The sequence below is a fragment of the Bos mutus genome, chromosome 6 (assembly GCF_027580195.1).
Source record: "Bos mutus isolate GX-2022 chromosome 6, NWIPB_WYAK_1.1, whole genome shotgun sequence".
In the NCBI taxonomy this organism is placed as follows: Eukaryota; Metazoa; Chordata; class Mammalia; order Artiodactyla; family Bovidae; genus Bos; species Bos mutus.
In genome coordinates, this window is record NC_091622.1 from 114481774 (window position 1) to 114551630 (window position 69857).

The 69857-nt window shown below is 58.4% G+C and overlaps 1 protein-coding gene across 1 annotated transcript; it reads right to left on the reverse strand.

Annotated features, from left to right (window-relative positions):
• Positions 1 to 46160: 46160 nt before the first annotated feature.
• Positions 46161 to 50888, reverse strand: HMX1 (H6 family homeobox 1). The gene is made up of 2 exons (XM_070371883.1): positions 50274 to 50888; positions 46161 to 47418 (listed from the first exon to the last, which is right to left on the reverse strand). Exons 1-2 carry the CDS (start codon positions 50665 to 50667, stop codon positions 46769 to 46771), a joined length of 1044 nt encoding a protein of 347 aa, XP_070227984.1. The 5' UTR covers positions 50668 to 50888; the 3' UTR covers positions 46161 to 46768.
• Between the last annotated feature and the right edge of the window lie 18969 nt (positions 50889 to 69857).

Here is a 69857-nt window from a genome sequence, read left to right on the forward strand (position 1 = left end):
CTGAGGCCGTGAGAGTGAGCCTTTCTGGGGGCGTGAAGGGAGGTGGGTGTGTTGTACATGAGAGAGGAACATAAATAATCTGTGGTCAGAAGGCAGACACTGTGGTCTTTCTGAAACGTCCACTACTTCCTTGGGGCTCCTCCCACGGAGAGGTGGAGGTCCGTGTCCCTTCTTGTATCTGAGCAGGCTTGAGACCTGCTTGGAAGCAGCAGCAGGTGGTAGAAGTGAGATTGCCCCGAGGTGGCTTTGCCTCCACCACAGAGGCCCCGGGTGCTTGGAGTCTGAGTTGCTCTAAGAGCTCCAGCCTCCCAGATGGCCGTGCTGTCGGGCAGCCGTGTGCCGCAGCCCGCAGGCCTCCTCTCACGTGAACCACGCATGTCACTGGCACTTCCAGCCTTCACCCTGGTCCTCAATGGAGCATCGTGACCTTCCTCATCACCATCCCTACTCCGACCCAACTCTCCATCTAGTTCAGAGACCCGGGTGTCTGGGCTGAGGACACCCATGGCTGTGCACAAGTTCTCCGCAGCCTTCCCTCCCCGAGGCCCCCCTGCTGCCCAAGCACACCCTTCGTTTGGCCCAGCAGCAGCCCCTGCCGCCCGCCTGCTGGCCCAAGCTGTGGTCCCCTGGACCTCCCACGAGTCCTCGCCCCGGGGCCTGCCTAACTGGCCTGCCAGCCTCTCTGGCCACACAGGCTTCCAGGAGGGCCGGCCGTGCCCTGCTCTGGTGCTGTCAACACTGCCAGCCTCACAGCCCATTTTGGCCTGTGGTTCTGTGGTGCCCTCTCCCAGCTCGCCCGCCCTAGTTAGAATATCAGCCCCAAGCGGGTGCAGGCCGGTGTTTGGGCCTTGGCTTTAACCCCCAGCCCACCCAGTGTCTAGCACGGGACAGGCGCTCTAGGAATTTGTGTTGAATGAGTGAATGACCTCTGAGGTCAGCCAGGCCCCTCTCCCATGCCAGCCCTGTCTCGCATGGTCCATGAACCCAGCAGAGGCGCCCTGCCCCCATCCCACCCAACTCTTGCAGGATTGGAACGGGGAGACGAGGCCTGCTTTTCTGGGGTCCAGCTGGGGCTTGCAAAGCACGCAGACCCCAGATGCTCCCGAAGGCCCTGCCTCTGTCTTCGTCCTGCCCATCCAGCAGCTCTGACCTTGGCCCGCTGACTCAGCATCTCTGGGGTTCTGGGGCCACTTCCTGCCCAGCGGCGGTAGTTAGAGCTCCCGGGAGTGAGCTGCGCTGTCCACCCACCCGCTGCCTCCGTCTCCAGCACTGAGTCAGACACACGGCCTGACCGAGCTCTCCCCACCTCCTCCCCACATCAGTCCTCCACCTCATCACCCCGACTCGTAAAGGAGGGACTGGAGCTCTGAGGGGAGCCGCAGCCGTCCACACAGCAGGGAGGAGAGTCTGGATTTGAACCCAGGTCCGTGTGGCTGTGTCGCTCAGCCTGGACAGGGTTGGGGGGGTTTCCCTCCTGGGGATCTGACCTTGCCCCACGGGTCACATTACCATCTGTGGTGCTGGGGTCAGGGGAAGGTGTCAGCTCCCCACACCAGGGAGCAGTGAAGGCAAGGGGACCACGCTGCCTGCCAGGCGCACAGTAGGTGCACAGATGGCTGATGGGGGCAGTCACGGCCCTACGTATGGTGTAGGTCCCCTGCCTTGTTACATGAGCAGAGTATGCTGACCTCCAGGGGTGTCCACCCAGGGTCACTGGGTGATGACCCCTCAGTGGGCAAACAAGAACGGACCTACTGTGTGCGCCACACTGCACAGGGAGGGGCCGGGTCGGCCCTGGCTGCGGGGTCCCCTGCCTGCCTCAGACCTGCCCCCGGAAGTGCAGAGAGGCAGCCCCAGTCCACACAGCTATCTGTCCCCTCTCCCCACGCAAGCGCCCAGAGGCAGCACCTTTGAGCTGTCACTCACTGTAACCCGATCAGCCACAGGACAAGGATCTGAAGCCCCAGGACAGCAGACATCTTAATTAGCGGCTTTTCCGGAGCAGCCCGAGCCCCAGACATCTCCTAACTTGTCTGGGCTTCCCGGCTGCATTACCGGAGGCTGCTTCGTCACCGAGCGGCTCACCATGCATGTGCTCCCCACGCGTGTGCTCCCCACGCGTGTGCAGGCCTGGACTGTGGCCTGTGAGGCTGAGAGATGCTGACGCTTACACCTGGGACCTGCCTGGCCCAGGACACACCGTCGTCTCCCTTCCGTGTGTGCAGACTTGAGCTACCGTCCACAGAGGCAGTCCCACAGGGAGCACGGTCCTGGGCAGGGAGGTTTGGGAAGCTGGCGCTGTCAATGGACAGTCCAGCAGAGAGTGGTTCCCAAACCTGGGCAGTCGGAACCTGCCAGAACCTGATGCGAGCTAGGGCAGGGACTGTTTCCTGGGCCAAGCCCTGGACCTCTGGGTAGGGGTGGGGGGTACAGCTAGTTCTCAGCTAGTGACCGACCGGGAGAAGCCACCCCCAGAATCCCCTGTGACCCAGAGCTGATGTACCTGGCGGGGATGCTTCAGGTGGGCCTTCGAGACCAAGGGGGTCCGAGGCAGGTGAGCAGGAGAAGGGGAGGACGACTTGAGCGGGAACGAAACAGCCTGGATGAGGCCTGGCCACATGAACACAGAGCCTCGCTCAGACGTACTGAGTCCAGTGAGGCAGAGCATGGCGGCGGGCGACTGAAGAAGGGAGCACGCAGGAGGGGGCCAGGCTAGGGGCACCCAGCCGAGCTCAGCTCAGCTCAGGGGGGCAGTGGGGACAGGCGCTGGGAGAACAAGAAATCACCTCCCTTCCAGGAGACGCAGCGGCCGCCTGGGGGACACAGGGCAGCCTCTGCAGCCAGGCCAGCTTCGAGGCCCCTCTCGAGGGGGTACAAGCCCATGCGTGCGGGCCCCTTGCCTCTCCGAGCCTCAGTTCCCTCACTGGCAAAGTAGAGAAGCCCCTATACCTTCCTTCCTGCCACAGACACTCAGCGGGGCACTTTCCCATCTTCACAGCCACCCAGGGTTGGGTGGAAAGAGCTCTGGAAAAGGGCTGGACGTGGTTCAGGTTTTGCTCATGTCATAACACCCAAGTCAATGACAACCCCCGCCATCCGTACCACATCCACGCGCAGCTGAGGCATCTGAGTCTGCAGGCCTGGGATGGGGAGACCTCGAGGGACAGGGAAGGAAGACGCCAGCTGAGCCTGTAAAATTCAACTGCCAGAAAGACCGAGAGTGAATGAAGTTAAGACAGCATCGTCAGCGACCACGAGAGCACAACCAGCCTCAGGGAAGACTCAGAAGAACGTCAATTCAGGAGCGTCTCCAGACAGGAAGCCCTGGAAGGTGGCCCTCTCACCGGGCTCCTCCTCCAGCCACCGCCTCCACACGCACCTCCAGGGGATCCCGGCACGTTGCTTCTGCTCTGGGGTCCCAGGGGTCCAGCTCCCACGGGGCCCGAGGACACGTCCAGAGGTGGAGCATCCACGTGACGGAATTACCTGGTGACCACCTAGCTGGTGCTGGGATTCTTACTGGCCACGTCCGTGCCCAGCGGAGGGATCAGGTAAGGACAGGAAGGGGGTGGGGGGAGTGGGGTGGGTGGGGGGTGCGGTCACCTGGCTCAGGAGAGCATCATGTCTGAAGATGGGGGGAGTTTGGGAGGGGATGAGCCCCCCATTGGGAGGTGTCGATCTCGCCTGAGGGCTGCAATGAAAGAGGCCCTCCTGGGGGTGAGCGGGGGACAAAGGGCTTGGTGATGAAGCGGCTCCCTCGGACCCTAAGTCAGGTCCCCAGAGGCCCCGCCTGGCCCCTGAGGACGCCATCTGCACTCCCCGCGCACCAAGCTGGCTGCGCCCAGTGTCTTGGCAGGACCTCTCAAGAGCGGCTGAGGTCGTGACCCCTGCCCTGTCCAGATGGGCCTGGGCTGACCCCGTCCGCGACGAGCGAGGACAATGGCCCCTGTTGTTGGCCGGTCGCCCTCGGCCACATTCTCCAGGGACCTAGTGACCCTGAACAGGGGCCGTGAAGAGGTCCCCGCTGACTCAGCGAGATGTCCACTCACTAATGAAGGGCCGTTGGAAAGGGCATTGACCTTGGTCAGCAGGCAGGAGCCCTCCATCCGGGGGGCCACCACAAGGAGAGAGAGAGAGGGGTGACGATGTCTTACCTGCCCCCCCGGCCAAAGGGCTCGCCCAGCAACTCTGGAGACCACTGCCTGGGGCCGCCAATGTGAACATCAGCCCCAGAGACAAAGCCGGGACAGGGACGCAGCTCAGGGTCAAGGCACTGTCCCCAGTGATGAGGAAAGTGGCAAATGACCACACAACCACAGTGATCACAGCCAGGACCAAGAGCAGCCCTAGTGCGCTGGGAGGGCAGAGTGGCCTTAACCTAACCTGGAAGTCAAGGAAGGCTGCCTGGAGGAGGTGACTTAGAGCCAGGTCTCCAAGGATGGATGGCGTTGGACAGACATCACAGAAGGAGAAGGGGTTTGCAGATAGGAAGCTGTGTGGACAGTGATCTGGAGGCAGAGAAAGAGTCAACTGATAGTCTGTCGTGACGGCAGCACCAGCTGCTGAGGGGTTAAGGGGACAGTGGGAGGCCCCGAGGGCCAGAGAGAGACGGTCAGATGAGTTAGAAACACCCGCTCTGCGTTGGAGCGGGGGACAGCGAGGCCAGGAAGCCAGTGAGGCGTGGCGGAGGGTTCTGGAGAGGGACGATGTGGGGTGACACAGGAGGCAGGAAAGAGGCAAAGGTGTGGGCCTGGTGATGGTCCAGGTAGAGGCGGGTCTGGAGGACTTGGACTCCCGCGGGCAGTACAGCAAAACCAGACTGGCCTTGCAGAACTGTGGGCGAGGCCGCCGCAGCCTGAGCCAGAACGCGCGGCGGGGAGGGCGAGGCCGCCGCAGCCTGAGCCAGAACGCGCGGCAGGGCGAGGCCGCCGCCGCAGCCTGAGCCAGAACGCGCAGCGGGGAGGGCACACGGCACAGGGACGTGAGAACAGCTGGCATTTCCGGGGTGTGGAACCCGTGCAGGGGAGGAGCATGACGGGGGTCAGGGGCCCGCTGGGGACACGTGGACCCCAGCAGGCGCTCCAAGTAGGGCTGGAGGGGCCCCTCGGCAGGACAGAGGGTCTGGGGTTTACAAACGAGAATAAGCCATAGGTAAAAAAACCTCTGCGACCTCTGCCCACATCAGGCCGGGACCTGGTGCTCAAGCTTGGGCGAAGGCCAAATGCCATCCCATGCTGTTCCATGCAGTTGCACACTGTTCCTTCAACTGCTATCAAGGCGGGCCCACAGACACAGGCAGAAGGAGGTACACTCCTCCTCAGTCACCTGGAACGCAGGAGCTGTGTCACTTTAGACACATTGCTGTCCCTCTCTGAGCTCCAGTTGTCTCCTATAAAACGTGTTTTCTGACCTCTGTGCTGCTTGTCCCCCGCAGCCATTTGTAACCACACGTAAAGATACAAAAGTGCCTTGCCTTCCCAGGGATGGTCTCTGTGAAAACACATCCTCCTGCGGGGAGTTTAAATGCTCTTTCCAAGCACAGGTAAGACATCTACACAACTCGACAACCAGGTCGAAAGACGAACCTCAACAAAGTTCAAAGGGTAAGTGTTATCTAGACTACGTTCTCCAGAGTGAACAGTGAAAGTGAAGTCAGTCAGTCATGTCCGACTCTCTGCGACCCCACGGACTCCTCTGTCCATGGGATTTTCCAGGCAAGAGTACTGGAGTGGGTTGCCATTTCCTTCTCAATGCATGAAAGTGAAAAGTGAAAGTGAAGTCGCTCAGTCGTGTCCGACTCTTAGCGACCCCATGGACTGCAGCCTACGAGGCTCCCCCGTCCCTGGGATTCTCCAGACAAGAACACTGGAGTGGGGTGCCATTGCCTTCTCCAGAAGGGAGGGCGGATGTAAAATAAAAAATCAATTTGGTCATTTTAAGAGATGCCAAGCAAGCATTCAATAGAATTCATTCACCGATGTTTCATTTTCAAAATAATTAACTATGAATAGAATGAAAATTCCTTATTTGGGTAAGTTTAAACAAAGTACAAGCTGCACTGCCAAACCAAGGGACCCAAAAGGCATCAGGACAAGATCACTTTTCCTGCGACGTGTGACAACGCAGAGAAAGCAGGGAGACCATCAGACAGGCGGCTCTGCTGCCCTAGTTCACCAGGGATGCAGGCTCCTCCAACCTCCTGTGTGATTTTCACACATCCCAGGGTGTAGTCTTTGCCCACCTGGTCAACGTGGGCTCACCAGCACCACTCCCGCAGAGAGGGAAAGTAACAGAATTTGCACACATCACTTCTTGGGCATATGACCAAATCAAGACCGAAAAGTACACTTTCCATCTGGTATCCTTGTGCCCTCTGAAACCCGGAGTGGTTCTACTACCAGAAAAAAAAGTGAAGGGAGAAGGGGTAGCCGGGGCGATTCCCAGGCTCTACCACAGCCAACAGAAATAATCTATCAGAAACATAGATTATTTCCACGTATTCCCATTAAAGTCACGAACAAGGCAAGGATGTCCTCGTCATTTATGTTCAACATTGTACTGATGGATGTAGATAATGCAATAGGACAAGAAAAAATCAAAGAAGCAAGTGTTGGAAAATACTATGATTGGTCACATAGAAAGCCCGAGATAATCTATGAGCAAACTGGTACAAGGAGCACAAATAACTCCACAGGAATAACTAAGAGCAGCAAATTTGCTGGATACAAACACTGCAGATTTTCCAGATGCCACCAATGATCAATAACAAAATCGTTAGAGAAAAGATCCCAATCTTAAGCAAGTCAAGCTATAACCTTTAGAACTATGCACACTGTCTACTGGGGAAAGTTATGAAATATAATATATTCATGGATATAAAGACTCAGGTCATAATGATGTCAGTACTCCCTAACTTAGCCTATTCAATAAACTTTGAATAAAAAATTCTAACAGAGCTTTTTCCCCATGAGATTTGGAAAGCCCGTACATAAAGGTAATAGAAGGAAAAGGATCAAAAACTTTAAAATGTTTAGGAAATGAAAACGTATAAAATCATTACTTTAAAATTGTTACAATTAACAAAGAGTGTGAATGGGTCAAGACAGAACAAACTGGAAATCTCAGAAATACAAAGAGATGGTTGGATGGCATCCTTGACTCAATGAACATGAGTTTGAGCAAACTCAGGGAGAGAATGAAGGCCAAGGAAGCCCGGTGTCTCGCAGTCCTTGGTGTAGCAGACATGTCTTCATGACTGAACAACAGCAACAATGGAAACGAGACTTTTGACAAAGGAAGGAACACAGATCATCAAGAGAAGGGCAGAGCCCACTCCAGTGTTCTTGCCTGGAGAATCCCAGGGACGGGGGAGCCGGTGGGCTGCCATCTATGGGGCTGCACAGAGTCGGACACGACTGAAGTGACTTAGCAGCAGCAGCAGAGCATCCAGCGCAGGTGCTGACTGGGACCATGTGGGGGCTTTCCCCGTGAAAAACGGAATTCCTACCTCACACCAGACACAAAAACCAGTTTCCAGGGCGTTAGAAACAAAGATGAAAGACCTACACAACTTCCGGGGGAAGAAAAGCAGAAGGCAACATCTTTATGACCCGTGTGAGGTGAAAGTTGCTCGGTCGTGTCTGACTCTTTGCGACCCCATGGACTATTCAGTCCACGGAATTCTCCAGGCCAGGATACTGGAGTGGGTCGCCACGCCCTCCTCCAGGGGATCTTCCCAACCCAGGGATTGAACCCAGGTCTCCCGCCTTGCAGGTGGATTCTTCAGCGGCTGAGCCACAAGGAAACTTTTCAATAACAGGGAGGAATTTTTCAATCTAGTACAAAAAATACAAACCATGAAAGGAAATATCAACAACTTGGACTCAAGTCCACACTGTCTTTTGAGTCCTCTCTGGAACCGGGCAAGCCATCACTTCCGACGTCCTATTGGCCCAAGCGGACTCCACCTGCAGAGGGAGGAGCTACAAGGTCACGGGCAAAGCTGCAGAGAGACGCAAGGAGGGCAGAGAGCTTGGGCCAGTTTTGCCACTGTTCCCTCAAGGAAGGCGACTGAGCAAGGTGGTGGAGAGCAGTGGCTCAGAGGGTAAAGCGTCTGCTTGCATGCAGGAGACCTGGGTTCAATCCCTGGGTCAGGAAGATCCCCTGGAGAAGGAAATGGCAACCCACTCTGGTATTCTTGCCTGGAGAATCCCATGGACGGAGGAGCCTGGTGGGTTATGCTCCATGTGGTCTCAGAGTCAGACACGACTGAGCAACTTCACTTCACTTCTGGGAAAGAAGGAGCCAGGGTGGCTCAGGTTCAGCTCCTCGGTCCCGCTGTGACCCACCTGCCCTACAGCTCACTGAGCCAGAACCGGGAGGGGGCAGAGTGCAGCAACCCCCAACTTAAGTACAAAGAGCTTCAGCAGAAAAACACTGAGCTTTTGATGCAATTATTTCAGATTAATTCCCCAATTCATTCCACAGGGAGTGAATACCAAACAAGACGACAGCAAGCTCAGTGGAACAGGGCGATTAAGGCAAAACCAGAAGCATTTAAAGGGGCTTCCCTGGAGGCTTAGGGCATCCCAGGCGCTGCAGTGGGAGAATCCACCTGCCAGCGTAGGAGACACAGGAGATGCGGGTTCGATCCCTGGGTCAGGAATATCCCCTGGAGAAAGAAACGGCTGCTCACTCCAGCATTCTTGCCTGGAAAATTCCATGGACAGAGGAGACTGGCAGGCTACAGTCCACATGGCCACGAGCAAGACACGACTGAGTCAGAACAACCCATCCATCCCTGATGGCCCAGTGGTAAAGAACCCGCCTGCCAATGCAGGCAGCGTGGGCTCAGTCCCTGGGTGGGGAAGATCCCTGGGGAGGAAATGGCAACCTGCTCCAGTATTCTTGCCTGGGAAATCCCATGGACAGAGGCGCCTGGTGGGTTACAGTCCATGGGGTCACAAAGAGTTGGAGATGACTTACCGACTGAACAAGAAGAAGCCTTTAAAAGTGTGCGTAGGCTCCAGGAGGGCAGGTGTGGCACCCACCCAGCCCCCAGCCCCGGCACCTGACACCAGAGAAGAGATCAGAGCGGATACCCAGGCTGGACACAGACCACCGAGGGCCCCAGTTTGGAAACCCGAGCTTGGAAGCCAAGGTCAAAAGGAGATTTCAAGGAGCCCCTTTCACGCCGGCCTGCAGAGCCGACTCACCCCAGAGCTTTGAGGACGGAGGTGCTCATTAATCACTCCCTTCAGCAGCACAGCCGGGCATGGGGCACAGCTGGTCCAGGTGAGGGGCCGGCCCTCCCTCACCAGAGCCCTTGCTATGCTGATGAGAGAGCCTGGAGGGGAGCAGGGGGCACCGGGGACCCTGTGATACAGGGTCTGTGGCTGCAAACGTCTGAAGGGATTTCCTTCCAGAAGCAGCCGCGGGGTGATGCCCCAGGGTGGGGATGGGCGCGAGCAGTGTGCATTCGAAGCCCTGTAAGACTCTGCGAGGGGCTCGGCGGTCACTCGGGGACTCTGGAGAGAAACTGGTGGTCCCTGTGACCCGTTCCTGCAACTTCCACGTTGGGTCTGTCTGTTCACCCAGACCAGGAAACACGGGAGGTGCCCTGGCTACCCACCCCCCTACCAGGCATCGAGTCCTCCAAAACCTTGCCCGCCCACTCCCCCAGGCCCATGTGGCTGCCTGCAGTGACCCCCGCAGGCTCCTGGCATCCAGAGGATGTCCTCACTGCTCGCCTGTGGCTCGTGCCTCCCCCGACCAGGATCGACTCACCTCCCTGTACCGCCCAAACCCCTGCGTGGTTCCCCTTTGTCTGCAACACAAGTGGTCTTCCCAAACCAGGGACTCAAGGCCCAGGGAGACCCCCAGACTCAGCCCTGACCGTGTCCCCTGTCCCAGGGGCCAAAAAGGACCACACCAGCTTGGTATTCCTGTTCCTGTGTTCCCACTGCTCCCAGAACCTCATCCAACTGGCGAGTTCCAGTGGATCTTTTAAGACTCTCCAAAGTGACAACACCTCCAGGAGGAAGGCTTCCTGGAGGTCCCAAGAGGAGTTGATCTCCCACCTTTGTGCGGCAGCCGGCAGCAAGGGATTCCCCTCTGGCTGAGAGGGGACGACTTCCCCCGTGGCCTTGTGCTGACGCCCTTTTCATTTCCACGACCACAGTGCCCAGAACATGGGGATAGGTGAGACGTCTCCCCCAAGGGGGACTCGCTGAGAGCTGCTGAGATGAGATACGGCCCCCAGCCTGGCTCGATTCTGGCCTGGCGACCTGCGAGAGGCCAGGCCTGGCAGGGCCGTCAGCCAGGAAAGGGCTCCCTTTCTGAACAGAGGATGCCAAGGATGCCAGCTGCTCTCCCCGGGGCCCCTGTGGCCTCCCCGAGCTGCTCCGAGCCCCGCCGGAGGGGGCAGCTCTGCCAGAGGTCACTGAGGCCTGGACACACGGCTCCCAGGTTCTGGAGAAGGCAGGTAAGCTGGCGGGGAGTAGGGGTGCCCTCTGTCAAAGCCCCCCATCGGAGGTAAGGCCCTGAGCCACACACGACGGCTCACGTTTCGTGGCCTGGGCTGGTCCCGTGACCCCCGGCCAGCGCACTTTCCCTGCCTATAGGGGCCGCCTCCCTGTGCCTCGCCACCTTCAACGACTCCTCACCCCGCTTGTTTCTGTCTCCTCTGCAGGCAGAGCCCGGGAGAGCTGATGCCCAGGGTTCTGACACTTCCAGCCCCTGGAGGACACCATGGCCTGACAGGATGCTGGGGGATGAGAGTCTGAAAGTAGAGAAAGGGCCCAGTGAGTGAAAACTGGGCAAAGACACACTGGCCTGGATGCCGCTGTCAAGGAGAAAGACGGCCCTCCTCCAGCTCAGTGCAGACCTCCGCCCTTCCCTGGACAGCACGAGGGTGGCCTTTTTTCTCCTCCCATCACCTGACTCCAGAAGGGCATCATCCGTCCTACAGGTGCGTTCCTGCCCGGGGCTGGGACAGAACTGCTTGTTCCCAAAGACTCAGGTCCATCCTGTCTGCTCTTCAGCTTCAGGGTCTGTGAAATGGGGTTTCTAAGCCAGCACCGCCCTTATCACGAGCCTGCCACCCACAGCCCTGCCTGCCCGCCCTGACTTAACTCCTCCAGGGCCACTGGGTGTGTCCAGACCTTTCCTCCGCTAAGCCACGGGCGACGAGCTTGGCACAGTCTGCCCGGGCACCCCCGTTTCCCTTATGCGTCAGTCTCCTCGGGGGCTCCATTAAACCCAGCTTACAATGAAAGAAATGTGATCAGAAAATTAGCTGGCGTGTGAGACCTGGGTCTTGGGACAGTGACAAGAGACAGTGTCTTCTGCAGGCTGATTAGCCCCCTCAGCCCGCCGCGAGGTTAAGCGGAAGAACGCCCGGATTAATCCAGATTGACAATTATGACCATTTTTTTCTCCACCATCAAGCTTTCTCTTGTGGCTCCCTGCCAGGAAGGTATTGTGTTCCGAGACGAAAATACTTTTCATTTTTTCTACAATTTCCGTTTAAAAAGTTCCAAATGTTCAGCCATATGATGTGAAAACTGAACTTCAAGAAAATCCTACGGGGGTTTTGACGGTGGAGAAAGCGTGGGGGTCTGCTCCCCTGACCCAGGCCGACAGAGGATACAGTTTCAGCCTTTCTTCTCTGCCCACCCCTGCCGCCCTAAGGAGACAGGCAAGCCGGATCCTCCTCGCCAAAGATGGGAGCCTTGGGGGGAGGGGGGCTAGGGGGTGGAATCCGCCAAGACGCTCAGGCTTGGGAAACTGGCCCCCAGCGTGTGGGTTTCCAGGGCAGAGCCCTTGAGTCTGGGAGCAGGGAGACCTGGGTTCCGAGCTCTTGCCTCTGCTCACCTCGATTTCCTTGGCCCAGTTCAGCTTAGTACATCACTGTGTTGGGCAGTCTTCCAGAAGCACAATTAACTTGCTTAATCCTCTCAAAATCCCATAACGCAGAGTTCTTATTTCCACTTTACGGATGGGTAAACTGAGGCCCAGAGGGCTTAACAACTTGTTCAGGGCCCACAGCAAGCAAGAGAAGTCTGAATTCAACTCTGTGGTGTGGCTCTGGTGCATTGACTGGCCGGGGGCTTGCAGGTGTGGGGCTCAGGGGTCGCCCCAGACGGCTCTGCGGCCCCAGCGGGGACCTGCTGCCTGTCTCTCGCTCAGTGTGCCAGCCCCCTTCATCTAACTCCATAAAGAGGAGGAGAAGATGGGCAGTCACATCCAGCTCTTTGCAACCCCATGGACTGCAGCGTGCCAGGCTTCCCCGTCCTTCGCTATCACCTGGACTTTGCTCAAACGCTTGTCTATTGAGTTGGTGTCAACCAACCATCTCATCCTCTGTCGCCCTCTTCTCCCCCTGCCCTCAATCTCTCCCAGCATCAGGGTCTTTTCCAATGAGTCAGTTCTTCACATCAGGTGGCCCAAGTATTGGAGCTTCAGCTTCAGCATCAGTCCTTCCAGTGAATATTTGGGACTGATTTCCTTTAGGATGGACTGGTTGGACCTCCTTGCAGCCCAAGGGACTCTCAAGGGTCTTCTCCAACACCACAGTTCAAAAGCATCAACCCTTCAGCGCTCAGCCTTCTTTATATGGGTGGCAAAGAACTGGACACGACTCAGGGACTGAAAAACAGCAGCACCAACAAAGGTGTGCATCGCATACTCTTAGCTTCTCCAAAGCGAGTTAGAAAAACAACACGTGTCGTTTGCACCTGCTGCTTAGTCGGCAGGGACTAGAGCTTGTAGGTGCGCAGGAGCCAGGGAAAGAGCCAGGAACCCCACCGGTTGTGAAGCCTCATGACTATTTTACGCTTAACCACGATCAGTTGTGTCCATTACTGTCTGTCAGGCACCGTGTCGGACTCAGAGGAGCGCTCAGCGTCTGCTGAGTGAACAAGTGAGTGAAGGGCCCATCATTTCTTCACCCCCAGCAACCTCCGGGGTCCACAGGGGGCCACCGGGCCACCCCGGCCGTGCTCCCCTCGACGTCCCCAGGGCCTGGCACCTCCGCGCTTCACCTGGGTCTCCTGTACTTGCGTTTGTGTGCAGCGCACGTGACGGTGTCCGAGTGACACCGCACAGCAGCAGGAGGACAGGGAGCGGCCGGAGCACAGGGCCCCCGCCGCGCGCCCTGAAGATGCCCGGCTGAGCCCGCGGGGCAGAAGCAAGCCCCCGAGCCTGGGCAGGCATGGCCCGGCTGCAGCGCCTCGCCCCCAGATTCTTCCTCCTGGAGGGGGGCCCTGGGGGCCTCACCACTGCACAGGGAAGGCAGGGGGGCTCAGGGAAGTTCGAGAACGGGCCCCAGGGATGGAAGGAGCACCTGCACTCCCAGCCCTGGAGTTCAGACAGGCCGAAGTCCGGCACGGGCGCTCAGACGGCTTGTGGCTGGGTTTTCTCGTGGCGTCTCCTCCCCCGGGCTCACCCTGTGGGATCTGTGCCCATGGTGCCCCCAGAGCCGTGAGCTGCCGCTTGGTTAGACTCTCGCAGGACATTCCCCCCCTACACCCGGACTCCCCACCCCAGTCCCAGCAGGATCCCCTCTGCCTTCATACCAGCCTGAGCCCTGGGGAGTCCACTGGCGAGAGGCTCCTCTGCTCCCATCAAGGCTCAGGTCACCATTCAGCGGATCATTCAGGCTGAAGCCAGAATCTCCCCCTAAATGTCCCACTAATTCAGACCAGGCCTGAGCTGCTGAACTCTATCTGGGGAGCCTCAAGGAGTCACGGATGCAATGCATCAAATGAGGAGCACGTTTGCACTGCTTGGCCCCGAACAGACAAATGGAATTCTAGACTCTCTGGGGTGGAAAAGATCTTAAAAGGCATGCTATCCAGCCAGCCCCATCTACACCACCACCATCCAGGACTTGGAGTGCCCCACACGACCGAGAAAATTTAACACTGATGCCAGCCTCTTACACACCTCCAGGGATGGGGAGCTCACTACGCCACAGAGCACCCTGCTTCCACTGTCAGCGCCTGAGGCCTGTATCTCCCCTTGCAGTCCTCAGCACGGCCCTCAGGGAGTGCATATCCCCTCTTCCCAGCCACAGTGCTCCCAGGCCCTGAAGTCCCCGAGGTGGCGAGGCCCAGTTGCTAATGTGGCCTCGCTCCGCACCCTGGGAGCAGGGTGAGGACTGAGCACAACCTAATCACCCTCAACCTCTGAGCAACTCAGCTACCAAGAAGAGCCTGCAAGCGGCCTTTCTGTGGGGCCGCGTGCCTGACCCAACCCTGACTCTGACCCAGCTACAGAGCATGCACGCTGCAGGCACTCTTGGGAATGCCCCTTCCGGGAGCTGGTGCTTTATCCACAGGGGCTGGATTTAGCCCTACAGACAGACCTAAGAGTGAGTACCATCCTTCCCACTACACAGGAGAGGAAACTGAGGCTCAGAGAGGGACAGCAATTTGCCCGAGGCCACCCAGCCGGGGGTGACAGACCCCCCTCTGCCAACTCTTAACCAGAAGGTGGACTGAGTCTGCGTCGCCCGCTCAGCAGACCCCGAGTCCCCACCGTCGCAGCTGCCTCAGTGCCCTGGCCGCCAACTGCCAGCAGCTAGGTCCCTTTGCCTGGGGCTCTCTCTTGCTGCCCGAGTTTCTCTGCCTCTGTGCGGCCAGAAGCGCCAGGGAATCCATCACGTCCCCCACCGCCCTGCCTCCTCCTGGGAGCAGCCCTGCCAGACTGGCAGGAGTTGGCGGGTCCGAGGGGACTCGCCCCGCTTGACCGCTTGGAGGCCTGACAGCACAGCAGTTGCGGTGTCCTCCCCACCCCAACGCCCCACGCTTCCCGGGACCCCATTCCAGCAGGCACTTGTCCATCGGTCTCTGACCCAGTGTCCGCCTCTGAGAACCCAAACCAAGACACCAAAGGTCTGAGACTGAAGACTCTGGGACACCCCAAACTCCACATTAATTGGGTGAACCCTGTGGGCTGCTTTGCTTGCTTTTTGTGTGTTTATATTCTTGGAACTTCACATCGAAGCTTTGGGGTCTCACTTGACTTCTGGAAATGAACAGAAATATATCGAAAGGGAGTTTGGGGTGGAAGTGACCTGAAGGTGGTGGGTTGTCCCCAGTTCTAGGAGAGTTCCTCAAATTCACCTTAAAAGTCATAACGGGGCTTCCCTGGGGGCCCAGTGTTAAGAACCTACCTGCCAATGCAGAGGACACCAGTTCGGGCCCTGTTCCTGGAAGATCCCACGAGCCCCAGAGCAACTCAGCCTGGGAGCCACAGCTGCTGAGCCCGAGCTTTGGAGCCCGGGAGACACGACTACTGAGCCCATGCTCGGGAGCCCAGGAGCCTCAGCTGCCGAGCCTGAGCTCTGGAGCCCAGGAGCCACAGCTGCTGAGCCCGAGCTCTGGAGCCCAGGAGCCACAGCTGCTGAGCCCGAGCTCTGGAGCCCGGGAGCCACAGCTACTGAGGCCACGCTCAGGAGCCCGGGAGCCACGACTAGAGAGTGGCCCCGGCTCACTCCAACCCGAGAAAGCCTGAGCAGCAACAAAGACTCAGGACGGCCGACAATTAATTAATAAATTCAATTTTCCAAAAAGTAATAATGGAAAGAAACCCTTGATGTCAGCGTCAATGGCTTATCACCCAAATGTCAGAAGATATGGAATGTGCCCTGATTCTGGACCCTTCCAACAGGGATGAGACAGACAAGGGCCAGGGGGGGAAGGGCCCTGCTTCTAGAAGCTCCAGGACCCAGCCTTGGAGAATGAACGGAGGCCCTGGTGGCACCAAGTGGAGCCCACGTGCCACAGACGTGCTCACGGGGTCACACAGATCCCCAGGGCCCAGCGGAGAACCTCAGCGGGCCACCACCTGACCTTGCCAAGTTGCAATTTCCTTGTAGGTTTGCCTACAAGGATGAGGCAAACCTTGCAGCATCCGGCATCCAGATGGGAAGAAAGAAAGAAAGGAAAGAAAGAAAGTGAAGTTGCTCAGTCGTGTCTGACTCTTTGCGACCCCATGGACTGCAGCCTGCCAGGCTCCTCTGTCCATGGGATTTCCCAGGCAGAATACTGGAGTGGGTTGCCATTTCCTTCTCCAGGGGATCTTCCCAACCCAGGGATTGAACCTGGGTCTCCCGCTTTGTGGGCAGATTCTTTACTGTCTGAGCCACTAGGGAAGCAAGCCCCAAAGGAGCGCAAGAGGGAGTGGGGTAGATGACGGTGGACTGGAAGCTTCTGGGGTCCCACGGAGCTCCCTGTCTGCAGAGAAGGGCTGGAACGGATCAGACCAGCCCTCACGAACCTAATGCAGGGGATGGAGTTGATGACTTGGTTGGGACCTCCCGGTCCCCGAGGTCATTCGTTGGTTTCCCTGGCTGGCTGCCCTCCCCGGCTCCCCTCCTAAGCACCTACTACGCGCCAGGCATGGTGCCCGCCGCGCACAGCCACGTACCCTCAGCTGACACTTCCCTGAGAGCATCTGCCAGAAAGGATTAAGAAGTTGCCGGAGGAAGCCCTGGCTTTGTTTGGGAACTTTCCCCCAGCTGAGAGGGAGAGGCAGGGGGAGGAAAGAATGACCAATTATGCGCTGTGTTGTCTTCAGATGAAAGGCCCTTTCTGTGGCCTCCCCGTCTCCTGTTTGGGCTGTCAGCAGCGATTTGACGAGGAATGTTACTCGGCCTGACCTGTTTTTTCAAGACGTAACCTATGTTGTGCATCATCTCAGCCCGGGAGAAGACCAGCCAGCGCCCGCCCTCACACAGCCCCCGCCGGCTGAACTTCAACTTCTAAAACCAGGAAAACTGATTGGAAAAAAATTGCCGGGAAATCTCCCACTAATGATATTTTGAGTTCAGAAGGAGGGGGGTGCCGGCGGGGGAATTAAAGTGGCTTTAATCTGATGCTCCCAACATGGATTTCAGTGCTGAATGGTCAATTGTTACTAAATTCTAATTGGTTCTGGGTCACTCCCTTTGAAATACTGGCTGCGTTCTGTTCATTTTTTCAATTAAATCTTAACAATTCACATCTGACAAAACTCAAAAATCTTGTCAAAAATTGTTCGGATTTGTGTAGCGAGAATGTGCAAGAAGCAAGATGGAGCTGGGAGCAGGGAAACTTTTATACCAAGGAACAATTTAAGGGCTAATTATGAGAATGCTGATTTTATTGTTTCCAGACTCCCATCCTTCTAGACATAAAATGAGTCTTTCTCATCAGCTTACCAAAAAAAACACTTCGGAGGAAACCATAAAGGCTGCAAATACCATTGCCCAAGTGATGATTGTTCCCTGGATTTAGAAATTCGAGCCCTTTTCACATTTCATCTCTCCTTGCGATGTTTTATTTGATTACCTGAGGTAACACAGAAGTCGGTATGATGCAGGAAAAAACAAGGGCTTTGCAGCAGGCAGACTCGGGTTCAAAGCTGGCTCGGCCCTGCTGAAAAGCGGGTGAAAGTTTCCCGCCGAAGACCTTGCCTCTCTGGGCCTGAGTTTTCTTGTGCTTCCCAGGTGGCGCGGTGGTAAAGAATCCGCCTGCCCCAGGCAGGAGCTGCAGGAGCTGCAAGTTCAATCCCTGGGTTGGGAAGATCCCCTGGAGGAGGAAATGGCAACCTGCTCCAGTAATCTTGCCTGGAAAGCCCCATGGACAAAGGAGCCTGGTCAGCTACAGTCCAAGGGGATTGCAAAGAGTTGGACATGACTGAGTACACACGTGTAGCTGAATCACTTTGCTGTATGCCTGAAACTAACGCAACGCTGTAAATCATCTATACTCCAATAAAAATTTAAAAATAGCCCAGCCGGCTCTGAGAAGGCCTGGGCCCCCTCTGACCCCCTAGGGTTGGGGGAGGCTTGAGCCCTCTGCAGAAGGACAGGGCAGCCCCAGAGAGGATGGCAACTCTTTGCCTGGGGTATGGGAGTTGGTGCAGGAATCAACCCCCACTCCAGCAGCTCTTAGCCAAGGGCTGGAAGGCTGGGGTCAGACCCGGGCTCCCTGGACCCTTGGAGTGGCAGCTCCAAGATGGCAGGAGGGCTCCTTGCCCTATGGGTAACTGGCTTGCCACCCCTTCTGCCTCACCTCCCCACTCCCGATGCTGGTGTGTCCTGCACCCCTAAATCAACCCTTTACATTCAGCTCGTTCTGGGGAACCTAGCTTTTGGCTGCCCTTGCCCTCCCAACTGGAGAGGGAGGTGAGGCAGTCAGGTAGGTGCAGGGGGCTTTCCGCGATGTAACAACAGAGGGTGGCGGGAGGCTGTGGAGCGTGTCTGCCCAGAGGGTTTCGGTTTGCAGGTCTCTCTGGGTGCCACATGGAGGACTGAGGACAGGTGGGGGTCAGGGTGGAGAGAAGAAGGGGCAGGCAGGGAGATGACAGTGTGGCTGGGAAGAGGGAGAAGGCTGGAACTGGCAGGACCTGGGGACGGGGCAGCGGAGGAGGAGGGCAGGAGGGTGCCAGGGTTGACTCCGCACGACTTATCCGGCTCTCGTCATCTGGGCCAGTTTCAAATTCAAACATCATCAGGGTCCGGTAAGTTAAACCAGCGATGAAACACGAGCTACACACCCACCAGAATGGCTAAGATTCCAAACACTGACAGCACCAAATGCTGGCAAAGACAGGGAGCAAGAGGAACTCTCACTGCTGTGAGAATGCAGCGTGGCGCCTCCCCCCGGGAAGAACAGTGGGGGGTTTCTTAGCAACCAAGCGTCCTCTCACCAGATGGCCCAGCAGCGGCACGCCTGGGTACTTACCCACATGAACTGAAATATTATATGCACATAAAACCTGCTCACAGGTGTTCATTGCAGCTTTATTCATAGTCACCACAAATTGGAAGCAACCAAGATGCTCTTTAGGAGGTGAATGGATAAATAAACTGAGGTACCTCCAGACAATGTAATATGTTTCAGGACTGAAAAGAAATGAGCTATGGGGCCAAGAAAAGACAAAAGGGAACCTTAAAGGCATGTCACTAAATGGAAGAAGCCCATCTCAAATGGCTACAGAGTGTACGATTCCAACTGTGTGACATTCTGGAAAAGGGAAAAATTGTAGCGACCGTACAGAGATGGGCGGCTGCCCTGTGGCTGGGAGCAGGGGTGAACAGACGGGGTGCAGAGGCGTATTAGGGAAGTGAACCAGCCCCGTGTGACACTGTGATGGTGGATGCACGTCAGCGGTACACTGTCCAAACCCATAGTGGGCACAGCACGCTCAGCCCTCGTGGCCTCAGTATTGGCTCATCGGTGGTAACAGTGTATCCCACCAGCGTTAGGGTGGGATAGGCAGAGGTTAGGCAGAGGAGAGGAGCAGAGGTTATCAACAGAGGAATCTGTGGGAAGCAGGAGGGAGCTCCCGACTTCCTGTTCAATTGTTCTGTAGACCTAGCGGCAGTGTGGTGTTAGCGGCTCTGTCGCGTCTGACTCTTGACGATCCCAAGGACTGTAGCCCGCCAGGCTCCTCCGTCCATGGGATTCTCTAGGCAGGAATACTGGAGTGCACTGTCATTCCCTTCTCCAGGAGATCTTTCCAGCCCAGGGGTTGCACCTGGGTCTTCTGCATAGCAGGCGGATGTTTTACCATCCAAGCCACCAGGAAGCCCCTGTCCACTTAAACATCGCTCTGAAAGTAAAGTCTTCATTATTATTATTTTTTTAATTCCTCAGTTGGTTGCCCCAGAGCTGCTGCATGAGGAAGCCAGAGCCGGATGGAGCTCAGCTCACAGCCCAGGGCCCAGGAGCCCACACTGTTCAGGGAGCCTGGAGGAGTCCCACCCAGCTGGGGGTGGGGGTGGAGGGCTGGGAAGGGAAGGGGAGCTGATGCCTGGAGCCCTAGAAAGAGGGAGAGGTCAGCGATACAGGCCACTGGGAAAACTGGGCTGGGGACAGGGCAGGGGAGTTGATGAGGCCCCAGAGACAAGCAGTAGCAGACCTGGAAGGCTTCCATGGAGTTAGAGGGGTGCTCTGGTTGAAACTCGAGGGTCAGTGAGGAGGCTCCCTTCCCTCAGGCCAGTCCCAAGCGCTGGCCGCAGTCCCAGCCAAGGTCTAGCACACCTGTGCCTCCTCCCCACCCCCCATCCCACCGCAGGCCAGGCTTAGGACCCCCCACCCCCTACTGAGGCTTCGCCTGGCTCCCTCCAACCCCTGAAGCATCCTCTTTCTGGGCTGCTGTCGTGCAGCACAGACCTTTCTGGGGCTTCCCATAGCCCTCAGGGGAAAGCCCTGCGCCCACCACACACATCTTCCCCCGGGACACAGCCAGGTACGTGCCAGCTGGGGAAGACACAGGAACCTCTCCAGGCAGCTGGGAGCTGCCAGGTAGGTCCCACTGACCACGGGCTTGAGCTGCCCCAGGCGGCATGTCCTGCTCTGGGACCCTAGGGACAAGAACCCCTCTCATCCTGGCAGAGAGGCAAGGTGGGCAGGTGAGCTCCCCTCCTCCCCATCCTATCGAAGAAGAGACTGAGGTCTTCACAGAGGTCCCTCCTGACCGAGTGCTTCCTGGGGAGGGGGTCTTTAGCCCCCAGAGCTCAGCCCACTTGCGCGAAGAGGGCTTTTGTCCCAGGGGAATGGATTCCCAGGGCCTGACTCAGGGACCTAGGCCTCTGGTCTGGCGATCCGCTTCCCTCCCCCGACAGGTTGCAGCCAGGTAGGCCCTCAGCCATGTGTTCTCAGTCCTGGGAAGTGGCTGGAGGCACGGGGGGGGAGGGGCAGTGCACAGCCTGGCAGGGCTGGGCTGCCCTGGGAGTAGAGGCCACCTCTGCAGTGGCTGCGACGCTCCGCTAATCCATTACTGAGCACCTCAGCTGCCACTGGGCAATTAGCGCGGGGCCTCCATCCTGATGGCTAATTGCACTAACTGATGGGGTCGGCACGGTTCCCCCCACCCTCCCCCTCGTCCAGGATGGCTTCGTGCCTGGGAGCCAGGCCTCCAGCCTCCCTGTCTCAGGGTTCTCTGGAGCGTCTCCTCCTGGAAGCCGCAGTCTTCAGACCACTCGGCCAGCCCTCTGTTCTGGCCAGGACTCGACCCCAGTGGCCCCTCCCCTCCCTTCAACTCTGACACCTGTCCTCCGTCTCATCTCTGGGAAATGAGTAAGGGAACTTGACCAAGACTAAACGCAGAGACCAGAAGGCCTGAGTCAAGGCTCCATGAGGCGCTGGGAAACGTAGGTGCCCATGACTCTCCCAGCCTCGGTGTCCTTGCAGGGCAGGTGGGGTGATGCAGTAGCTGGGAGATGTGAAGCGTGGCGCTCCAGGCCTGGTCCCAGGTGGGGAGCTCGGCAGACTATCTGGGGCCTTGACAGTGATGGCGGTGGTGATGGCGGTGATTACGGAGGTGGCAGTGGTGACGGTGGAGCGCCGAAGAACTGATGCTTCTGAACTGTGGTGCTGGAGAAGACTCTCGAGAGTCCCTTGGACTGCAAGGAGATCCAACCAGTCCAGCCTAAAGGAGATCAGTCCTGAATAGTCATTGGAAGGACTGATGTTGAAGCTGAAACTCCAATACTTTGGCCACCTGATGTGAAGAACTGACTTATTTGAAAAGACCCTGATGCTGGGGAAGATAGAAGGCAGGAGGAGAAGGGGATGACAGAAGATGAGATGGTTGGATGGCATCTCTGACTCAATGGACATGAGTTTGAGTAAACTCCAGGAGTTGGTGATGGACAAGGAGGCCTGGCATGCTGCAGTCCCTGGGGTCACAAAGAGTCGGACATGACTGAGTGACTGAACTGAGACTGAACTGATGGTGGTGATGGTGGTGGTGAGGGTGAGGTCATCATGGTAAGATGGTGGTGAGGGTGAGAACATCAGGGTAAGATGATGCTGGGCATGGGGATGGGGTGATGAGGATGGAGTTGATAATGGTGAGAACGATAAAAATAGTGAGGGTGATGATGATGTCTCCCTGTTCATGGTCCAGGTTACAGAGCAGAGCCTCTCTACTAAGCAGCGTTTAAAAACCTGGGCTCTGGAAACAGCTGGCTTATTAAAGTTCTGCCTCTGTCATGTGGCAGCCTCATGACTGTGAACCTCTTTCTTGATCTGTCTGTGCCACTGTTTCCCCAACTATACCCGGAGGACAACAGCAGTCCCAGCCTCACTGGTTGGCGTGAGGTTTAAGTGAGTCAATAAATACCCTACTATGGCACATGGCGGGCTTCCCCTGTGGCACAGCTGGTAAAGAATCCACCTGCAATGCAGGAGACCCCAGTTCGATCCCTGTGTTGGGAAGATCCCCTGGAGAAGAGAAAGGCTACCCACTCCAGTATTCTGGCCTAAAGAATCCCATGGACTGTATAGTCCATGGGGTCGCAAAGAGTCAGACACAACTGAACGACTTTCACTTTCATGACACATGGCAGCTGCCAGTTTTTAATTATCTTAGAGTTAAGAATCTCCTCAATAGCTGCATCAGAGTTTAAAGATTTTTGCTACAAAGGACTCTACCAAGAAAGTAAAAAGATAATGCAAAGAACGGCAGAAAATATTTACAGAACATTTATATGCCAAGAGACATGTATCCAGAATTCATAAACATCTCTTGCAACTCAAGAATAAAAAAGACAGGTAATCCAAACTAAAAATGGCCAAACGGTGGAAACAGACCTTTCTCCAAAGAAGACACGCACAACCAACAGATGCATGCGAAGAGGTTCCACGTCATTAGTCGTCAGGAAAATGCCAGTCAGAACCGCAATGAGGCATCACTCCCCACCCACTAGGGCGACTGTTAATAGAATCAAAAAGACAAAATGTTAAGTGTTGGTGAAGCTGTAGAGAAATTGGAACCCTCGTGCGCTGCTGAAAGTAAGATGGCACAGTCATTCTGGAAGAGTCTAGCCGTTCCTCAAACACGTTAGCCTTGCCATTGGAGCAGCCTTCCACCTCTTAGGCGTGTGCCCAGGAGAGCTGAAAGCATACACCCACACAAAAGCTTTGTACAAATGTTCACAGCAGCAGTGTTCCTAATAGCTAAAAAGTAGAGAGCACCCAAATGTGCATACATTGATTGCTGAACAAACAAAATGGTATATCCAGGCAACAGAATGTTATTTGGTCATAAAAAAGGAATGAAGTTCTGATTCCTGTTCTGATTCTGATTCCAATACGAATGAATTTTGAAAACATTATGCTAAGTTACAGCAACCAGATAGAAACGGCTGCACGTTGTATGATTCATGTCTACGAAATGTGCAGGATCAGCAAGGATGTAGAGACAGAAAAAATTCGTGGCTTTGGGGACTGGGGCAAGGGGAACGGAGGGCTGGGTTTCTTTTGTTGTTCAGTCACTAAGTCGTGTCGACCTTCTTTGCGATTCCATGGACGCAGCACTCCAGGCTTCCCTGTCCTTCACTATCACTCAGATTTTGCTCAAATGCATGTCTATGGAGCCAGTGATGCCATCCAACCATCTCATCCTCTGTCGCCCCCTTCTCCTCCTGCCCTCAGTCTTTCCCAGCATCAGAGTCTTCTCCAATGAGTCAACTCTTCCCATCAGGAGGCCAAACTTTGGAGCTTCAGCATCAGTCCTTCCAGTGAATATTCAAGGTTGATTTCCTTTAGGATGGACTGGCTGGATCTTCTGGGTGTCCAAGGGACTCTCGAGAGTCTTCCCCAGAACCACAGTTCACATGCATAAATTCTTCAGCACTCAGCCTTTTTAACCTGGGTCTCTTTTAGGGGGAATAGAAGTGTTCTGAAATTAGAGATGAAAGAAAGTGAAAGTCACTCAGTTGTGTCCAACTCTTTGTGACCCCGTGGACTATACAGTCCATGGAATTCTCCAGGCCAGAATACTGGAGTGGGTAGCCTTTCCCTTCTCCGGGGGATCTTGCCAACCAGGATCAAACCCAGGTCTCCCACGTTGCAGGCCAATTCTTTACCAGCTGACCCACAAGGGAAGCCCAAGAATACTGGAGTGGGTAGCCTATCTCTTCTCCAGCAGATCTTCCCGACCCAGGAATCAAACTGGGGTCTCCTGCATTACAGAGGATTCTTCACCAACTGAGCTACCTAAATCTAAATACATTAGCAATCACTGAATTGTACACTTTAAAATGGGGTGATTTTATGATATGTGAGTTATACCTCAATAAAGCTGTTATTTTAAAAGAGTTCCCCAATAAATCTTGACAGATCAAGAAGAAGGAATTTTTTCCAAGTGGGGAATGAGGGGTCAGTGTGATTCTGTGCTGCGAAAGGGCTTCCTCGGCCTTGACCCCTTCGGCTGGCTGGCTCTGTAGCACTGTCTGCATTGCCTGGTGGTCCAGGAGGGACCCTGACTTCAGTGTCTCCTTTCAGGGTTCTGATACCAGGGACAGATGAGCACAGCAGGTGGGAAGGGATATTGGTGAGGAACGTCCTTCTGTGGTGGAGACCCCAATCCCACAGAACCCCGCCCTCCTTTGGGAATCTTAAGGAACATACCCCTCACCAACAGCGAAATCCTGTTCAGCAGGAGAAAAGCATTCGGAAAGTTTTATCAGGTTTTTCTTCTCCCCAGCCCCCACCTCACCTTTTCTATCTACCTGCTGGAGATTTCCCAGGTCCAGAACTGGACAGTCTCTCCCCCTCCCCTCCTGAAAGTCTCGTCTCTCCCGGTGTCCTCTGCTCCCCACAGGTGAAGGTCGAGCCGCCCTGTACGATTGCGCGGGTTGCCCACTGCTCAAGTGCTTGGCCAAGGGGGAGGGTCAAGGCTGAAATCCAGCTTGCTCTCTGTTCACTCTCACCAAGCCGAGCAGCCCGGACGGCAAGCCTTCTTGTAATTCTCATGAGGGTGCCGCAACAGGCCAGCTGCCACTCTGTAGGGAGGGACGAGAAAGGAGGGAGGGGGTGTGAACCGTCTCAACTGCTCCGAATCAGTGCCCACAGACATTCTGAAATGTTCCCCCTGGAGCGACTGGAAACGGATGGATGTGCATTCATCATAACAGGCTAAGTTACACAGCGATAACGAGCAGAACCTCAGGCAGGTTAGCACAACTAGGGAATATGCATTGCTCACGCTGCACGGCCCGTGTGGGGACGCTGCTGCGTGTGGTCGCCCAGGGACGCAGGCTGACGGAGGCCCCACCCTGTGACCCGGGCTGATGGAGGCTCTGCCTTACTGTAACTGTTCATCCAGTACATGCAGTCTCCTCAGCCTCCAGAGCCAGGGGAGAGAGGATGGAGCATCATCCAGAATTTTCCACCACTCCTTTCTTCCCACTTCGTGCTCGTCAGGACCAGTCACCTGCTGCCCCCGCTGCAAGGCTGAGAGATGCAATCGTCTCTGTGCCTGTGGGGGAGAAAAACAGACACGGGGCCCCAGAGTCCCCTGGGAACTTGTCAGCTGCAGGTTCTCAGGCTGGGAGTCCGGGTTTAGCAGACTCCCAGGGATTCCAGTGCAGGACCACTCCCCACTCGCCCTGCCAAGGGAGCACTGACCCACACAGAGTGAGGGGGCACTGCAGCACCCCGCACCCCAGGCAGCCTCTCACACTCCTGCACCGACACCCCCATCCACCGTTCTGAGCACCAGACAATGCACAGAGCTCCTCTGGGTCTTCATGTGTCAGAAATATCTTCCCCACCCCTTACCCTATTCTTCGTAGGTTTACCCTTTAGGCTCAGTTCCGATGTCACCTCCTCCAGGCAGTCTTCCCTGATCCTCTAAGCGGAGGATCTGACCCTTCCTATGAGCTTTAACATATCTTTGTTTCAGCTCTTCTCTTTAGCCCGTTTGTTTTTGGCTGTGCTGGGTCTTCGCTGCTGTGGGGGCTACTCTCCATTTGTGGTGTGTGGGCTTGTCTTGCTGCAGAGCACGGGCTGTGGAGCACAGGCTCAGTAGCTGTGGCACGCGGGCTTAGTAACCCGGCGGCATGTGGGATCTCGCCGGGCCAGGGATCCAGCTGGTGTCCTCCTGAGTTGGCAAGTGAATTCTTCACCACTGGACCATCGGGGAACTCCTTTAGCCAAGTTTTGTTTATAATGACTGGTCTCTGCCAGGTGCCTGCTGTGGGCAGGACACACCTAGGGGCCACTCTGTGCCAAAGCGGCCTGGAGACACGGGGAGAAATAGACTCAGTTCTTGCCTCGGAGTATCAGGCCCAGGGTTCTCAGTGTGCTGGCCCAACAGGGACTCCCTACCTCACCTACTTTTAATTCTCATGGCCACATCAAAGGCTCTGAGAAGTCCTGCAATCAAAGCAAAAGCTGAAGTCTCATCTGACCAGATGTCTCCCAAGAAAGAGGCTTCCAGGTGGAGCTAGTGGTAAAGAACCCACCTGCCAATGCCAGAGATGATGTAAGAGATGAGGGTTCAGACCCTGGGTGGGGAAGGTACCCTAGAGGAGGGCATGGCAACCCACTCCAGTATTCTCACCTGGAGAATCCTGTGGACAGAGGAGCCTGGCGGGCTACAGCCCATAGGGTCTCAAAGACTCGGACGTGACTGAATCGACTTAGCACACATGCTCCCAGGAAAATCTGATTCCAGCAGTGACTTGAGAATCACCCGTTCACACAACCAGGAACAAGATGCCCCAGGAATGCGGTTTGGACGATGCTGTCCCAGGTGAGGGCACAGGTAGCCAGCTGCTTCCGCAGGGAGCGTCACCACTGGACTGGAAGCACCAAGCCACGCTTCCGGGAGGTGCTGTTCTGAAAGCCAGGGAGGGGCTGCTGGCCAAGGATTTCCAGTGAAATTTCAGCCTCTAAACTGAGACGTGCACAAGTGTAAAATGTGTGTCAGATTCAAAGATGGCACCAAGAACATAAACTGTCCCCAGTCTTGATGTTGATTACACGTTGAAATGATAATGATCTTGAACACAGTAGAGGAAATGATTGTTTAATTATCTGCACCTGTTTCTTTTTATGTTCATTTACTTCTTTAATGCCGCTACCAGAAACTTTAACTTGCGTGTGTGGCCTCTTATATTTTCTGCTGGGCAGTGTTGCCTGTGATATTTTAATAAAATGGAAGTGAAGAGTTTGTAGGAAGCTTCTACAATTCTTTTTGGCATATCTGGAGAGAGACCTTGGAATGCCCTTGTTTAACAAAGGAGAAAACGCAGGCCCAAAGAGGGCGAGCGGGTATCCTGGGACCACACAGCATGTTGTGGGTGGAGCCAGGCCCAGAACTTAGCACTTGCTCCAGACTGGTGTGGACGAGTCAACCACACTCTGGCAAACCTAGACTGGGCTCCCCAGACACCCCAGGGCTACTCAGGCCTGCAGCCTGCCAGAAACAAGGCAAGGGTGACATCTGACCCTGGGCTAAAGACTACCCCAGGGCCGTTAACAAGGCAGCCAGGAGACATCACTGGGCTTCCCTGGTGGCTCAGATGGTAAAGAATCTGCCTGCAATGCAGGAGACCCAGGTTCGATCCCTGAGTCAGGAAGACCCCCTGGAGGAGGGCATGGCAACCCACTCCAGTATTCTTGCCTGGAGAATCCCATGGACAGGGAAGCCTAGTGGGCTACAGTCTAGGGGGTCGCAGAGACTCAGGCATGACTGAGCGACTAACACACTGGCAGGAGACACCGTTAGGGCTTTTGCTAGCTCTGCAGACCAAAGCCTGCTGCCCAGAGAGGGGCCCAGGGTCCTCACCACTTGGCCATCTGGCACACGGCCCCACCTTCCTGGTGAGCAGCAGGGGGCCTCTCACTACAAAGAGAAAACTGTTCCCCTCTGTTACAGAGAGGCTCTTCCAAACCTGGGGTCTCCTGAGCAGCTCATGTTACACCAAGACAGAAATTCCTTTCCTCCAAACAGAACAGTCTGTGCCCCCCCGGGCGTGGAGGTGCCGGGCCTGCAGGCAGGTGCTGCGACCCAGGAGTCACGAGGTGGGGTTGCCTCTCGTGATGTGCGGTATTTCAGAGTCTCAATGCTCCTGCTTCTGCAATGGGGACAACAACTGCCGTGTGGCAGGCACGTGACCGGGACGCATGCCAGGAACAACGGCAGCTGTGGAAGGGTGAGTCGAGCCTCCACATTCACAGGTTGGAGAGTCCTACGCCCAGGACTTGAGAATGCAACCTGACGTTGAGAAAGCGCCTTTGCGGAGGGGATCAGGTAAGCCCACAAGCCGGGGTGATGATGAGAAGGGGAAATCTGGGCACACAGAGAGGATGACGTGTCGACCAGGGAGAAGACAGCTGTGGGACAGGTCCCGGGGAGCACGAAGAGCTGGCGGGAGCCGGGAGGACTCTCCCCAGGAGCCTTGTGAGGGCTCAGGGCCCGGCCAACACCCTGACTTCCAACTTTTGGTCCCAGAGCCGTGAGAGATGAAATTTGGCCGTGCCAGCAGCCCCAGGACACTCACGCAGCAGCGGTGGGGCCCCAGGCCACACCAGGCCCCCAGCTCAACCTCAGCAGACCCGCGTCCACCACCCTGTGGCTTCCCCTCCAGCCCCCCAGCCCCTCCCGACTCATCACTCCAAGCCCCCCACCCTGCGGGCTGCGCAGGAGGAAACAGGGAGCTCAGAGGGGCTCTGAGTGTGAGCACCCCTTTTCCAGAGGCTGTGCTGGCCGTGGACCCAGCTTAGTCACCCTGTGCGGCCTGTGGCTTGTCCCTTGACCCCGCTAGCAATGCCGTGTCAGGCCCAGGTCCTCAGCCTTTGCTTCCAGTCATGTGTGCCCCGTGGGGGCCATATGGTGTGCAATCTGGGGGGACCCCTGGTCCTGGCCCAACCCCTGGCCTCTCTGGGCCTCCTCGGTCCTTGGCTCCCTCACTCCAGCCCCCCCCATCCCACCCTCATTCCGGAGATGACACCACGAGGGACCCCCGGGGCTGGCACCCACGGGGCGGGCTGTGAGAGTGTCAGAGGCGACGGTGGTGCATATGGCACTGGCGGTGAGCCGCTGGAAGGGCAGGGCGCCCACCCAGTGCGTGGAGGGGACACGGCCCCTCAGGGCACGTGCTGCTCTGGAGAGGGGGCAGGCGGGCTTTCAGAGGGAGCCCCAAGCTGAGCTGAACACTCAGTCAAAGCACTGGGCCCACAGACTTCACACCTGAGCACACCTGTCCCCCCTCTGCCGCAGGGAGCCCCTGCTTGACTTGGGGAGTCCCGGACACCTCCTGGGCTGCTCAGCTCTGCCCTCTGACACCCCGTCTAACTGGAAATATTCCACCTCCTGGGATTTCTTCATCCCGTGGTTTTCTGCATCCAATGGCCCTGCTGACATGCATCGTGGCCCCTCAAGGCCAGAGGGATTCAAACCAAGGACTGCCCCCTCCCCTGACCGGGACTCTTGGAACGAAGCCCAGACTCCTGGCCAGGGGTCAAGACCACGCATTCCTCCAGGCCTGGCCACAACACCCAGCCATTCCCGCTGCACCCAAGCACAACCCAGCCTGCCCTCATTCACCCCCTGACCTTGACTCCACCACCTCCTCCGTCTGGAACATTCTACCAGCTCCCCGCCCCCAAATCTGGGTAACTCCCTCTCACCCTGGGTGCCGGCTCCACCTCCTCGGGAGCTGCCCCGCCCCTTTGCCCAGCGTCTGTCTACACCGGCGGCCACACTTACAGCCCCGTGGCCCCATCTGTGTTCCCTCCATCTGCCGTCTCTCCTGCTAGACTGAGACCCCCTACAGTGGGGACTGGGGTTCCTGTGTGCCGTGGACGCCCAGGAAGGCACAATGCCAGGAGCTGGGCTGCAGCCTTTGGGCTCATCCGACTCCTTGGCAGGACCAAGGGGCCCTCAAGTCCTGGGCTGACCCCCCAGGGTCCAGTGCCCGGGGGAGATCTGCGGATGCAGAAACCGCGGGGAGGGGTAGTTCAGGGCCCCTCCCAGGGAGACACCGTTCCTGAGCAGGGAAACAGGCCCCGCGTATATCTGATCCAAGCCCGTGCACTGCCCTCCCATGTGGGAAGGACGGGAGGGACCAGGGTCTTTATGGGAGAACAAATGACCTGGGGGCGGCAGGGACCTCATTCTCTCACCCCGAGTCCTTTGCGCTGGAGCCTGGACTCAAGGACCGCCCAAGGTCCCTGGGCCAGGAAGGACGGCCCTGCAGGGCTGCGGTCTTCATCCCACGTGGGACTCACTGTCCTGGCCGGCCCCAGTTCCTGGGAACCCCCATGAAACCTGCTAACTCTAGCCCGTCTGTGGAGGGTGGGGAGGCCGGAACCCCATCACCCACTACCCTCACATCTCTCCCAGCCTCAGATTCGGACTTGGGAGAGCCCCCAAGGAGCCCCAAGGCCAGGCCAGGAGCAGGCACTCGAACCCAGGCCCTGTCTCAAGCTGGCACAAAGAGGAAACCCAGCCTCTGAAATCCTCGGGGGAACAGACGGAATCTTTAAAGGGGGCTGGTCCCCCGGCCCTGGGAGGGACTGACTCGGGCCACCCATGGGAGCTCCTTGGAGCCGTGGGTGAGAAGTGGGGAAGGGGCATTGAGCCTGGGTTCGCAAGCAATCACTCAGGTTATTTGGGGTAACAGGCTTCGGGTTAAGCCAATTGAGTGGCAATTTGTAGTAAAAATGACAGATGGGCTCAGCCAGTGGGGCAGACATCCAACCCACGCGGTTCAGGGAGGAAGTGAACTGGCCAGGACGCTGGCGCACCAGCCTGTGTCTCAGTGTCTGCGCCTTGTGCTCGGCCAAGGACAGGGGGTCGACGCTGCTGTCACTTCCTGTGCACCCCACTATGCCCCAGCCACGGCAGTGGGGGGGTGTTTGCACGGCCTTTTTCCCTTATTTCCCGGGATCCCCTCAGTCAGCAAGAGCTAAGGGAGGAACTGACAGCTCAGAGAGGTTAAGGACTTTGTCACACAGCCAGAGAACGGGGTCCCGGACTCGTCCTGGTCTGTCTGACGATAGCCAGGCTCCCAACCCTGAACCATCCAGTCCCAAGGAAGCTGCACGCCCTTTGGCGCACGAGAGCTCTAGCCTGGCCTGGGTGTGGGGACTGAATACACCCCACCCCTCTGGCTGAGTTCAGTGGAGCTGCTGGTGGGGCAGTGGCCAGGGGAGAACTGGGGAGGTTGGTTCCAACTGAAGGTCTTGGTGTTGTTGCTGATTTGTGACTCTAGTTCACAACTTTCTCTGGGCAAGGCTTCCTAGTTGCCTCCCAATACCCATTCCCCATTCTGCTTTAGTAACAACGTTCTCTCTGAAATGTAGGGGTGGTGAAAGAGATAAAGGTGGAAGTCAGTGAAAGGAGCCTCTGGGAATTCCTAAAAGAGGGGAAGAAGCCCCTTTGCCTATTGCTTTTGCCCTTCTTCTTGACTGGAACAAAGATGTGAAGGCTGGAGCCTCAGCAGCTGTTTTGTGACCTGGAAGATGGACCTCATGTATTAGGATGGTAGATAAGAAAGGCAGGAGTCCCTGGGTCCCTGGCGTCTTCACAGAACACCACACAAGCCCACTACTTCCAGATTTGTTTTATGCGGCTGTGGCCAGTGCTCAGTCATCAGCAGCCAAGTGCAAATGCTGATCAGCCCAGCTTAGAAAGGCCTCCTGTATTAGTTAGGAAATTGACTCCATTTCCTAAGGAAACACCAAGTCATAGTGGCTTATGTAAGACAGAAGGTTTTATCTCACATAAAAATGCAAGCTGATAAATGGTCCAGGGAGATGGGCAGCTCTGCTTTGCTCTAAGTGGCACGTCCCCACCAGACCTTCACAAGCCATCCCAGGCAGCCAGGAAAGGGAGAGAAGGGTGCCAAGGGCTGCCCAATTCCTAGCTACGAGAAAGGATTTGCAGGTAGCACTGGTCAGAACCCTGTCACCCAGCCAGGTGAAGAACTGAAAGGGTGGCTGGGAACCATGGCCTCTAGCTGAGTGAGCAGTGAGACTTGGTGAAAGGCAGAGGGGAGCATCCACACACCTTCCCTCACCTGGGGTCAGGGAGAATCCACACACCTTCCCTCACCTGGGGTCAGGGAGAATCCACACACCTTCCCTCACCTGGGGTCAGGGAGAATCCATACACCTTCCCTCACCTGGGGTCAGGGGAAAACTTAAGAGCACTTTCAATCTCTTTATGCTTTTTCATTTTGCATTTGCATCTTGAATTGACCTGAAATAAAACTTTCCTGATAGCTCAGTGATTAAGAATCCGCCTACCGGTGCAGGAAACACAGGTTCGATCCCTGGGTTGGGAAGATCCCCTGGAGAAGGGAATGGCAACCCCCTCCAGTACTCTTGCCTGGAGAACCCCACAGACAGAGCAGCCTGGCGGGCTGCAGTCCATGGGGTCACAAAAGAGTCAGACATGACTGAGCAACTGAACAGCGATGAAACACAAGCATAGGCCTGTCTCACAGCCCCTCCTTCCCTCCTGCCCCCGTCCACAGCCGCCACCCGGATGACGCGAGGGAAATGGACCCCACCCACGCTACCGCCTCTCCCTGTACTGACCCAGCCTTTGGTGGGTCCTGGTGACCCAGATGTGGTGAACACACATCCCCGTTGTCCAAAATCTCAGTGAATGGTCAGATTGCTGCCGGACAGGCTGAGACATGCACAGCTGACCCGGAAGTGTGAGGGCCGTCCTACTCCCCACAGGGACAGAGCCTTGTGCCTGGAGGACCCAGTGGACTGAAAAGCCCCGAGGCTCCTAGAGGCTGCTCAGATCCTTCTACACATTCCCGTTATGCCAGTGAGACCAGCACCAGGGCGGCCTCTCCTCTCTTGACCTGGAGGGAGGAGGTCAAAACTCAGACAGAGGCCTAAGCCCCTGAGCCGGCTAGGGCTATGCATCAGCCGGGCTAGGTGTGCATCCTTCACACTCCAGCCTGGATGTCACGGTCAAGGTCTAGTTTAGGTGAGAGTCGCACTTAAATCAACAGATTTTGAGGGAAGCAGATTACCTTCCACAGTGTGGCTAGGCCACATCCAGTCAGCTGAAGGCCTTAAGGGCAAAGGGCAGCATATTAAAAGAGTAGAGACATCACTTTGCCAACAAAAGGCTGTCTACTCAAAGCTATGGTTTTCCTGGTAGTCGTGTACGGATGTGGGAGTTGGACCATAACGAAGGCTGAGCGCCAGAGAACTGATGCTTTTGAATTGTGGTGATGGAGAAGGTGCATGAGAGTCCCTTGGACTGCAAGCAGACCAAACCAGTCGATCCTAAAGGAAATCCAGACCAAACCAGTCCATCCTAAAGGAGATCCACCCTGAATATTCATTGGAAGGACTGATGCTGAAGCTCCAACACTTTGGCCACCTGATGCAAAAAGCTGACTCATTGGAAAAGATCCTTATGTGCCAAAGATTGAGAGCAGGAGGAGAAGGAGGTGACAGGGGATGAGATGGTTGGATGGCATCACCGACTCAATGGACACGAGTTTGAGCAAGCTCCAGGAGACGGTGAAGGACGGGGAGCCTGGTGTGCTGCAGTCCATGGGGTCGCAGAGTCAGTCACGACTTAGCTACTGAACAACAGTGCAGAGACTGAGGGCCCCGGAAGTAGAGGGGTTCTCGAGATTGCATCCTAGAAACATTGCCTGAGGTTCCACCCCGCTGCCTCCAGGATTTGGGCTCACACTGCAGTTTCCTCTCTTGAACAGATCTGCAGCCTGCCAGTTACCCTACAGGACTCAGAGCTGCCAGCCACACAGTCACACGCACCAACTTCTTAAAATAAATCCCCTCTCTCCCCCTCTCGCTCATATAGACACACATATGTGGTGTGTGTGTTTTGTTTTTAGTTGCTCAGTCATGTCCAACTCTGCGGCCCCACGGAGCCCGCGAAGCTCCTCTCTCCATGGGATTCCCCAGGCCAGAATACTGGAGTGGGTTGCCATGCTCTCCTCCAGGGGATCTTCCCAACCCAGGGATCAAACCCAGGTCTCCCTCACTGCAGGTGGATTCCTTACCAGCTGAGCTACCAGGGAAGCCTATATATATATATATATATATATGTATCCTATATTTTTCTATATGTACATACATGTGTACATTTTTTTCTACTGGTTTTGTTTCTCTGGAGAACTCTAAGACCTAAGAGCAATATGAAGAAAAATATGTATTACTTCTCCTGCCAAGTTAAAAAACTTGAGTATACGAAAACAAAAAGAATTGCAACACATTCAGCAAATCTCCAACTCTTTCTGCAGATATAACCACAGTAAGAAATGCATTTTACATCCTGAAATAAGTCTACACGTACAGAAGTGGGAAAAGCAATTTCAGTCAATGCTGATTCTAAAAGCTGAGCAGCACCGGGTTCCTTTTCCCCTAGTGTCGTTATTATGCGCAGAACACACGTGGGCAGGGCGGCACTGATACCCACGTCGCCCCCGCCCCCGACTGTGAAAGCCGCACAGTGCCCACGCCCCAGCCCTGGGCTTTCTCCACCACACCTGAACGTCTTTGCCCCCCAGTTCCATACAGATGTATTTGCCAGTCTCCACTGGCTCATCACAAACCTGAAGAAGCAAAACAATTAGATTTGCTTTACAGATCTGGATTTCCTTCCCTAGCTTGCTGGCCACGCAGACTTCATCCACATCACATGGCTGATAGGAGAATTAAACCACGATCTCATTCACTATTTATCCAACAACTATTGATTAAGCGCCCATTGGGGACAGCCTCTAAGCGGCCTGATTGGACGGCAGAGCCCCAAAGGGCTCACAGCCTCATAAAGGAGTCAGATAAGAAGTAGTAGCGATCCCAGACTAAGTGGGGCTGCAGGGATGGAGGGGTCATCGGGCCTGATGGTGGGGTGGGGTGGGGCGGGAAGGGGGTGGGGAGCCAGGATACACTCATTGCACGGTGAGCCCTGGCTGAAGGAGTCCACTGGAGATGAGGAATGTTGGCTTTCCCTGGCACTGAGTGCCTGGCACCTTCATTAAACAGGGCTTTAATGAAGACCAGGGAGACCACGAGAGGATTCATCGTCACCCTTAGGGAACCAGCCCCAGCGAGGGGCCACATTCCAGTAGGATCCCTCAAAATTCAGAGTCCATGCTGGACAAACCCACCTGCTCCTTGCCGGTGGGAACCAGAGGAACACATCCCAAGGGTCGCAGGGGAAGACTCAAAAGCGTTTGGACGTAAGACCCTGGGAATGATGCATCCCGCCCCTCTCAAAACTCCTGGAGGGTGTCTGGAGCATGGGAGGGGCCAGGAGTGAGGGGCAGCTGACTGGCCAGCAGCAAGCCTTGGGATTGGTGGCCTCGGAAACTGGAGCCAGGCTGGAAATCAGAGGGTCTTATGTAGAAGCCCCAGCCTGCGGCCCACTTCTCCCCCTCCTCCCACCCATGGGATGGAGGTCTCTGGGTGTTAACACCTCCTAGAGGGGACTGGTCCTTGGGAAGGGAGTTTGGAGACAGATTGGAGACAGACAGTTTGGAGACAGTTTGGAGACAGAGAAAGCCAAGGAGATACACTGGTAGGAAAGAAAAAGATGGGTCCCAACTCAGCCGGCTGTGGAGGGCAGGTGTGGCAGGTGGCACTGGGAACTCTGGGTCCCCATCTCCCCACAGAGCTTGGCATTTTGAGGAGGAGGTAGGAAAGGGCTATGACCACTGCACTGACTTGTGAGCAAGTTACTTCCCATCTTCCAGACTGGAGGCCACGGGCACTTGACAGGCTTCTTCTTCTTTTTTTTTTTTTTAATATTTATTTGGCCGTGCCAGGTCTCAGCTGTAGCAAGTGGGATCCAGTTCCCCGACCGGGGACCAAACCCCGGCCCCCAGCACTAGGAGCTCGGAGTCCCAGTCCCTGGGCCACCCGGGGAGTCTCTAGATTCCTTTTTAAAAATGAAATCAAGAAATAGTCTAAGGGTGCCATTTAGAAATATGAGCAGGTTAGGAACAGGAAGAGCTGGCAAGGTTAACAGCTGTCTGCTGTTGGGGGCGGGGCGGGGAATCGTTCCTGGTTGGTATTTTTTATTCTCTTTGTGGGAACAGAGGACATTTGGAATTGTGTGCATGCATCACTTTGACAAACTTTTTAGGAAAGGGAACAGCGGTTCTCCCGGTTTAAATCTTTCAGACGTGTGTGTGTGTGTTTTCCTTTCTTTATAAAAAAAATATTTGGATGATGGTACATGAGTGTGTACGTTTGTCCAAGCTCATCTAACTGTACTCTGAACATTTGTACTTTTCTCTGTAGGTAAATTTAGCTTCATTTTTTAAAAGGATGAGGGAAGGGAGAGTCCTCCTACAGCAAACTTGGTTCTATCTGGGAACTTCCCAGGTGACTCAGTGATAAAGAATCCCCTACCAATGCAGGAGACACCAGTTCAGTCCCTGAGTGGGTAAGATCCCCTGGAAGAGGAAATGGCAACCCACTCCAGTGTTCTTACCTGGGAAATCCCAGGGACAGAGGAGCCTGGCGGGCAACAGTCCATGGGGTCACGAGAGCCCAGCATGACTGAACACGCATGGACAAAGTGCTGCCTATGAATAATAAGGAAAAAAAAAAAAAACCCAAACCATTGGAAACTATTTCTGGGTAGTTAACTAGGCTTGTGGTGCCCTAACTTTTTTTCTTGCCTATATATTTTGAATTTTCTACAACAACGAATAAGAAACGAAGAACGCTTCCTCGTGATATCAGACGCGGTCCAGCCTGGAGGTGTCGGGGCAGATCGCGCTGGGCGCCCATGGCGCAGGGCTGGGGCCCGCGGGGCCTAGAGGGCTCCAGGGTTTCGCCCTGGAAGGCAGGGCCACCTGGCATAGGCCCCTCGCAGCCGGGGAACGTCGAAGGCGGTGCCCCAGCCTCCCCTTGTCCAGGCCATGCGCTTCCTCAGTTTTGCTTTCAGGCCCAGCTCCGTTCCCGTGGCCGACCTGGAGCCAGTCGGCCTCCCTGCTGATGGAATGGGCAACCGAGGCGCCCCGAGGGTGCGGGACTTCTCAGTTTCTGGATCCTTCTACGGTTCTTCCCAGGTCCGAGTTTGGAAGGCCGATGATCTGACTTCGTTAAGTGTCGGGATGACCGAGATCTAAGCTCCGCATTTTACGCGCCAGGGAGGGCAGGGTCCCCAAGGGTCCCCAAACCGCCGCAGGCCCTCCACCCACCCGGCCCTCGCCCTTCCCTGCGAGGAGCGGGCTCCTCTTGAGGCGTCTAAGCGCCCTGGGAGGCGGACCCGGGTTGCAGGAGCCGCGTCTCTACCGGCCAAGAAAGCTCTGGGCGGGCGCGCCGCCGAGGGGCCCGCGGCCGGCAGAGGCGGAGGCAGGGGAGCAGTGAGGACGGAGGGGCGGCTTTTAACGAAAAAGTTGAATCATCAGCAAAACCATTAGGACTAATGCGATGTGCACAAGCTGCGGGATCAATGCCGGGCCTCGGGGGTCGCGCTGGGGGTGGGGAGGGGGCGGCCGGGCAGACCGCCCCTGGACGAAGCGAAGCTCAGCTCCCGCCCATTTGGGGAAATGGATTTTCACGATTTAAGAAAACTCAGAACCAAAGCGAGCGAGGCCCGGATGTGCTGACGCTGCGGTTCCGGGAGCTGGAGCCCCGAGAGCGGCTCCGGGAAAGGGGGCTGCGAGAGGCCGAGACTCGACTCGGAGACGAGGCGGGGGCGCGGGAGGCGGGGAATCCGAGCGGCGCGCGGTGACCTTGGGCAGAACCGACCCGGCAGTGAGACTGAGGCTGCGCTCCTGGGCCAGTGTCGGTGGGGCCCAGGCCGTCCCTGGGCCCAGGTTCTCGGCGCCCGCCGGCTCAGGCCCCTGTGCGCCTGGGAGTAGCCGAGGCAGGCCCCTCGCGCGGCGGCGGCAGGACACGAGAGGCTCGGCGGGGACGCACCCTGAGTTCACCACCTCCTCCGGCCGCAGGGTGAAGCCTCCCTCTCTGAGGTCTGCAGACACACACACACAGATACACACGGAGGCACACACGCCTACACACACACGGAGGCACACACACACAGAGGCACACACACACACACACAGGCACACATGCACACACACCCAAAACCCCGGTCTTTTCTCAGCCCTGAGAGCCCCAGGCTCAGATGATTGGCTTGGAGGTCCTGAGGCCCAGTGCTTCCCGCCTCCAGGTCCTCCAGGAGGATGACTTCCAGTGAAGCCACTCGGGACATCCCGGAGGAAAGCGGGACCAGAGCAAAGGGCAGCAGCACGGTCGGTCGTGGGCTGCTTCTGAGTCGCATCCACCAGGGCCTCCCGGCCCCCTCCTCTCTTCCACTCCTGGGATGGGGCTTGCCCCCTGGCCCTGCAGGGAGACGTGGCCTCAGGCTCCCGGGGTGCTTGTCTCTGCCTTTCTTGGGGCCACATTGGGTGTATCTGTGAAATGGGTACAGGAAATGAGATTGAGACTGGCAAGGATCCCTTTCAGGGAGCTGGAGACTTTCTGGGAAAGGGGCCTGGAGGCTGTCGCCAACCGCCCCTCCCCCACACACAGAGGAATGGAAAGGTTTTAAGGGGCCCCTGTCTGCATAAATAATCTGAATCATCACGAATCAGCGTGTTAGCATCAGTCCGTGGCCCAACCTCTCCCATCCTGCAGCTGGCCAGGCTGCCTCTAGGAGTGCTCCCCCACGCAGGACCCCGAGGAGCTGGGGCTCCCCTCTCAGACCCCACTAAGGCCCCGTGGGTCCCCACATTCCAAAGGGCCTTAGAAAATCCCAGGGTAGGCACTCCACGGTGTGGGGCCTTCCCAGGGGCAGCCTGGGTACAGAGGCATCGCCCGCAACACACATGGGGGGATGGAGATAGGGAAAGAAAGTCCGACTGGGGTAGGGAGAGGTGGGCTGGGTGGGTGCGAGGAGGGCTGGGGGTGGGAGGAACTGAACCTGAAGGCGTCTCTCTTCTGAGCGGGCCAGCTGCCCTCACCCTCACATCTTCCCAGAGCCCCTCCAAGGCAGCCCGCCACGCACAGGGCTGAGCTCTGGAGCACACACACTGGCTCATGTCATTTCCCTGCTGGAAAGAGCGCTGGACCCAGCTCTGTCTTCCCCCACGCTGCAGTGTGTGTGATCTGGAGTCGGTGGGCCTGAATCCTCATTCCTAAGCTGGGGACACTGCTCGCCCTGCCAGGCTGTCGTGGGGCCGCACTGACAACCTGGGTAAAAAGCTATATCAGCTCCCAGCTCCAAGAAAGCCGCCCCAAGGTAACGTGGATGCGAGCAAGGGCCATCCACCCCGACTCCTGAAAAGAAACAGCGGAGCAGGGCCCCTTGGCCCAGGGCTCTGGGCCGGGCTCTGTGTCCACCTCCGGATGCCAAATCTCCGAGGCCAGTTGGGTGGCTGGAAAGGAAAAGGGCCAGGGAGGCCTCAGGCATATCCCTCCTCCCGGGCCCCAGCCCCGGCCCCTTGGCCAGAGCTCGCAATTGCCTGTGGTGGGCACGTGGACAGCCTGGGTCTCTGCTGGGAAGGAGGCAAAGTTCAGAGGATTTATGGGTGCGGGAGTGTGGGAGCTTGGACCCTGGAGGGGCAGATGCCGCTGGCTTTTAGGGGAGCAGCTGTCGTTCGTTAGGGGGGCCTGCTGCGCATACAGTGCACCCTCCTGCGGGGCGAGGGTGGGCGGCCCCCTCAGGTGTCCTGGAGCCCCAGTGCGACCACGACTAGGCGCGCGAATGGGGCTGGGAGCGACTTGCCTCGGCGCTCAGGACCAAGCCGGACCGCAGCGGCCTGCCCTGTACAGGCCGAAGGAGAGGGAGCCTGCGAGCTGAGCGGGTGGGCGGTAGGCGTCCCGCCGTGCTGTCGGTGCGGAAGGCTGTGTGACCAGCAGCAGCCTCGAGCCCGCGCCCTTGCCATCGGGCCCCACGACCTTCACCACTGCCGCCTGCCCACTCCACAGATGGGCAAGGTGAGCTCAGAAAGGGGAAACGACTTTCCCGAATCCACGCAGACGCAGACGCAGACGGCCGGCGAAGGCTGAGCACGGTTGGGCACTCTTAAATCCGCGCCCCGTCTTTCTGGGAGGGAAGAGTGCTTGGGGGTGGGGGGTCGACCCGAGGGGCAGACAGCACAGAGCGGAGGGTGGTGGCGCGGGGCGGGGGGGCGGGGAGATGCCCACCCCAAGGTCCGAGACTCGAGGCGAACCGCCGTCTCCACCTGCGCACGGCCGCCCGCAGCGCCTCTCCTCCTTGGGGGTTTAATACTGCCTCCTCCGAGAAGCCTTCGGGGACCCGGGAGGGCTCAGGCACCTCCCTCCTTCCCGGCCCCAGCCCCGGGCCGCTGGGCTAGAGCTCGGCGTCAGAGGTGCCGGATCGGGGACCCTGTGGACGCGCGCGCGGAGCCCGAGGGGGAAGGGGAGCGGGAAGGAGCGAGGTGAGAACCGAGGGGCGGGGCGCGAGGGCCGAGCCAGACTCCGAGACGCCAAGGCGACGCCAGGTGAGCTGGGCAGGGGGCGGGGGGCGGGGGGGCCGCCGGCGGGAAGGGGGGAGGCGGGGCCGGAAGGACTGCGGGGAGGGGGCGCCCCCTCCCCAGGGCCGCGGGCCGGGAGGGTCCACAGCGACGCCGGTCTAGCGCTCCGAAGCCCGGCGGCCCGGAAGCAGAAGGCGGCCGCTCCGCGCCGGCCGCCCGCCGGGTCCCGGGAGCCGCAGGCCTGGCGCCACTGCCCGTTTCCCTCCTTTAAGCTCGGTTAGCTCGGGGCGGGGAGAGGGGACACTCGGGCCTGGCGAGGGGACAGCCTGGATCGAGAGCCCCCAGAGGGGCAGGCGCGGGATCCGGACACGAAGCGGCGACCCCGACTCCCACCTGCCCGATCGAGGCGACGCGGGGCCTCGGTGGGCGGGGGTCCTTGCGCCGCCGCGTCCCGGGGGCGCGCTCTTCCGCCCAGAAATAAACCTTTCAAGGCGGGGGTGGGGGCCCAGCCTCCCCGACTCCTACCTGGGGCCGTTCGAAGGGGGAGGTAATCGTGTCCCGGACAGAGGGGCGATGGAGCCCAGGAGGCCGCGCGACAGCGGAGACGACGCACCGGCCGACTCCCGAGCCCGGGAGGAGGAAAGCGCGCGGAGAAGAATGCAGACGAGAGACGCAGAGACGGAGGGGACAGAAGCAGAGACGCGGAGCGGGCAAGGAAGCGCGCGGCCGGCCGGGAGGGGGCAGCGAGACCCCGCGGAGTCCCGCAATTCGGGGCGGGGTCGCCCGCATCCCAGAAGCCCCCACCCCCTCGCACACCGAGTCTCCCGGGGATGGAGAGGGCCCTTCGGACCGGTCTGTCTCTCCAGAAGGAGCCTCTCCCCAACACGCCCTCCAGGGGTCTCCCCATCCCGCCCCCCCCAAGCCTTAGTCACCGCCCCCCACTTCAGTCTTAGTGTCGGCGCCAGGGGCCGAGAGCGTCAAGGAGGTTCCGAGACACCGCACACGCGAACCCAGGGCCGGATGGGTGGCCGCAGGGCTTAGTCCCCCGAACCCGCAGCAGGGTCGGACCTGAGACCTGGGCTGCAGGGGTTGCAGGAGACCCCGGTCCGCTAGCGACTCCCACCGCGAAGGCCGGGAGGCGGCGCCAGCGACCCCCGGCAGTGCAGACCGGTCTTCTGCGGCTCTCGGAGGCCTCCCGGGCGGGGGTGATGGCGGCACCGGCGTTCAGGACCCAGAGGGCCGCCAGGGCCAGTAGGAGAGCGATGTGGGCAGGGACAGGTTCCCGGAGACAGAGAGGTTGAAGACGTAATGAAGCATTGTCTGCGGAGACCGAATAAATGGGTTTTAATGCGCCCTTCGAGTAAGGATGGGGAGGGAAAAAAAGCAAGTGGGGTGCAAACAAGGTCAGATCCGAAGGAAATAAACCTGTAACGAAAATGGCCCCGGGCGGAGAATCCGCTGCTAGGAATACACACCCGTGACGTTTCTGCAAAGTCAGTTGTTAAAGCATTTTTATTATGGAAGTTTTCAAATACAAAACAAAGTAGAGATAGCCTTGAAATGAACACCCCCCCCTCCCATGTACCCACCTCCATTCAACAACGATCAATGCCCGGCTAACCCTGTGTGTCTCACTTTCGTATTTACTATTCAATTAATTTGTTTGTTCTTGTTGCCATACTTTTCAAAGAAACATCACATAATTTTACTGATAAATACTTGAGTGCATGTCAACGGATAAGAATTTTTTTTTAAATTAACAGTACATCTGTAAATCGCCTCACAATCCACAGCTTCATCTCACACTCAGAAGCAGTTGGCTTTTGATGGTGCAAGTGCAGGCAAATTATCTCTGTTTTGACTTTTCTGCAATTGCCAGATAATAATACGCATTATCACTTTTATAGCAAAACAAACAAAAGCTGAAGCCCACAGCCGCCGGAGCTGGCCGGGGCTGAGCCCTTGCTCACCTGTTTGCTCTCCAGGTGCTGAGCCCAGAGGCCAACTCTTGGCTTCAGATCTTGGCCCAAGTGTCTGGATTCAAAGTTCAGTGCTATCAGAACAGGGTGGCCCCTTTCCAGTCTACCCTTACAGGAGTGTCTCTCTTACCCCCCAGAGGGCAGCGGGGTGTTGTATCCAGTTGTGGGGCGAGCCGCCTCCCGGACCTGCCTTGGAATCCTGGGTTCAGGCGTCCCTCCTAGCAAACAAATGCAGGAGGCCAGGGACCCTTCTCTTGTGGACGCCCACAGTGAGGGTGGCCCAAGGATATGATCCAGATGATCCTGGTTGGCCCCCATCAGGGAGGAGTGACCCCAGGACCAGGCACCTGGCCTCCATAGCAGCGCCAGGTGAGGGAAAGGGGATCTGGGCCGAGTGGCCCAGTGACTGACTTCAAGGAGTCCCTGCCTCAGGGTCTCTGACCTCAAAGCCCCAGTTTCCCTTTGGGAGAATCTCCAGGTGAGGCCAGACGGCCTTGAAGGATGGTTGGGAGACACCTACAAACAGGAGTGAGAGCAGAGCTGGCCGGGCCCTGGTGTCTCTCTCGGGCCCCAGCTGACCCCTCTCAGCCCCTTCCTTCTTGCCCAGGTGGGCCGCCTTCTTCTGGGTAGGTTCAGAGCACCAAGACTCTGGGGAATCTTCTCCCCCTGAAGCCAAGCTAAGCTTTGGGGGAGGAGGTTGGGGGGAGGCACGACAGCCCCTGACCTGTATCTGATGAGGAGGGGAGACCCTGGGTGGGAAGGAGTCGGGGAATCCCCACGTGCAGAGTAGGAGAAGGGCAATTCCTGGAGAATTCATCAGTCCTTCACCAGGGCTTTGGACGAGGTGGGTAGAAGTGAGCTCAGGTGCTGCCCACTCGCTCTCTCAACCAGGATCTGCAGTGGTCAGGTGGGGCTGGTCGCACAGAGCAACCCAGGAGGAAGGGGAGGTGGAGAGGGGGGGGAGGGGGGGAAGGGAGGGGAGGTAGGGGAGGGGAGGGGAGGGGAGGTGGGGAGGGGAGGGGAGGTGGGGAGGGGGGGGAGGTGGGGGAGGGAAGGGGAGGGGTAGAAAGAGGGGAGGAGATGGGTGGGGAATGGGACCCCCTGTCCGTTTTAGCACGTCTGATTCTGCGCGAACTTGGTAGGGAACCTTGCAGGTCCGCCCAGATGTTCAAAGCCTGGTAGACCCAGCTGGGCTCAGGGACTCTGCAGCTAGAAGCCCCTAGGCAACCCACGGTGGCTGGAATAGGGTTTCGTGTAAGGAGAAGCTAGGGTTGGAGGGCTGGAGAGGGCCAGGGCACGCGGGGCAGAAACAGAGCAAAGCCCCCACCAGGAGCGGAGCCAGCAGGCGCCTGGGTGAGGCCGACCTGCGCCCGTGGCGCTGGAGCTTGGAGCCTGGCTCATCCCCAGCCTGGCCCCCCACCCCCTCGGGCTGCCTCTCCCGCCCAGGCTTCGCTGTGGTTTGTGCGGCCCCTGGTGGGACACTCCACACGCTGGGTAATTAGGGGGTAAAATCAGTTTCCCGGAGTCCTGTTGGCCCGATCCCCGTTTGGATCCACTTTCTGTACTTCAGCGTTAGGCTTCCAGCTGCCGACCCTTCCCTCAAGAGGGGAACAAGCCTCCCTTCCACCTCCCGCTTCCTTCCCACCCAGTGGAGCTTGGAGCTGGCAGGCAAGGAAGCTGCTCCCCCCGCCCACCTTGTCTCTGCCTCCGGGGAACCAGGCAGTCCTTCAGCCGCGCAGAAACCTCCTCTCTGACCCCGGCGACAGTCCCAGGCCGGGCAGCTAGGTTCGCTGCTTCCGGGGGGCAGATCCAAGGGTCTGGAAACGCGGCCCACAGCCCCTCGCTGCCTGTGGCCCCGGGGCCACGCGGCTCCCCAGCCGGCCTGGAGCCGTGGTTGGTGCGGACCGAGCCGCCGCGGCGACCGAGCGGCCCGGGGACGTGGGACCCACACGGTGCTCCGCTGCGCCCTGCGGTCGGTCTGGTCGCCACGACCTGGGGACCGCGCCGGCATCAGCCACCAAACAGTCGAATCCAACGGTTGCATCGCTGGCAACACGTCTTTAACCCGGGTTTTAAGGATCCCATTCGTGGTCCGAGTGCCCGGGATCCCCGCAGTTGCCGAATCCCAGCGCTGCCGCCGTGTATCCGCGCGCGGTGCCCCGGCGTGCGGTGCCGCCGGCCAGGAGCACAGAGGCACGGCACCGCCCGGCTGCCCGCCTGGTGCGCAGGCGGGACCTGCGCTGGCCCGGTGGCCAGCTCTGCGCAGGCATGCTGGTGCACAGCTCTCGGAGAACCGGCAGGGGTATGTCTGCTGACCGTGTGCGGCCGCCGCCAAAGGGACAGAGGCCCAGGGTCCCACGTGGAGCCCCAGCCAAGGGTGCGGTGGAGACCCCGAGAGGGCCCAGTGGGAGAGAGAGAGGGAGGAAGCAGAGATGCCACTGCTTCTCCAAAGGTCTTCTTGGCACACACTTCCGCCAGTGGCCTCTGGTCTGGACCAAAGGCCTCTGGAGATAGCTAGGAGCCAGCTCACTGTAGGGAAACAGATGGTAAGTCGCTCCTAACAAAGTCCAGTGAAACCGATGGGGAAAGGGCGGCTCTCCCTTTCTCCAGGAAGAGCAGACCCCACCCTCAAAGGGAGGAAATGCAGCAGCCGTTGGGGGACCGGTTGGAGGGGAGATGTGAGGCTCTCAGGGGGCCTGCCTGCTCTGGTCAGGCCCTGGGCTCTGGGAGCCTGAAGGTGGGGACCTTAGAGCCCAGAGGAGCAAGGACCACCTAGGCCACTGGCTGCCCGCCCCCACCGTCCCCCTGGAGACGCCCCCCTCCCCAGCTTGCCAGAGCCCAGCCTCAGGGCACACTGAACCAACTGGAAGGGCTGGGGCAGGGGATGATTCTGGGTCAGGGAGCTGGGCTGCAGGAGCAGACAGATGGACCTCCTTTCCCCCCCACCCCGGGGGGGTGGGGAGACCCCCGTGGCGCCTTCTCCTGGGCTGTCTGTCGCCACCACTGAGAACTCCAAGGGCCAGACTGGCCAGACGGAGGGACCAGGCTGTGCATCTCAGCCGGGAATGTCTGCTCCACTCAAAGACCCAAAGCCAGGGGGGTGAAGACAGGTTTCCAAGGGGTTCCATTCTGACTCAGCAGCGACCCTTTCAAGCAACTGAATGGCTTCTCTCCCCAGACTTGAGCAGCATCTTTAAAGCATCTTTATGAGCACCCCATAAAGCATCTTTCCCTCACACAGGAGACCACTCTTTCCACCCTGCAACAGGATGGCTGCAGAGATCCAGCCAGGGCAACGAGCTAAGCAATAGGCATTCACTCAGAGCCCATAACTCAGGACCTTGCCCAGGGTCTGAATCCCTCAGTTCTAGAGGGACTGCCGATGGCCCAGGGGGTGAGGCCCCGGCCAGAGAGCCCTGCTCCTCGCTGGACCCTGCTGGGCTGTCTGGCGCCAACGTTTTGTTTTGACCAAAAGAAGGAGCCCCGGTGTCAGAGATGAGTCTCAGCTCCAGGGTAGGAAGGAGCCGTGGGCACAGGGGCCCACGTAGCTGGCAGCCCCCTGGGCCAAGTAATAGATTCTGCCTTCGCCCGACTCCTGACTTCTGGTTGTACTGAAGGTCCCAGAACTGAGCGACACGGGATGGGAGGGGATCCCTTCTTCCACTCTAGGTCCCTCTCCCCCCCAACCCTGACTTCCCCTAAGGCCTCCCTGGGCCTCCCTGTCCAGGTAAAGTGGGGGCCTGCCCTGCCTACCTACCCACCTGCCCGCGGCCAGTACTGGAAGGTGCTCCAGGATGCTGGGGATGGCGCCCACCACAGTGCATTCCCAGAGAGGAGCTCAGCCCCAGGGATTACAAAGCAGCGGCAACTGTCCAGAAAATGTCCCTTTTTATTCCATACGCAAATAAGTAGATTCGTTTAAAAATAAAAAAGTCTTCGCCGGGATAACCAGGGCCGCAGCCCGGGAGAGGAACCCTGCCTTCGGAATGGACGATCTGACGGAAGCACCACCTGGCGGGATCTTCATCCGTTCCCCTCACCGGAACTCGCTCCCTGGGAATCTTTCTCTGCCCGGATGCAAGGTCAAGGCCATCAGGCTGATCGCAGTGCTCCGGAGGTCGCTGATGCATAGTCCGGGGCAGGGTCATTGTGCCTGGAAGAGTGAGCCCTTCCACAAAGCATCTTGGGCAGCCTGGATTTGCTGTGGACTGCGCCCAGCTGCTGGCTCCGGAGGGGTGCGAGCTGGGTTTGCTCAGAGGTTGAGGCCTGTCCCCGGGAGGGGAGGACCCTGGGCTGCAGGGCCGACTGTCTGTGATGCTGTGTTCCCGGCGGGGACCCAGCCTAGCGACTGTCTGTGGAGCCACAATCACCTGCGTCTCTGTTACATTCTGGCCGATCCTCGGACAGGCGTAGGCACGGCCCTCGAGGCAGCAGCCTGCGCTCCGGAGGCGCAGTGGGTCCACCGGAGCGCCCCCTAACCCCGGATCGACCGAAGGCCTCCAGGCTCCACCGCCGCCGCCACGCCCCCGGGGGGCGCGTCCGCACAAGTCCCGATTGGCCTCGAGGCGTGGGCCCGGCAGGTCGGGGATGCTCACACCAGGCCGGGCATCTGCGCCCGCAGGAAGGGCGCGGAGGCGGCAGCCGGGAAGGCGGCCAGCGGGTAGGCGAGGGCCCCGGAGAAGCCGAGCAACGGCGGGGGCGGCGCGGGCGCGGCGGGGGCCAGCGGGAAGGGCAGCGCGGCTGCGGCGGCGGCCCCGGCGGCGGGGGGGCTTTCGTGGTACAGCACCGGCACGCGGACCAGGCGCTGCGTGCCCGGCGGGGACAGGCTGGCCGCCTCCAGCTCGGCCGCCAGCTGCCGCTTCCACTTGTTGCGGCGGTTCTGGAACCAGATCTTGACCTGCGTCTCGGTGAGCTGCAGGGACGCGGCCAGGCCGGCGCGCTCGGCGCTGCTCAGGTAGCGCTTCAGGTCGAAGGTGGACTCGAGCTGGAAGACCTGGCTGCGCGAAAAGACGGTGCGCGTCTTCTTCTTGCGGCCGCCGCCCCCGCCGCGGGCCTCCCCGGCCGCCGCCGTCGCCACGGGGGCCTCGGCCAGCTCCGCCGCCTCCTCCGCGCCGGCCGCCGGTCCGCGCGCCGCCAGCTCCGCCGCCTCTCGCTGCACCGCTCGCGGCCCGGAGCCCCTCGGCCAGGCGCCCTCTGCGCGGCCCATCTCCTCGCCCGTCTCCGGTGAGTCCCGGTCGCTGGCTGCAGGGGGAAAGAGGAGGAACACGGTTGGTTCTGGAGGCTCATCCCCTCCGCGAACCTGTCGCTGAAGCCAGCTGCTCCCCGCACCCCGTGAGGTCTACCACGACCACAGCAAGGAAACAGTCCCCAGACAGCTCCGCCGATGGCGGCCGGTCGTTTTCCACCACGCTCGGTAGATCTCACCCCGCGCTGGTCCGAGAGAGGCCGGGCATCCAGAGGTGAACTTGAAGACCTGAGCTAAGCTCCAAACCAACACGCTGGGAACACTCTGCGGGCGCATCCACAGAGGGAGGAAAAAACGGAAGAAAAGAAACACCAAAACACAAACAGAAACACACGAAAAAGACTGGCTCCCATAACCACTGGCTTCGAATCGAAACAACACTCAACAGCCCCAGAGGCTCACCTCACAGAGGAAAGAAAGGTCCTTCTGAGAAATATACACCCGCAAAACCAGCACAGAGACCACCTCACCCCCGGCACTCAGCCCTCCGCCAAGACCCCCAGACCCAGAAATAAAGACTTGCCACGATCCCTCCCCACTCACTCCTAGGAGAAGATGCAGAATTTCCGTTTGCATAGAAACATTCCCATTGATGGAGAATAAGCGAATGCAGATGACCGGCCAACAAAACTCCTCCCTGGTGACATGGGTGGCCTGTTCACCCCCGTTTTCTGTGCCCCTAATCCAGATGTCCACAGAGGTGTGCTCTCTCTGCCCACAGTCAGCTCGGAGGGCGCACAGACAAGTGCAGCTCTGGCTGTGTAGAAACACTCGGCTCCCTCACGCCACCCCAAGCCCATGAGGCCCTGATTGAATCTGAGGGTGTGGGGTGCAGAAGCCCACAGAACCCCCCCACCCCAGCTCACGCTGCAAGAACCAAGCTCCACCCTGTCTCCCAGAGGTGAATCAATGCCTTGCCCCCCACCCCCAGGGCTGGCAAAGGATGATGGCTTCAGGTGAGAGAGCCTGCCCAGGACTCAGATGCTGGTCCAGACTCCAAGCTCAGCGTGAAAGGGGGCAGCCGCCTGACTTCCAGGCTTGCGATGCCAACTCAGGCCAGCGTCCCTTCTGCCTTGGGCTGAGCCTTCTGCGTGCACAGAGGCCCCAGGTTGGTATTCCTGCAGTCGAGTCTGGCCAGGCCGGCCCACCAAAAGCAGCGGTGTGCCCGCAGTGTAAGCGCTTAGCAGACACTGGTGAGCCGGTGTGAGCAGCTTGGTGCATACGCCCCACGCCCAGCAGCCGCGCAGGTGTGCTGTGTCCCTGCCGGTGCCGCTGCCAGTGGTGTGAGCCCTCACTATGTCTAAAGAGGGGTCAGGTTCCAGGCTGGCATGTGCACCCCTGATATGGGGGGGTCCCCAGATTCAGAGGCCCTTGTATTGCCACAGGAAGCCAAGCCGGGCCTGCCAGCTCTGGTACAAAACAGGGACCCCCAACCCGCATTATACGAACTAGGAAGGACCATGTCTCTGGGGGCTGCTGGTGGGGCTGGGGCTTGGGTTGGGGCAAAACTCCAGGGGCAGGAGGGGAACACATTTCACCCTGTGAGACCCTTTCAGAAACAGCCCCCCAGAAGGGCACTACATTTGATCACTCAATTTCAGGGCAAATAACCAAACAGGCCTGCTGAAGCTTCCTGGAAGCGAAATGAAGAGGGTAGGGGGTCCCGGACCTTCTGGGCATAGGTTCGGAGAGGTGGGTCCCTTTGCAAAGTGCTCACTCCTACACCAAGGAGGGGGTTATCCAAGAGGTGACAGGGGTCTAACCACCTACCCCCACCCACAGCACTCTTTCTGTGCTAACTTTTGCTAGGAGCTGAAAGCACTTCAGAGCAGGAGCCCGAGTCCTCTGCTGGCCTCGCAGGATGCACTTTGGCGTGCAGGGGGCAGGGGCTGGCAAAGCCCAGGGCTGAGGTTAGCCGAGCTTCCTAGTCCTGCTTCTGGGGGTCCTCCTCCAAAGGGCAGGGCCCCAAGGGAGGCAGCCACCCTGGGGAGGGGGAGAGCAGAACGCACCTCCAGAATGCCGGGGCAAGAGGGGTGAGTGGGTTCTGGGGCTGAAATCCACCACCCCCAGCCTCAGAGCTCTCAGCAGGGAACAAAGGCAAGGGAGGGGGAGGGGCAGAGAAAGGAGAGAGGGGGTTGGTTCGGAACACAGCCTCCTTGCCTGGCACAGCCATGGCCAAGGGGCCGCGGAGACCCAACAGGGAGATCTAGGCCCCTGCCCCAGGCCTGGTCTTCAGCTGGCAGAGGAGACAGGGCTTTGCGGACACAGCTTCTGTGGAAGACTACCGCCCCCAACCCCGCGCTCCAGAGCAGGGGCTCCCCCCACGCCATGCCCCCTTCATTTTGCTGAGTTTGACTCTGCCGTGTCTTCCGCCCTTTATCTTTGCTCTGTCTCCGCGTCACGCACAGCTTTCTTTCCGGCCTGCTATTTTTCTCCTTCTCTCTCCCGCTTCTCCCTCCTCTCCCAACGCCTTTCTTCCCCTCTTCCCTCTTTGCTTCTGCCTCTCGCCACCGTGTCCCCTCACGTGTCCTCTTGTTCTCGGTTCTATTTCACCCTCCCTTTCTTTCCTCTTCTTTGCTGTTGTCCCCTGTCCCCAGATTGCTCTCCCAAGGCTCTGGGCCAAACCCAGACCCTGCCAAAGCTTCTCCCTGCGTGGGGGACCTTGCCCTGCAGAATGAGCCTCCAAATCTGCTCACCCAGGGGCTCTCCACACGCGCCCGTAGAGCCCACCACAGACACAGGAGGAGGGCGGCCCAGAAAGGCCGCCAACGAACCCAGAGTCCCGGGGCAAATGCGATGGGAAGAAGCCGGGCCCCACCACCCGGGCCACCCCTCCCCACGCCCCACTCACTGTCAGGGCTGAGGCCGCCTCCGTAGCCTCCGTGAGACCGCGAGTACCAGCGCGCGGCGCCGCCGCAGCCCAGCGCGTACGGTGGCCCGGGACCCGGGGGCGGCCGGGGACCGAGGCCCAGAGCGCCCGGCCCAAGCAGCGCGCGGGCCCGCGCCTCCCCGCTCGGCCCGGAGCCCGCGCGCAGCTGTCTCCGCCGCTGCAGCCGCTGCCGCCTCGCCCGCTCCGCGTCCTCGTCCTCCGGATCGTCGTCGTCGTCCTCCTCCTCCTCGCGGCCGCCGCCGCCCTGGGCCCCGCTCCCGGCGCCCTTGGCCTCGGCCGCCAGCAGGTTCTCGATGAGGAAGGAGGAGGCGCGGGCCGGCGTGGCGCGCCCGGGCTCCGTCAGCTCGTCCGGCATCGCGGCCGCGGGTCCGTCGGACTCTGCCGGGCTCCTCGGGGTTCTGGGCGCCCGGGGCGCGGCCGGTCCCGGTCCTCGCTGGGGACCGTGGCGCGCGACTTTCTGGCGCACGCGCGGCCCGGCCCTAGAGCCGCTGCCCGGAGCGCTGGCGTCGGGCCCCGTGGGGCAGGCAGCGGCCTCCTTGCCGGACTGCGATCGGCGGGGAGCGGGTGCGTGCCGACAGCCGGCCGGGCAGCCGCCTCGCTCGCCTTTCCCGTCGCCGCGCTGGTCGCCGCCCGGGCCGGCCCCGCTGGGGGCGGGGAGGGCAGGGGAGGGGCCAGCAGGGGCGGGGCGGCGCGGGCCCGGCGGCCGCCGGCTCAGCTCGAGGACGCCGCGCGAGCCCTGCGCGCCGCCACTGCCCGGAGACGCCGCCCGGACCTGGGCGCGCAGGCACTCTTGCGGCCGAGGGCAGGCGGCCTGAGGTCCAGGCGTGGGGTCATGGCCAGTCCGGCCCCGCGTGATGCATTCCCCGGGCCAGAGCCACCCGCGCCGGGGGGAGGGGGGGCGGGAGGAACGGGGCGGGGCCTCGGCCGAGGTCCCACCCATTGGCTACGGGGCCCCGATGAGAACCAGACTGGCCAATCACTGTCCAGCAAGGACCGTAATTACCTCGTCGCGGGTAGAGTGTTGGACCAAGCGTGAGGAACTGTGTGTGCGCGCGCGCGCGTGCGCGCGAGCATGTGTGGTATGTGTATGTGTGCACGTGTATGTGTGTGCTTGTATGTATATTTGTGCGTGTGTATACCGGGGCAGGAAGACCCGGGGGCTTCCAAGAAACCGCAAGAGAATGGGCTGGTCATTGTTTTTTTTTTTTTAAAGATCCCGGGTGTCAAAGCTGCACAGTTGAGGCATATTTTAATATTTACACTTAATGAAATATGCTTTTAATGCCAAAAGTAGGACAGAACTCTGCAGTTCTCAGATTCAGTCTCAAAATGTAAGAAAATGCTCCCCCGCCCTAATCCCATTCCGCAGCGCCACGCGTCCGGGGTCACACCCGACGTCACGCTGAGTTGCTAGCGGGTCTCCAGCTCCTCCGGAGGCCCCAGCCTTGGTAGGGAAGCGAGAGCCACCACCTCTGGCCGCAGAGGTCTTGGGGGCAGGCCCGACTGTCAGCGCGGGGAGTCCCCTCTCGCTTCTGCCGCGGGGAGCGCCGTGACAACAGTACCTCGCGGCCCACGCCGTCGCCCTCGGCGCTGTGGCCGCTCAGGAGTGAACCTTCTGACGGACTCACCGGGTCGCAGCGCGGACGCGCGCGGGCGCAGCCGGCTTCACCGGACGCGGGTTATCGCGGAGAGATACAGCCGCCTTCCAGGACCAACCAAGGGCAGCGCGCCGCCTGGATTTAGTTTTCAGAACAACCACGGTGGAGGGAGCATCAACCCCATTTTCCAGAGGGGAAAACAGAGGCGAGGAAAGACTGTCCGAGATGGTAAGTGGTTCTGGCCGGCCTGGTATTCCGACACTCAGGGCCTAAGACCCTTCTGGCACCAACACTCCCGGAGTCGAACCAGAGCTAAGAGCAGCGGGTCGGGAGGCCGGGCGGGGCCGAGGCCTAGCGGAGGGAAGCAGCCGGCCGCCGGGAAACAAAACAGAGCGTGCCCAGCGGCCTGGAGACCTCGCGTCTTTTATGCAGACTCCAGGGCCATCTCCCCTGACCCTCACGCCCCGCAGCAGGAGGGGCTGAGATGACCAACCACAGGCACTTACTGCGTTGTTTAACTCCATCGCCTGGGTGGGGACCCGCAGCCAAAGCGGCGAGCCTGGGTCTTAGGGAAGAGCTGTGGTCCCCCACGCCCTGCTCCCTGGGGCGCCCGTGGTCAGGGAGACGCCAGGGTAGAGGTGCCCATCCAGGGGAGGGTGGCCAAGGAGAGAAACGACGGCCCGTCTGTTTGAGAGAGACGCACTGTTCTCCTTGTAATCCCACCATCGGATTCGATGGGCTTCTGAGAGATGGAGAAACAGGCCAGAGAGAGACCTGGAGGAAACGACACGGGCGAGGAAGACGCCCTCCAGGCGACCATCTACTACACGCGGGTTTCCCTGGGCCTGGCCATCAGTGGCTCCGGAGCACACAGATTTTGAAGCCAAGAGCCTGTGTCGCTTCCGTGGTTTCCTAGCACCTTCAGAATGGGGTGAGAGGGGGACGTTCCTCAGAGTCTGGATTTCAATTCTTTTACGCCAGGGCTGCGTAGCCCTAGGCAGGGTGCCTCGCCTCTCTGACCCTCAGTTTCCTCCCCCTGTAAACCTCCGGTGATAAGCACCCCTGCCTGTGCCAGGCTGTGGGGAGCAGGGCCAGGCTCGGGCCACATATTCTGGCGGGGGGGGTGGGGTGCTGCCTGATGTCTTTCCACCGACTCTGGGGAGCACGCGCGCGGGGGGCGGGGTGAGGGGAACTGGGTAGAAGAGAGCCGGCCTTTTTCCCAAGCACTGGTCTTCGGGGGCTTGAAGCACGCGTCCCCTCCGCGGGCCTGGGCGCTGGGTCCCGGCACTGTGGATGCTCCTCCTGGCGGCAGAGCGAGGGTCTCGCGGGGCCTCAGCGGCGAGTGGAGTCGCCGCCGGGTCGGGTAGGAAGGCGTGAAACAGCCTTCCCGGCGCTCGCCCAGGCCGCAGCCTCTGTGCTCCCGTGCGGTCCTGGAGCCGGATCCTGCCTGGGAGAGGAGCCCGAGCTCGGCGGCGGGGATTGTAGGCAGAAGCTTGGCGCGCAGGGGCAGACCCGGCTGGCGGCTGCAGCTCCCCGGCAGGAGGCTGATCACTCAACCCAGGAGGGTTATCTTGCAGTCGGGGTTCTCTCTGGAGATGGACTCGGAAGTCTCAGAGCCCTGAGGAGGTTTCTGGCGCTCCCAGGACCAGAGCCTGAGTTTCTGATCACCTTCAGGCATCGCGCAAAAGGGCACGTGAGTGGAGCCTCCCCGGGTCCGCAGGTTGTCACCTCTGTCTCGGTGTCGTGTCTCTGAGGCACCCCGCACCCCCAAGCCACGGCCGCCCTTCCTTACTGCCCGGTCCCCTCTTGTCTTTCCTCATCCTCCGTCCACCACCAGGTGCCTGCTCTGCGGCAGGACCACCGGAAAACCTTCAGCGACCCAGCCTAAGGGGCGCTCCTCTCAACTGGGCACTGAGAACCTTGTCACCTCCCAGCTCAGCCCTAGTGTCCAAATGTGCCCCCTGAACCAGGGGGAGTGAGCTGGTGGGGATAATCCCAAGAACATAGATCAGAAGTCAGAAACTGCAGCAGCCACTGCCCGTCGTATATTTTTAAATAAACTTTTCCTTTCGGAGTAATTTTAGAGAATGCCCACCTTACAATACAGATTTCATCTTGCTTTTGCTTCCTTTCATCCCTCATCCGAATTCCATTTCTCCTCACCTCACTCCACGCCACCCCACACCCCTGCTGTTAGATATGAATCTACAGAAGCAGTATCTACTGCATACCCCCTCCCTCTCGAAATTTAATCCCCTTAAACTAGGAATTTGATACTGATAAATGTAGCAATGATTTTCTAACCACTTTGACCTAACCCGGCAGAGATGCCTTTGTTCCAGTCACCACAGACCGATCACACATCTCCCCTCAACTCAGGGTGTAAAGCAACCATTTACCAGCATGCTCATGGTGTATATGGATTGGAGTGGGTTGTCTCCACTGCATGGTGTCTGGGCCCCAGCTTAGCGGGAGGGGACTTTCCTGAAGGCTCCGTGGCTCCTTTATCTGGGAGCTGCCACTGGTGTCAGAGAAGGGACCCCTCCGCCTGGGCTTCCTCACCACACGGGTTCTCAGTACACGGGTGTGGCCGGCGGTGTGTAGGACCGGGTGTGTGTGGGAGGGGCATGGAATGCCCCGGGAATTCAGAGCCTTACTCTGCGCTCAGGTCACAGCTCCCATGGGGTGCAAGGGGAGGGGCTTGGACCCCATCTCTGGGCCAGCGGATGGTCAGATCATCGGATGAGAAATCCAGGAAGAGACGTGCCCCCAGATAGTGGGCCCCCTATTAGGGGACTTCGGGGTTGCTGCCAGCTCTCCACTACTGCGGATCATGCCAGGATGAACAGACCTATGGGGTGGAGAGTCATCTGGGGGTGCATACCCGCCCTGAGCAGGACTCCTTGGGGGGCGGGTCTACCCGGACTCTGGATCATGAGCACTTCAGAAAGACTCTCCCGACCGGCTGTGAGAAAGAGTCTCCCTTTCCTCACCTCTTGTGGGCACCTGGTCTTTCTGGACCCTCGTCTGGCTGGCTGGCTTGGTGATGAGTACAAGAAGGAAACCAGGGTGCTTTGGGTCATGATTCTCTGGCTGTGAATAGGGTGAGGCTGCTGCGCTCTAGAGATGAAAGCTGCCCCTGATGGGGGGACCTGGGCAGGGGGAGGGCTGGAGAACAGGGATGCAGCTTGTGCTGGAAAGCTGAAGGATAGGGTTCTTAGTTTGCAAAGTGATGGGGAACCACTGAAGGCTGCTGGCTGGGGAAGGGCCAGGACTAGAGCTGGGCATCGGGACCAGCACCTGAATGCACTAGCTCGTGCAGGGCGCAGGGAGACAGGGGGGTCGAGGAGGGGCCCCGTCACTGTCCTAGCGGCAAGCAGCGAAGCCTCAGGAGGGCAGTGGCCATGGAAAGGGGCCACATTCATCTCAGGCGTCCACCTGGTGGCCTACAGGCCTGGACAGGGGTGGGCAGGGTCGCGGAGCCTTGGGACTTGCTTATGGGCTTGTCCAAGGGTCCGCTCCCCACATCCCAGCCACAGACAGTGGCCGTGCAGCTGTGCAGGTGTGCACGCAGGCTCCAGGCTCCTTTCCCAGTCCAGTTGCTGAGTCCCACTGTGGCCAGGAGCAAGTCGCCCCGCGCCTTCTGGGGACCTCAGCGTCCTCAGCGGTAAAGTGGGAATAACAGTCCCGGCCTGCGCAGGGGCTGGCCTGGGGTTGAGTAGAGGCAATGGGGCAGTTGAGCGAGCCTGAGGAAACGCTTGCTTTTGAAAAAGACCACATGTTTGAGCATGATTTTGGCTGCCTTTTGAGGTCCACCCACCTCTGGAGTGAGTCTCCCTTTAAACACTGAAAAGGGGAGGAAGGTGCTCACAAAGTGTTAGGTGGATGCTTCCCAGAGTTTCCAGTCCCCGGGAGGTTGGGGGACAGGCTTGGGGGAGGCAGGGATGGAGAAGAAGGGGGAAGTAGGGGAGCGGAGGGGAGGGGAGGGGAGGAGAGAGGCGGGGAGGGAAGGGGAGGGGCGGGGCGGGGGACGATGACGTGGCCGGCATCACCTAGCGCGGCAGGCACATAGGAGAGAGGACCGGAGCCAGCGGGATCCCTTGGTTCCGCCCGGCGGTTCTCAAAGACTCGTCCCAGAGCCTCGTGTGTGTGCGCGGCCAGAACCGCTTTTCCCCAAGGGCAGGTGACCCGTTCCCAGGCAGAACTGCGGGGACAGCCAAGAAGTCCCCTTCCCCGCGGGAGGGCCCCGGAAGGGTCCCAGCTCAGAGCCGCCCGCCGGGAGGCCGCCCCCTCCCGCCCTTGGGGTCTTTGCCAGGAGCCCCTATCTGGGCCAGAGCGGCCTCTCGCCCCGCGCTCACCCCCTGCTCACCCCTTCCCCGGGCTTGATGCTGTGTCTGTCCTGTTCCTGCTTGGGGCAGGCACTCACCAAATCTCTGTGCCCCGGTGCTCAGCGAACCTTGGACCCTGCCCAGAGTTCTCACTGGTGGACGGACCCTTTCTTCCTTTGCAGGCATATTTTGAAGGGACTGGCCAGAGAACACCCACATACCCACCACCTAGATTCCCCCAGGAGCATGTTATTTTCCTTGCTTTATCACATCCGTACCACCTCACAGCAATCCCTGAATTTGGGCCCCAGTCCGGCCACTGAGCAGCAATGAGACGCAAGGCTGTTTGCTATCCCCACGCGCCACCTCCTCTTCTGGAAAAGGAGGGGAGGGACGGGGCCCAGAAAACCACACCATGGATGGGCATTTTCAAGATTATCCTTCATTGCGATGATACAATCACACAGGATTTCTTTGTGTGACGGCCAACCACCGGCTCTGCCTTCTGGACTCTGGACGCCGAGTTTTCCTGTCTCAGTAAAGATACACGAAGCTGTGGTCGCTGAGACTCGGGGTGTGGGGATGTCTGGCTGGAATGTAAAGGGTACCTCGAGGTGGGGGGCTTTCACCTCGTGGGGGTTTCCACAGCAGAGAGCACAGATTTATGCGTGGTGTTATCCAAACCGCTGGTAACCCTCAGACAGCTCGGGCGGCCCGTAACCTTGATGGCAAGTGACTTGGGGTTGGAGAAATGAGGCTGGAACAAAGGGCTGGACTGACCACGGTGCAGGGAACCTCTTCCCAGGAGCCGGAGGGAAGTTTCTGGAAACCTCTTCTGGGCCTAATGGGAGGCCCGCCTGTCTGAACCGTCTAGGCTCACCCGTCTAGGTTTTGGAGTGAAAGCCTGTGGACTATCTGGGAGTGCTGCGGGGCGGGGGTGGGGGGGGGAATGCCCAGCTCATGGTGCTGGCAGAACTGTTTGGCGCATAATGGTAGTTACACTGCTTCCTTATCTTTGCTGTGGGCGGTGCACGTGGGGGCGAGGCTCGGAAGCCCCACCCTTTCCCCCAGAAGCCCAGAGCTCAAAGTCCAACAGGTTTCCCCACCCTCCGCTCCCGCCTGCACGCGAGTGAGCTCATCCTACTGGAAGCCCCGCAAGGACTTGTGGGCAGTGATGACTCAGAGCGCATCGCTGCGGCAGGACTCCTGACCTCCAAGAACTGCGCTTCCTGCAGGCAGAGGAGAGCGGGTATGTCAACAGTTACCCCTCTTCACACCGCCTCGCGCCACTGGGAAAAGAATGGGTGTTCTTGATGGAGGGGGGGCCTCCCGAGGACCAAGGACGGACTGGGGGAGGCAAGCAAACAGGGTACCCGATGTGCACCAAAGGTGTGCATGGAGGTGAATACAAACAGGCGTCATTGCACAGGCACACGGTACACCAGTTCATTCGTCTGCGGTTGTTCCTGTACGCGTCCGTGATGGAAAGTGGTGTCTCCCCAAAATTCACATGCTGAGGCCCTAACCCCCCGAGTCTCAGAAAGTGACCTTATCTGGAAATTGGGTCACTGCAGAGGTAACAAGTTACTTCTAGTGGGGTCACCCTGGCGTTCAGTTCAGTTGCTCAGTGGTGTCCAACTCTTTGCAATCCCATGAACCGCAGCACACCAGGCCTCCCTGTCCATCACCAACTCCCGGAGCTTGTTCAAACTCATGTCCATGGAGTCGGTGATGCCATCCAACCATCTCATCCTCTGTCATCCCCTTCTCCCGCCTTCAATCTTTTTCAGCATCAGGGTCTTTTCAAAGGAGTCAGTTCATCGCATCAGGTGGCCAAAGTATTGGAGCTTCAGCTTCAGCGTCAGTCCTTCCAATGAATATTCAGGACTGGTTTCCTTTAGGATGGACTGGTTAGATCTCCTTGCAGTCCAAGGGACTCTCAAGAGTCTTCTCCAGCACCACAGTTCAAAAGCATCAATTCTTCAGCGCTCAGCTTTCTTCACAGTCCCACTCTCACATCCATACATGACCACTGGAAAAACCATAGCCTTGACTAGACCGACCTTTGTTGGCAATGTAATGTCTCTGCTTTTGAATATGCTGTCTAGGTTGGTCATATCTTTTCTTCCAAGGAGTAAGTGTCTTTTAATTTCATGGCTGCAGTCACCATCTGCAGTGATTTTGGAGCCCCCAAAAATGAAGTCTGTCACTGTTTCCACTGTTTCCCCATCTATTTGCCATGAAGTGATGGGACCAGATGCCATGATCTTAGTTTTCTGAATGTTGAGCTTTAAGCCAACGTTTTCACTCTTCTCTTTCACTTTCATCAAGAGGCTTTTTAGTTCTTCTTCACTTTCTGCCATAAGGGTGGTGTCATCTGCATAGCTGAGGCTGTTGATATTTCTGCCAGCAATCTTGATTCCAGCTGTGCTTCCTCCAGCCCAGCGTTTCTCATGATGTACTCTGCACAGAAGTTAAATAAGCAGGGTGACAATATGCAGCCTTGATGTACTCCTTTCCCTATTTGGAACCAGTCTGTTGTTCCATGTCCAGTTCTAATTGTTGCTTCCTGACCTGCATACAGACTTCTCAAGAGATGGATCAGGTGGTCTGGTATTCCCAACTCTTGAAGAATTTTCCACAGTTTATTGTGGTCCACAGAGTCAAAGGATTTGCCATAGTCTATAAAGCAGTAGATGTTTTTCTGGAACTCTCTTGCTTTTTCGATGATCCAATGGATGTTGGCAAATTTGATCTCTGGTTCCTCTGCCTTTTCTAAAACCAGCTTGAACATCTGGAAGTTCACAGTTCACATATTGCTGAAGCCTGGCTTGGAGAATTTTGAGCAATACTTTACTAGTGTGTGAGATGAATGCAATTGTGCGGTAGTTTGAGCATTCTTTGGCATTGACTTTCTTTGGGACTGGAATGAAAACTGACCTTTTCCAGTCCTGTGGCCACTGCTGAGTTTTCCAAATTTGCTGGCATACTGAATGCAACACTTTCACAGCATCATCTTTCAGGATTTGAAACAGCTCAGCTGGAATCCCATCACCAGTAGCTCCGTCGCCCTGGCGTGGGTGTGCCCTAATCCACTATGACTGGTGTCCTTACAAAAGGAATGCACTGCAAAGAAGCAGCGTGGCTGGGCAGGGACCCCACAAGGCTGGAGCTGATCCAGGTGCCCTGGGAGAGTGCCCTCGAGGGGAGCCCGGCCCTGGCCGCACCTTGGCCGTGGAATTCAGGTCTCTGAGTGAAAGTCATTCAGTGGCGTCCAACTCTTTGCGACCCGAGGGACTACAGTCCAGTTCTCCAGACCAGGATACTGGAGTGGGTAGCCTTTCCCTTCTCCAGGGGATCTTCCCAACCCAGGGATCGAACCCAGGTCTCCCACCCTGCAGGCAAATTCTTTACCAGCTGAGCGACCAGGGAAGCCCAAGAATACTGGAGTGGTTAGCCTATCCCTTCTCCAGGGGATCTTCCTGACCCAGGGATCGAACCAGGGTCTCCTGCATTGCAGGCAGATTCTTTACCAGCTGAGCTATCAGGGAATTGCAGACAGTTAGCTTCTGCTTTGGGGATCACCTGTCCCCCCTCTCCTCTCGCAGCCACAGGACACAGTGCAGCTTCCCTGGCTGTGGGAGGAGGTCTGGAGCTGGACTGATGCTCCCTCCCTGGAGAGCTGGGCGCTGGGATAGGGTAGAAGGATGTCACAGGTCTACACTGTCTGCCCTGTTTGAGTTTTGCACCAGGGGGGAGCACTCCTTGATTTTGCAAAATGAAGTAGACAAACTTAAAATCCCCAGAGATGCCCTGGCAGAGGGGAACTTTAAGGGGCATTTGGCAGAGAAGCTGATGGGGCTGGGGGACCCGAGGCTGCCAGGCTGTGGAATGACAGCAGAGGACATAGGGGCAAGTTTGGGGGTCCTGGCAGCCCGGGGTCCTTCTGCGCTCAGCCGGCCCTGTGATCGGGGTGGCAGTGGGGACAGCAGGTGTAGAGGGCCTGGGGGGTCAGGAACCATCTCAGAGGGCAAAACCCCACACTGACCGACAGACCCTCTGAAGTGAGGACAGAGGGGAGGTCCACATGGTGGGTGGACCCCCTCAGGCTCCCCCAGGCTGGCGTGAGGTCCCGGGGTTGCCTCCTTCCTTACTAGAGGCCACGGAGGGGCTGGGCTCTGCCTCGGGCCCACCCGCAGCCCCTGGACTGCTCTTGGCCTGAGTCCCTCACCTCATGAAGGAATAAACTGCGCCCAGACAGTGCAAGCGATGTTCGCGGACGATGCTGGTGACAGGCACCCCCGAGGGCACCTGCGACCCGCAGAGGCACCCCTGGCTCTCTGCTGGCCTCTCAGGGCCTCTGCCCTCAACCCACATTTCCATCCACAACCAAACAGCTTGCTTATTGTATGAATAATGCACGCTCGACACAGAGAATGTGACGAGTGCCTGACGACGGAGCAAATAACGCAGCCATCTGGGTGCCGCCACCCAAGACCCCCGCCGACATCCTAGCACCCTCCTTGCCCCGCAGTGTTGAGAGCGGGCACAGCCTGGGCCAGAGACCCACACCCACACCGCACTCACTAATGCACACACAGATACACTCACCTGTACACACATACTCGTATACTCACAGACATACACTTATCTACCCACAGATATACTCACTTATGTGCACAAACCTCAGTTATGTACACAAACACACACTCACATATATACACACACCCACAGTGGCTGACTTTATTTTTCTGGGCTCCAAAATCACTGCAGATGGTGATTGTAGCCATGAAATTAAAAGACGCTTACTCCTTGCAAGGAAAGTTATGACCAACCTAGACAGCATATTGAAAAGCAGAGACATTACTTTGCCAACAAGGTCCGTCTAGTCAAGGCTATGGTTTTTCCTGTGGTCATGTATGGATGTGAGAGTTGGACTGTGAAGAAAGCTGAGCACTGAAGAATTGATGCTTTTGAACTGTGGTGTTAGAGAAGACTCTTGAGAGTCCCTTGGACTGCAAGGAGATCCAACCAGTCCATCCTAAGGGAGATCAGTCCTGGGTGTTCTTTGGATGCTAAAGATGAAACTCCAATACTTTGGCTACCTCATGTGAAGAGTTGACTCATTGGAAAAGAGTCTGATGCTGGGAGGGATTGGGGGCAGGAGGAGAAGGGGACGACAGAGGATGAGATGGCTGGATGGCATCACCGACTCGATGGATATGAGTTTGGGTGAATCCGGGAGCTGGTGACAGACAGGGAGGCCTCACACCCCTACACGGGTGAACATGCCATCTGTATCCGGGTGCCAGGTGACACCCCAGGGCTTCTCTTCCGTCACACGCCCCCCATCAGCACCCTGCCACTTCCGTCTCGTCCCCCGAGAACCCGCGTGGCCAGCCTCACGTGCGTCTTTATATATTCTCCGTACGCACTTCACCTACGTAACACAAACGTATGTGAACACAGAGGCACACAGCATGGCAACCAGTGGAGGAAGCCCCGCCACCTTCCGTGGGGGTTTCTGCCCCTCCTTTCTCCCTGGCGTGCATGCTAAGGCACTTCAGTCATGCCCGACTCTTTGTGACCCCATGGACTGTAGCCCACCAGGCTCCTCTGTCCATGGGGATTCTCCAGGCCAGAACACTGGAGTGGGTTGCCATGTCCTTCTCTGGGGGATCTTCCCAACCCAGGGATCGAAACTGTGTCTCCTGAAGCTCCTGCATTGCCGGCAGATTCTTTACCGCTGAGCCACCAGGAAAGCCCTTCCACTGGCCCTGGCCCACAGAAACCCTCTCAGTCCCAGCTCAGCCCCATTCATCCAGGTCTCGGCCGTGTGCATTTACTGGGGGAGGGCCACACATCCCCACCACCCGCCCATTAATGGCATTTCCCTGTCCTAAAGGAGACCAACGCTGAATATTCATTGGAAGGTCTGAAGCTGAAGCTTCAAAACTCTGGCCACCTGATGTGAAGAACTGACTTATTGGAAAAGACCCTGATGGTGGGAAAAATTGAAGGCAGGAGGAGAAGGGGACAACAGAGGAAGAGATGGTTGGATGGCATCACCGCCTCAATGGACCGGAGTTTGAGCAAGCTCCAGGAGATAGAAAAGGACAGGGAAGCCTGGCGTGCTGCAGTCCAGGGGGTTGCAGAGAGTCGGACATGACTGAGCGACTGGGCGGCAACAACCCTGTACCCCAGCTTCGGGTTTTCTCAGCAGGTAACCCTGTCCCTGTGTCTACTGCCCAGGAGCTGGTCCTTCTGTTCCCGTGGGGGAGATGCCTGGGATGCGGCTCATGTGCCGACAGCCTGAGTGTGCGTGAGCGCGATGCGTTGTTCCAGGTTCCTCTTCTGAAAGGCTTCACGTTCACATCAGTGCTTGCTGGGAGTGCCTTTCCTCCGTCCTCTGCCAACAGGTAGCGTGGCTCCTTTCCATTCTTTTTGCCAGACTCGTGGGAGCAAAGTGGCTTTGACTCTGAGTCAGGGGACGTTTGGTGAGGCTGTGCCCTCCTTGGTCGTCCCTCCCCGGCCCCACTGTGGGTGAGGGCCCAGTCCGGGGCGGGCAGGGAGCACTGCATTGGGAGTGCCCCGCTACAGTGCCCAGGTCCAGCCTCCCTTCCTCCTCCTCCTTGGGCTTCTCTGAACACCTCTGAGCATCTGCCTCTCCCTGCCACGCAAAGCTCCATCCACGAGCTCCCAGACCAGGAAGCATCTGCACCCACCCGGCCCCCAGCCCAGGGCGCGGAGGGGCCACCGGCACCCTGAGGACCTCGCGGGGACTGCCAGCTCCCTGTCCCTGGGGCCGGCTGTCCCAAACCACAGTGAGCCTCTCGGCAGGTCCTGGAAGGAGGGCATTATTTGCCTGACGGAGGGCTGAACTGTAAGCACCAGATCATCACTGGGCACAGAGCCGTCTCCGGAGCTGCTCGGCTGCGGGGGGCTGGCCAGGGACAGACCATCCCATCGAAGGCTTTCCGCTGTTTCTTATCACAGCGCCTGCAGAGAGCACCCACCTCTGGCATTTGCAGGGTAAATTTGATGATGTGTGAGAAGGATTTTGAAGAGGACTAGGCGGGGTGCAGTATTTAGCTTCCTCCCCACCCCCGAGTTTGTGTGCGGACCTGAGGGAGGGGGGCTCTCCCGAGGGAGCCCCCTGCAGACACCAGCAGGGACGGAGCAGCATCAGAACAAAGGCCCTTCTCCCGGGTGCCCCACAGCTGCAGCTGGGCTCTGAGTGTCTCCAGGACTCGGAGTTTGGTCTGTGAGACCCCAGGGACCGATCCCTGGATGCCTGGCCTTAACGCTAACGATGCAGCACACGCTGGGGGCTCAAAACCACAGAAATGCAATCGCTCACGGCTCTGGAGGCCAGGAGTCTGAAATCAGCGTGGCTGGGTTGAAATCCAGTGTCAGCAGGGCCAGCTCCCTCTGGAGGCTCTGCGGGAAGACCCTCTCTGCCCCTGGGGCCTCCTCTCTCTGACCAGTCTCCCTCCATCTCCAGCTGTCGGCAGACCTGTGATGGCAGGTGGGGCCCCTTGGAGAGTCTTCTCAAGATCCTTAACTGATCCCATCCACGGAGCCCCTCTTCCCAGATCAGGGCATGTTTCTAGGTTCCAGGGACTGGGACCTGGGGATACCTCTGGGGACACAATCCAGCCCACGACAGCACTTAAGGCCTCACCACCCTCCGCTGCAGTAGCTCAGGCCTGGTCCCTCGGTACTCGTCGGGGGCATCAGCAGTGAGCTCTTTGGGCCTGGATGAGGCTACCCAGTATCTACAGAAAGTGGGGTTTTCATCTAATTCATCTATTTCTCTATTTTGGCTTGAGCTCGGTCTTCATCGCTACACATGGGTTTTTCTCTAGCTGTGGTGGGCGGGGTCTGCTCTCCAGCTGCGGTGCTCAGGTTTCTCGCGGTGGTGGCCTCTCTCATGGCAGAGTGTGGGCTCTAGGGGTCACGGTCTCCAGAGTGCAGGCTCCGTGGTTGTGGCACACGGTCCCACTTGCCCCTACGGCATGTGGAACCTTCCCGGACCAGAGCTCAAACCTGTGTCCCCTGCGTGGGCAGGCAGATTCTTAACCACTTGGTCCACCAGGGAAGCCCAGAAAGTGGGATGTTTAAATCAATCCGGGAAATCAGTTCAAGGGGAGGGTGCTAAACAATGGCTCAGTATAGACATCTCCTATCAGGGGTCCTCGAGTTGCTGCTCGCACACCTCTCCTATCAGGGAACTCACTCCCACACCCGGAGCTCACACCATCTTTTCCTGCTCCCCCCCACCCTTACTTATGCATGTAACAATGTGCAGAAACACTGCACTCCGGAGAAGCTGGTAAGACTCCAGCTGTGGGAGGGGCTACCCAGAGCTTCGTCTGTGTGGTCAGGGACAGTCAGGGGCCAGCAAGGAGGGGACCCTTAGTGGGGGAGGAAATTGGATCTGATGCCCTTGTCACCCAACTCCACACACACCCAAATGTATGTCATCGAAGGCAGTGGGTGATGGCAGCTCTTCTGAATGCTCTATGCCTGGGGGGTGGTGGTAGCCTCATAGCCAGGCTCCAGGATGCGTGAACCCCTCAGAGAGGCCTCTGTTTACACACACCCCTTTGCATGGACAACAAGCCAAGAACCTCCCACTGTGTGCTGCTCTCGCCCCAACGCCCGTGGTGGAGCCCCTGACGGAGCCACTCCTGAACCCCGGCTGGGGCTCTGACTCGCGGCCTGTGTGGCCACTAGGCCTGTGATTCTCAGCCACGGGGGCAATCTCTCTCCTAACTCACCAGGCTGTTCTAAGCTCCCCTGAAGGACGCATCCAGCCGGAGTCACGGGATGGGGGACGCAATCGCCTGACCTGTGTTGTCATAAGGCAAAAATCCCTGGAAGCGGCTTGCAAGATGGGGGGGCCTGGCTCTCAGCACCTGAGCCCCCAGCTGGCCCCCAGCTTGGAGACGGCGAATGCAGATAGCGAGAAAGTCACTCTTGAGTTAACCGTCCAAACACATTTAACGTTCGAGGCGTCCAGCACCCCATCCTTGGGACCAGGGGAGGATGTGCTAAAGCCAAACATCTTGGACCTGAATCTATAAATAAGCCAGATTTTGCTGGAACGTGCTTGCTTTCGTAGCTGGGCGCACAGAGGACGTATCATCAAAGGCTGATTCATTCTGAAGGCTTGAAAAAGCAAAAGCTTCACCAGGCCTGGAGGACCGGGCCTGTCCCAGGAGCGCCACCGTGTGGAGGCTTCCGGAACTGCCTCGAAGTAACAACCCAACACCTGTCTTGGGCAGTTAGTTCAGCAGTCTCTCAGTCGTGTCCAACTCTTTGCGACCCCATGGACTGCAGCACGCCAGGCCTCCCTGTCCATCACCAAGTCCCGGAGCTTGCTCAAACTCATGTCCATTGAGCTGGTGATGCCATCCAACCATCTCATCCTCTGTCGTCCCCTTCTTCTCCTGCCTTCAATCTTTCCCAGAATCAGGGTCTTTTCCAATGAGTCAGTTCTTTGCATCAGGTGGCCAAAGTATTGCAGTTTCAGCCTCAGCATCAGTCCTTCCAGTGAACACCCAGGACCAATCTCCTTTAGGATGGACTGGTTGAATCTCCTTGCAGTCCAAGGGACTCTCAAGAGTCTTCTCCAACAACACAGTTCAAAAGCATCAATTCTTCGGCGCTCAGCTTTCTTTAAGGTCCAACTCTCACATTCATACCTGACTACTGGAAAAACCATAGTTTTGACTAGACGGACCTTTGTTGGCAAAGTAAGGTCTCTGCTTTTTAACGTCTCTGCTTTCTTGGGCAGAGAAGCGGAAATACGGGGTTTGACCCTGCATCCCCACATCCCACACACTTCATACCACAAACATGTTACCCTAAGACAGCGTGTCCAGCTCGATTTTTGGCCTACCACGAGGCAGGACTGGAGTGAGGTTGAAGACATCTCTCCCCCATTCCCAAAAATGCTTGTCTGACTGTCTCTGGGAGAACTCCACACTCCCAGCCTGTCCCCAGGATGGGCCACCCTCGCTGGACGGCGGTGACGCGGGAAGGCCGGCGGGGGGTGGGGACGGTGCTGCTGCCCACGCTGACCATGTCCCCCCGGCCCAGGCCTCCCCACGCCAGGCCTCCCCGCTCAGGCCTCCCCCCCGGGCCAGGTTGTCCTCCACCCACAGACTGTGGACGCAGGCTGGGGACATGCAGGCACTTCCTTTATTCGCTCCGTCATTTGTTGGGCATCCGCCGATGGGACGCAGTTGAGCATCCAGGCCCCGTTCTGAGAGAGAGGCCAGGCCGAGCCAGACTGGTCCTCACACACAGCGGAGACCAGGACAGACCCTCAGCCACGCGTCTCGTGGAACCGTACCCACACAAAGGCTTCTGTGGACAGGCGCAGGCCATGCGGGACCCACCCCACGTCTCCTTCCAGCCCCTGGTTCGTGGTCCTGCCGAAGACCACAGGGGAGGAGGAGGGTGCCCGAGCTGCCAGCAGCTAAGGCGACCTTTAGCATCCGTCGAGGATGATAAGCTCTTGCCACACGGACCCCAGTTCAAGGGGCCGTGCCCAGCCTGGCCGCTCACGTAGGCACCCTGGTGGAATTGGCTCACCCCGCCCCCTTCTTTCTATAGCTGTCATGTTTCCGGGATGTCCTCATGGGTCTGAGGATAAACTGGGCCCCAGAGCCAGGGTCCAGAGGAAGAAAGTAGAGGGGGGGCAGGTACAGACAAGAACAGTCCTCCTAAAACAGAAGCACTTGCAGAGGCCAGAGGGCGAAAATGCTTTCGCACCAGGACCTAACTAGCCAGGAGTCATCCGCCGGGCCCTGGAGCACCAGTTTCCCGAACTCCACTCTTTCCCCTTCGTTTGTAAGAGAGGTGTTTTGTGTGTGTGTGGCTTAGTCACGCCCGACTCTTTGACCCCATGGACTGTAGCCCACCAGGCTCCTCTGTCCGTGGGATTCTCCAGACAAGAATACTGGAGTGGGTTGCCGTTTCCTCCTCCAGGGGATCTTCCTAATCCAGGGATCTAACCCAGGTCTCCTGCATTGCAGGCAGATTTTTTACCATCTGAGCCACCAGGGAAGACCTCACTTAATGAAATGACCATTGAGAAGGCAGGGGGTGAGAGAAGAACCAGCAAGCTTGGGAGGTGTGAGGGTCGCTGAGACTCTAGGCCAGCACAGTCCGGCTCCGGGAGGGAAAGCGGTCAGGAGGAGCAGAGATGACTTGCTAGCACCTTGGGGGGCAAACTCCCTGTCCCGGATGGGAAGCAGCCCTCACTCTACCTTGGACATCGTGGGTCCTCACGGGACAATTTGTACTTTGACTGAATCCTATGTTAAAGTGGAATCCCCCCACAACGTTGTAAATCAAATCATTGTGTTCAGTTAAAAATAAAAAAAATTCCAGACCCGGAATGTGATGGGACCCCCGTCTCTTGGGCACTGCCTTCTGGTCTGTGGGCTGGCGGGCGGGGCTTCCACCTGCAGGACCAGCCATCTCAGACCTTTCCCTGCGCCTTCATTCAATGCCCCGGGTCTACACCAAGAGGTAGGTGTCCCGGGGGGTCTGCCAGGGGGTCACAGCACCACACAGCATCACGAGGCCAACTCAAAGTCTCTGAAAGCTACTTGGGTCCCTGCCCCTGACCGCACGAGGGCTCTGTCCTTGATGGGAGAATCGATGCCATAGATATCACACCGCTGTCCACTCAGCCCCCGCGGCCCGGACTGTGTGTCAGCCTCTGGCTTCAGGATATCCCCGGCTGATAGATTCCATGCCCCACCACCTCGTAAATCCCAGTGCCCTCAATGGAGAGATGGCAGGACAAACACTGTAAATCAACGATACTCCAACAGAAAAATAAAATAAAAATGGACACACTAACAGAACTGACAGCCAAGGGGTTGTGGGACTGTAGATTGGGGTGCCAGGGGGGACCTGAACCCCAAGAGGAGCCAGGATGAGGATGGGAGGCTGGGACACTGTCCCCTCCCCAGTAGCAGGAAGGTCCCGGATTGCCCACCAGCCTGGGCGGCACACCTCCGTTCCCCCGCAGCTCAGTGGACCCCGCCAGGCGACCTGTGTGGCTAAAAAGCTGTTTCCCAGGGGAAGCAGGCCACCCCCTTTCCAAAGGGAGACAGGACAGAACCCCGGGGCGGCAGGCCTCTGCACATCCCGGTTCTGAGCCGCCTGCACAGGCCAGCGAGCCAGGACCGCTTCCTCCCTTCCCAGGGACCCCCAACTCCTCCCCGCACCTTCTCCTGGCGAGGCTGACACCAACGGCCCAGGCCCGTCGCCGCCACCACCATCTCCAGAAAGCAGTTGGAGAGCCAGCTTCTCTGCGAGGCGGCCTGCGGGCAGGGAAATGCCCTCGCCCAGCCCGGCTGCCTGGCCCCTCAGTCTGAGTCCCAGGCAGCCTCCCCCTGTAGCCCCAGGGAGAGCCGAGCTCCCTAGAGGAGGCAGCACCTCCCCAGCTGCAGAAAGTCGCCTGCAGGAGTGGCTGGAGCAAGGTGCAACCCCCAGCCTCTCCCCGTGGGCTTTCATTCAGCATTTCAAAGGAGACAGCTGGCCAAGCTGAGTGCATCAAAGGGGGAAGAAGCCCCCGAAAGGCAAGCCCAGCAGCGGCCCCTTGTCCGGGGATGGGCAGCAGCCACTCCCTAGGTTCTGAGGTCCCCGCTCCCCGCTGCCTGAGGGAATAGCAGAGTTGATTCGACTCCTAGGAACAGTCTGGGCTTGTAAGGGATCTGTGTGGGAGCCCCGCTTCGTCGCTTCTCAGATGTGCTTCCCTCTTGCTGCTGTGGGGGCAGCCCCTGCCCACAGGACCCGGCGTCCCCAGCATCCTGGTGAACACCTGCCTGCTGGCGTCACAGCCCTGGGGTTCCTGATAAGCTCAGTTTTCCTAGAACTCTCTCTGTCGGGTCCTGTGGGAGGCAGCGGTCCTCCCCACTGCCTCCCTCCCTGCCTCCTGTCCACCCTCCCCACCCCCTGCCTGCTGAAGCTGAAGCTCCAATGCTTTGGCCACCTGATGCGAGGAGCCCATTCACTAGCAAAAAAAAAAAAAAAAAAACTCTGATGCTGGGCAAGATTGAGGGCAAGAGGAGAAGGGGGCGACAGACGATGAGATGGTTGGATGGCATCACCAATGGACATGAGTTGGAGCAAACTCAGGGAGAGCGGAGGACAGGGAAGCCTGGCGTGCCGCCGTCTGTGGGGTTGCTAAGAGTCAGGCATGACTTAGGGACTGAAAACCAGCAAAGGGCTGTCTCTACTCCCTCCTCCCCTGCCTCCCTCCCTCCACCCCTTCCTTCTTTCCCAGCTTGTCTGAGCCAGGCCACGTGTGAGCCTTCACTGTGTACAAGGCAGAACAGTCCGCAAACCTGGAATGAGAGGAGCAGACACGCAGGACGGGGCCACCTGTGGCCACGGCATAGTCTTGAGCCAGGCCCGGGTTGGTCCAGGCTTTGCTGCAGAAGCAGAAGTCTGGGAGGTGATGACACTCACTCCCCCAGGGCCACCCACTAGAGCTGGCAGAGCTGGGATTTCCCCCCAGGGGACTCTGAGGCCACCCTCCTCCCCACAGCTTCCAGGGCCAGAGGATGCATCCCCCTTAAGTAAAGGCT

What these genes read in the sequence shown, in the direction of transcription:
- HMX1 (XM_070371883.1), bottom strand. Translation starts at nt 50,667, where the DNA reads ATGCCGGACGAGCTGACGGAGCCCGGGCGCGCCACGCCGGCCCGCGCC. An exon ending in AGGCGGCCTCAGCCCTGACA is followed by an intron (nt 47,419 to 50,273) that starts GTGAGTGGGGCG and finishes TTCCCCCTGCAG; the next exon opens with CCAGCGACCGGGACTCACCG.